This window comes from Prunus avium, chromosome 2 (assembly GCF_965620075.1).
Source record: "Prunus avium chromosome 2, drPruAviu1.hap1.1, whole genome shotgun sequence".
NCBI classification, from domain to species: Eukaryota; Viridiplantae; Streptophyta; class Magnoliopsida; order Rosales; family Rosaceae; genus Prunus; species Prunus avium.
In genome coordinates, this window is record NC_142285.1 from 21,994,441 (window position 1) to 22,066,286 (window position 71,846).

Sequence of the window (71,846 nt, forward strand, 5' to 3'; positions counted from 1 at the left end):
CATTCGAGCCCCATAGCATGCTGATCCAAGGCCAAGAAGTTGACCTACGAAACTGGGCTGGCAAGGGTTTGTAGCCAAAATGTGTTTGTCTTTAAGCTCATATTCCTCATATGCCAATCAGCCCATAACATGCATGGATTGCATAATTTCCTATCCAAAGTCATCATTGTTACCTAAATGTCAATTAACTGAAAGATAAACACAAAAAAGATTAAAAGCACAAGTTTAACTCAAAAACATAACCAAATCATAAGCTAGAAGGGTACAAAATGATATACAATTATGAACCGATCAATCAGTCCTCAACCTCTTCACATGGTATCCGGATTGAAGCTCCACCATTACTTTGAATTTCTTGAACACATGGAATGTCTCGGACTTGGTTCTCAGAAAATAAACCCAGCACATCCTTGAATAATCATCAATAAATGTGATAAAATATTTATTTCCACCTAGACTTGCTGTTTGCATTGGACCACACAAGTCTGAATGAATCAGTTCTAATGGCTCCTTGGCTCTCCACTTTGATTCCTTAGGGAATGGCTCCCTATGACCCTTCCCCAATACACAACCTTGGCACACCACTTCATCATTTTGGATTTCAGGCAGCCCCAATACCATTGCTTGGCTCTGCAGCAGCTTGAGACTCCGAAAGTTTAAGTGCCCAAATCTCTTGTGCCATATCTTGGAGCATTCTTGCACATTTGTTTTCAATGCAACCTCCTTGATTGTGTTGAAAGTTAAAGGAAAACACCTGTTCCCCTTTTGCTTTACACTTACCACCATGTTACTTAAGGAACTATCATCGAAGATGTCAACCTTGTGATCTCCAAATACAAGAAAATAGCCATGCTCTGTCATCTGTCCTACACTTAGCAAATTTTCAGCTAGACTAGGTACAAGCATAACCTCCTTTATATACCTCTTACCCTTCATTGTTTCAATGATCAGTGTCCCTTTTCCTGCCACATCAACCAAAGCACCAGTGCCTACCTGAACCTTAGCCTTTACCATTCTGTCAATATCCACAAGTAAATCAGCCCTTGATGTCATGTGGTTGCTGCAGCCACTGTCAATATACCACTCATCACCGACTCTTTTTCTGTCTGCACTAGAGTGGTTTGCATAGAACAGATTTCCGGTTTCTTCAAGCTGATGAGCAAAATTCACCTGTTGGACAGATTTGTTCGTATGACAGTACCTTGCAATATGTCCTATTTTGTTACACTTATGGCACTTGACCTTATTCTTAAGCCAACATTCTCCATAATGCAATTTATCACAGAACTTGCATTTATTTCCAGCATTATTAGTCTCATTTTTCACAGAGGAATTAGACTTATTACCTCCATCACCTTTGTTACTCCATTGCTGCCCCTGTGACTTGTTATTCCTCTGAGATTTGCTAGTGTGACCATTAGACCGAGATGACTTCGGTCCAACATTCAAGCTAGCAAATGCCTTCTCCGCACTATTGTCACCGTGCCTATCAAGCCTCTGCTCATATCCCTTTAAAATGGCTACAACATCCTGAGCATCAATGGTATCTAAATCCTTTGTATTCTCTATCACAGCAGCTATACTATCATAGGATTTAGGTAAACTGATAAGCAGTTTCTGAACAATACGTTGATTGCTCAGATCCTCACCATAGCTCCTCATTTGATTTATCAGATCAAACAACTTAGCAATATATCCAGACAAAGAATCATTATCATTCATCCGAGAGTACTCAAAATCACGCCTAAGACCCTGAAGTTTCACGGATCTCACCTGCTTATCACCCACAAATTCTTGTTTCAGAATATCCCACGCAGCCTTTGCAGATTCCTGAGTTGCAATTCGTGGAAAAATTTGATCTGATACAGCCCCTTGGATGATACCTAGAGCTCTAGCATCCTTCACCAAGTTCTCACGCATCAGCTTCCTCTCTGCCTCCGTGAGCTCCGCCTCCTTCGTCGGAGTTTTGTACCCATTCTCCACAAGATCCCATAGCTCGTGCGAACGAAAGATGGTTTTCATTTTGATTTGCCAGAAATCGAAATTTTCACCATTAAAAATGGGTGCCCTAAGTTCTCCTCCTCCAGATCCAGACATGTTAGTCTAGATTACTGATTTGAGCTCAAGAATCACACAACGAGCTTTTGCTCACAGATTCGAGCCCAACCTCACAGTCACAACGCCTAGAAATTCAGACCCAACCTGGCTCTGATACCATGTTAGTGTTTAATAAGCTTTTGATAAAAATGGAGGAATGAGTATATTGAAGAAGAGAGTGAAGGAAATAAAATGCTCTATAAAGCCTTTTGTATTTCGTTGGGTATATCAGGAGCTGTTTCACTCACAGCTCATATTACTGTTAGAAGAGAGAGAGAGAGCTAGACAAATCCTAGCTTCAATCTCAACCATCCAACTACACTATTAGTAAGATTATGACACCTGTCCAGTCAAGTCCTATGAGACTTAACAAACCGTTTGACTATTATAAACAGCTTAGCCTATGAGCTAAGTATAACACTAAACCAGCAATTACATACTAAATCAGTTTACCATTTTGCACATTAACAACCTCGCCTGCCTCCGCTGTCTGCAAAAAGCTCGCCTTTGATCCCATTAGCTCCACCCGCCTCACCGCCGACCTCTGGGACACCATCTGCTTCGGAATTCTCATCAATCTCGACTTCCCCGACCCTAACATCAGCGTCGCTGCCGTCTCCATCCTCGCCGCCATCCCCTCCTATTGCCTCTCCAAGCTCATCACCGACGCACAGAAGGAAATCAATAGCTGCTTCGATTCTCCGAGCGATAATCCCTGCTTCTCCATCACCGAAGTAGAGAGGAGGGAGAGGGAGGGAGAGAGAGAGGGAGGGAGATAGGTTGGAGATGTGGATGGAGTTTTCAATTTCTGGGCATGGAGATAGGAGGAGATAGAGAGCGAGAGAGAGTACTAGTGGGGAATTTTTTTTTTTTTTTCTATTTTTAAAAATCTAATTTAATAATATTTTAAAATATTTTTTAAATATTTTTGCTCACACATCAGTATCAAAGTGGGTACCACAATTGCTACGTCACCAATTTAACAGAAAATCTAACGGTGAACTTGATGGACGGTGTAAATTGGCCGAATTGAAAAATATGGGGTGTAAAACGATGAAATTAAAACCCGGTGACCCATATTAAGAATGACCCCAAACCTTGAGGGGGTCTTTTGATGTTAGTCCTAAAGTTAATTGTTTTATTTTAATGGAAAGATAATGAACAAAGAAGTTACATTTGCACATCCCCTTAGTTTATTTTTCAAATCTGACAAACTAGCCAGACAAAGAGTTATGATTGATCCATAAATTGATTTAGTTGCTGAACCATGTTAACTGCTGTTTCAGGAATGACAATGTTGAAAATTCTCTTGATAGCTACCGCAAAGCCTTTGACGTTGTTTACCTGGTGAGTTGAAAGCCTTGAAAGGTTGTGTGGTTGTTTTGACTATTTTTGGTTTCCAAAGGATTAATGAGGTTACTATGCTTGTCTGTTTATCTATTTGGCGTTGTTTGATGATCTTTGTCCTTGGATAGTTGACCTGTTCAGCATTCAAACCCTGAACGATTCATTGTCTTTGGCCAAAGCTGACAGGATTTCCTACTTACTAAATATTGTGATAATGAATTACCTAAAGAAAGGAAATATAGCAAGAGCGCTTGAAAAAAATTGAAGATGTGGGAATAAAATGTGAGTATTACTAGGATAGATAGTCAGAAATAAGATAAAATTTGGGATATCAAGAAAGGACCACACGCATTAGGAAGATAGTCAGAAATAAGATAAAAACAAAGTAGATGTGAGATGAGAGAATTGCTTGAAATGATGACTTCATTTTCCCTAATTTTAGTATGAGTCATCTTTTTTGTCTTTTAGTGAAATAATTTCATAATGATATATTTATTTATTTGTATTAGCTGTTGGTGAAATTGACATTTGAAAGAGAACATGCTCACTGGTGACTTCTGAAATGGGATCATTATACTTATAAAATTTACAAAGTCAGCATTTTTCTGGACAAAGTCAACATTTTTCTGGACAAAGTCAACTGGGTATCTTATTATTTTTTCACCATAGATTCCTTCACTATATTTCCAGTTTCAAAGTGCTAAATATTTGGTTGTTGCTTGGAACTAAGCAATCATGAGATAACTCCTCCCAAATATGGATCCGGATCTTCTGCTCTGATTTTCTTTGCCATGATTTGCTTTACTTTTGTTCTCCATACGCCACCTCATTAAAATTTAATCTAACGGATTTAAAAGTTGACACATCATCCTAAAACAAAAACTCAATTTACTCCTAATTAAAAAAGAATAAAAACCCCTAACACCCAACTAACAGTAGTTAACGTTCAGCTTTTTTTTTTTTTCTCCTTATTCACGTTCCCTCCTTATTCACTTTCTGTTCTGTTCCTTTTTTTTATCTCTTTCTGTCATTTTCTCCCTTTTTTCTCTCCTTGCATAAATCATCATGCCATCATCTAGCTAACTAGAGTGCTAAAGAGTAAACAAAAGAAAGGATGTAGGAAATAGAATCGAAGAAGTATTTATAATCTCCATTAAAAAGACAAAAGGTTTATAATCTTCCCATCAAATAAATGACAAACATAAATTTACACATCAATAATAAAAGAAAGAACAGTTGTGTATCTTTGGCAAGCATTCCTATTGATATATTGACCTGTATAAAAAAAACAAAGAAAAAACTAGTTAGTATTATACAAATAAAATTTCATAATAAAGGTATTACTGAGAGCATAACATACCCATGATTCCAGATGCCATCTCCGGTATGATCAACATTTGAAGCTGTATGTGGCTTATCGATCATCAAGTTCATAGCATGTATAAAGTAGTTATGAAAATTGATTATAGTAAATAAAAAACTTACCATGACTTATAAAAAGGATATTATAAATCTTAATATACCTAACCCCGCACAATGTATTAATATAATTGAATTAATGTTTGTACTCTTGTATTAATATAATTGAATTCATGTTTGTATTTTTGGAAGAAAAAAAATAATGTTTGTAGTTAATTTGGGCTTAAAGTCACTTTTGGTCCCTGAAGTTTGGCACTTCAACCACTTTTGACCTTGTAGTTTTAATTTCGTCACTTTTGACCCTGTAGTATCATATTTGTTGCAATTCGAGGACATGTCATGTTAAAATTTCCATCAATTTCTTTAACGGAGCAACCACGTGCCCCTCACGTGGAGGGGCAATTTTGTCGGCCCAAAGCCCCACGTAAAAGCTCGTCTCTACCTCTTCCCCAGGGCGGGCGAAATTGCCCATTTTGAAGCATATTAGGATTAGGGCTCTTAAAAATGTAGTTGTGAAATTCGTCTAGGTTTTTGATTGAGTGCAACGAGAGGGTGTGAAAAGACTAGCAAAACTTCAATCGGTTGTTTTCGTAAAGAAGCAACAACGATGGTGAAGAAGAGAGGTGAAGTCAATGGAGGCTTCAATAATTCAGGTGAATTCAAAATCTTTAAAGGTTCAGTTTTCTGTGCGAAATTGTTTTATAACTTTTATTCGACTTTTTAATGCATATAAGTGGGTTCCAAGTCTTTTGTTTATTCCATTCTTTTGTGGCCTTGTTTTTTTGTTTTTTTGTTCCAATGGCCTTGTTTTGTTCTGTAACTTCGGGTTTGGAATGTTATTGCTTTGTTGCTTTGGCAGTTACTGCTTGAGATGGTGGTTGAAAATTTTATAAAATACTGTGTGTGTATTGAGAGTGGTCCCAGACACATTTGAACCAGTAGTAAAGCCTTTAGGGAACACAGTGGTCCTCTATTTGCATAAAGTAAAGCAGTATGCATGCCGTTTGTTATTTAATAGCTTTGAATGCTTTGATTCACATAAAGTAAAGCAATATTTTCAATCTCATAGCGTTGATTTTTCAGATGCTGGCCCTCCACAATTTCCTTATGTTGAAACATTTGATGAGGTTCCAGATGAATATTTTGATGATATTTTTAATCAAGCTTCACAAATTTCCGGCAAGAAGTGGGTAATGACAACGTGGGAACAATAGAGGTGCCTGTGTATGGACATAATATTGGCAATGAAGATAGGATAGAGGTACCTGTCAATGTTGATGATGAAGAGGATAGTGAAGAAGACTTTGACGCTGATGGTAGGAGGAGAGTAAGAGATCTTCAAGACAGTGGTGATGAATCAGATAAAGATAAAGAAATATATGAAAGTGATAATGATGCTGCCACTTCAAGACCAACTCCCCTTATACCCACTCCAAGGCCTATTCCTAATATGCATATTGGAAATTCAAGTTCTGTGAATCAAAGACAAATTGGAGTGCAAGATCAATGAATCCAAGACCAACTCTTAAGAGGTGCAAGTTCTGTGAACCCAAGGCATATGGGAGTTAGCATTAGGCCTCTACTATCGAGGCAAATGGGAGGTTCATGTGCCCGATGGAACCCACTAGAAAAAGCAACAAACAAGAAAAATTCCAGGTAAACTGAAATTGCTTATTTTGGTTGTCGGCCAATATTTTGTGAACTGAAGTTGGCCTTTACTGTAGTTTAATAGTTTCTGGTTGTTGGCCAATATTTTGTGAAAGTGTAATCGGCAGGCCTTGAATTCTTCTTTTGTTATCAGTCAACTGGGTATCTTATTATTTTTTCACCATAGATTCCTTAACTATATTTCCAGTTTCAAAGTGCTAAATATTTGGTTGTTGCTCAGAACTAAGCAATCATGAGCTAACTCCTCCCAAATATTAATATAATTGAATTAATGTTTGTATTTTTGGAAGAAAAAATGTTTGTAGTTAATTTAGGTTTAAAGTCACTTTTTGTCACTGTAGTTTGGCATTTCAACCACTTTTGATCCTATAGTGTCATATTTACATGTTAAAATTTCCATCAATTTCTTTAATGGAGCAACCACATGGCCCAAAGCCCCACGTAAAAGCTCGTCTCTACCTCTTCCCCAGGGTGAGCGAAATTGCCCATTTTGAAGCATATTAGGATTAGGGCTCTTAAAAATTTAGTGAAATTCGTCTAGGTTTTCGATTGATCAAGGGTGCAAAAATATTAGCAGAACTTCAATCGGTTGTTTCCGTAAAGAAGCAAGGACGATGTTGAAGAAGAGAGGTGAAGTCAATGGAGGCTTCAATAATTCAGGTGAACTCAAAATCTTTAAAGGTTTAGTTTTCTGTTTTATAACTTTTATTCGACTTTTCAATGCATATAAGTGGGTTCCAACTCTTTTGTTTATTCCATTCTTTTGTGGCCTTGTTTTGTTGTTTTTTTGGTTCCAATGGCCTTGTTTTGTTCTGTAACTTCGAGTTTGGAAAGTTATTGCTTTGTTGCTTTGGCAGTTACTGCTTGAGATGGTGGTTGAAAATTTTATAAAATATTGTGTGTGTATTGAGAGTGGTCCCATACATGTTTGAACCAGTAGTAAAGCCTTTAGGAAACACAATGGTCCTCTATTTGCGTAAAGTAAAGCAATATGCATGCCATTTGTTATTTAATAGCTTTGAATGCTTTGATTCACATAAAGTAAAGCAATATTTTCAATCTCATAGCGTTGATTTTTCAGATGCTGGCCCTCCACAATTTCCTTATGTCTAAGCATTTGATGAGGTTCCAGATGAATATTTTGATGATATTTTTAATCAAGCTTCACAAATTTCCGGCAAGAAGTGGGTAATGACAACGTGGGAACAATACAGGTGTCTGTGTATGGACATGATATTGGCAATGAAGATAGGATATAGGTACCTGTCAATGTTGATGATGAAGAGGATAGTGAAGAAGACTTTGACGCTGATGGTAGGAGGAGAGTAAGAGATCTTCAAGACAGTGGTGATGAATCAGATAAAGATAAAGAAATATATGAAAGTGATAATGATGCTGCCACTTCAAGACCAACTCCCCTTATACCCACTCCAAGGCCTATTCCTAATATGCAAATTGGAAATTCAAGTTCTGTGAATCAAAGACAAATTGGGGTGCAAGATCAATGAATCCAAGACCAACTCTTAATATGCAAATGGGAGGTGCAAGTTCTGTGAACCCAAGGCATATAGGAGTTAGCATTAGGCCTCCACTATCGAGGAAAATGGGAGGTTCAAGTGCCCGATGGAACCCACTAAAAAAAGCAACAAACAAGAAAAATTCCAAGTCAACTGAAATTGCTTATTTTGGTTGTCGGCCAATATTTTGTGAACTGAAGTTGGCCTTTACTTTATAATGTAGTTTAATAGTTTCTGGTTGTTGCCCAATATTTTGTGAACTTTCTGTTAAAATCTGAAAAATATGGAGTGGATGGAGAGAATCACGAATGTATTTCCTGGTTTCTTAAAACTTGATTGCTTTCTATCACTTACAGCAGGAATTTATACGAGAAGCAGGCTCGCTAATCAAGCTCAATATTAATTACAGCTGGTCTTGAGCTCCTAATTGTTGAGCCCCTAATCCTGGAGATTGCAGCAGCCTCTCAAGTCAAGCCAACCACATTAATGCATTCAATCTACAACTAGTCTAGCTAACACTCTCCCTCAAGTTAGTGCATAGATATCGCCAATGCCCAACTTGACCAATGAGTTGTGGAATACTTTGCAAGAAATTGTCTTTGTTAATATATCAGCGAACTGGTCTTCTAACTTGACAAATTGGGAGCAAAATTTCTTTAGCCTCAAGTTTCTGCTTAATGAAATGTTGATCCACTTCAACATGTTTAGTGCGATTGTGTTGAACTGGATTGTGTGCAATGGATATTGCAACCTTGTTGTCACACTGCAAGTGCATTTCTGACGTAGGCGCATATCCAATTTCTTTACCCAAAGGAGTTCGGAAATTTCTTTGGTCATACTTCTGAATTCAGCTTCTGCACTAGATAAGACAACTACATTTTGTTTCTTGCTTCTCCAAGTAACCATGTTACCTCCCACAAATGTAAAGTAACCTGATGTCGCGATTGTCTATCAGTGACATTCCTTGCCCAATATGCATCTGTACAACCAATGATATTTAGATGATTATTTCTATAAAACATAAGTCCTTTTTCTAGCTGCCAACTTTAAATATTTAAGAATTCAGAGAACCGCATTCATATGGTCTTCACTTGGACAATGCATAAACTGACTAACAATACTCACAGCATACGCAATGTTTGGTCGGGTATGTGACAAGTAGATCAATCGCCCTACTAATCTTTGATATCTTTCTTTGTTAGTGGGTACTTAATCAGGATACTCTCCAAGATGGTGGTTCTGGACAATTGGAGTGTCCACGGGTGCAATCAAGCATTCCTGTTTTGCCAATAACTCCATAACGTACTTTCTTTGAGAGAGAAATATGCATTGTTTCGATCAAGCAACTTTAATACCCAAGAAGTATTTGAGTCCACCAAGGTTCTTCATCTCAAACTCTTTTGCCAATAGTCTTGTAGCAGGGAGATTTCCTACTTATCATTCCCAGTAATAATCAATCATCAACATACAATGTGAATTTACCATATTATTTTCATTTAATTAATAATTTCAATTCTTAATGTTTGCATTAACTAAGGGCATTTTCTGGTATTTTGAATGTTTTACCATTCTCTGCCTTTTGCTTTATATATATAGATCACTTACAACAAAAATTTATACAAGAAGTAGGCTTGCTAACCAAGCTCAATATTAATTACAAGTAGGTAGATTGTAGCTGGTCTTGAGCTCCTAATCCTTGAGTCCTTAATCCTGGAGACTAGAGTAGCCTCCCAAAGTCAAGCCAACCACATTAATGTAGCCAACCTACAACTGGTCTAGCTAACACTTTCTTATTTTGCTATACTGTAACAGGCCTTTAATTCTTCTTTTGTTATCAGACATGCTTTTTTTTTGGCTGCAAGTGTAAGACCCCTGTTTTGGGTATAATGCAATCAGATTTGACTAAAAGAAAAAGCACTCAAATGTTCATTGTGAAATAGCAATCAGATTTAACAATCATAAAAGAAAGATACTAAATTCTTGGTTTTATTTTTATTTATTTATTATTTATTTTATTTATTTTATTTTATAGAAAAATACGTCATTAGAAAAGCCCCGGAAAGGCCAAAGGAGGAAACAAGACAGGAGTAAACGATCCTGCATAAATACAAAATAGAACCACCAGGCGATAGCAACTAAAGCCAAAGCCAAAGAAAACCATAAGTAAAAGTACATGACACCAGCAAAGCCCTCCAACCATCGAAACAAAAACTGGTTGGTTTTACACTTTTGTACTTCATTTTCAAAACAGCCACTGTCTCCTTCAATGGCTATAGTTGCTATAGTTGCTAAGTGGTGGTGGGTGTGAGGTGGAGAATGGTGGAGGGAGTTGAGAAAGGAGGAAGAGAAATTGGTTATTTGGAAGATTGAATATGTAGGAAGAGAGAAAGGGATGGAGGAGATGAGATTGGTTAGGTGCTGGGAATTTGGGATAGTGACAGGGAGGATTTTGAGATTTTGGTTGCCCTTTTTCACGCCCTGGTGAAGAGGTTGAGACCAGCTTTTAGCCTAGGGTTTTGGTCTGACAAAATTGCCCCTCCACGTGAGTGGCACGTGGTTGCTCTATTAAAGAAGTGCCAAACTAGAGACCAAAAGACTTTTAGTCTTTAATTTATATCCCAAACGGCTATTTATATAGAACTATGGGCACACATCTAAGCATCCACACAAGAAATGCAGTTCTTTACCAAACAAAAGTTGAGCACAAACTTGTCAATGGATTCTTCCATATCCGAGATGCCCCAATTGCCATCCTTTTTTGTCTTCTTAGCTTCTCTTTTCTTCTTATTGATGCTTTTCAAATATTGGAAGAAATCTCAAGCCAAAGGCCTGAGCAAGTTGCCTCCTGGGCCAAAGCAGCTGCCTATTATAGGGAACTTGCACCAGTTGATTGGTGCCCTACCACATCATGCTGTCACTGACTTGTGCAACAAACATGGTCCTGTCATGAAACTGCCACTACAAGAAAAATAACTTATGACAACATGTAATCAACAACGTGCATTCATATGCGTTGTGGAACAATATTTTTAACAACCCGCAGAAGCAGCATGTTGTATTATACAATTTATAACAACGTGCGTGTATAGTGTGTTGTCAAAATATAGAATAGAGCTATTTTCACAACGCGACCTTGCATGTTGTAGTAGTTTTAAGTTCTACAACGCACGAAGCGTGTTGTCAAAATTATATTAATTTATTTAATAAATAAAAAATTGACGGAAAAGAGAGTGAAATTTTTTGCGGGAAAAGCCCCGCATGCGCATGCGCATCCTCTCTCTCTTTCTTTCTCTTTCTATTTCTCTCTCTCTTTTTCTTCTCTCTTTTTTCTTCTTCTTTTCTCTTCTCCCTGTACCGCCGACAGTCTCTCTCTTTCTTTCCCTTTTTCTTTCTTTTCTTTCTTTTCTTTTTCTTTCTCTCTCTCTTTCTTTTCTTCTTCTTTTCTTTCCCTGTGCCGACGATCTCGCCAGGCCCTTGAAGGAGGCACAGATTCCCTTCAAGATCCACATCGTTAAGGACCATGACATGAAGGAGAGGCTGTGCTTGGAGGTGGAGAGGCTAGGGCTCCTGCTGCTGTTGTTGCGGTTAAAGAGGATGACGAGGAAGAAGCCGTGATCAAGCCAGTGGTAAAGGACGAGCATAAAAAAGGTTAGGGCTTTTTCGCTGATTTAATTGCTAATAACTTCAAATTTTGGTCTTTTTTTATTAATGGATTAGGATTTACAAATAGCGATTATATCATGTTAGTTTGTTTAACTGGCGATTATATCTGTTAGTAGCAATGGGGGTGTATGATTGTTTCGTATATCTGATATGAGAGCTACAAATGGGAACTTTTTCTGTTTAGGAGTTACTGATGCAATTAGATGAGCAATCTAACTTTCTGCAAAGGGAAATCTGAAATTGTTATATCAGGTGAGGGCTTGTGCTCCTCATTGTTGTTTTGCTTCCGAAGTATTGTGAACTGCAAATCATTTCTATTGTCTATATTATGGATTTTTAGAACCAAGGTTGATTAAGCGAAGTTTGATATTTTGCAATGTTCACAAGTCACGGCTGCTCTCTGAAGCATCATGAGGTTCTTTGAATGTGAAAATAATATTTTTGAACTAGATTAGCATGGACATTTCCTATTTAAGTTTGTTTTACTTTTAGAGTTGCTTGGTCTTTCCAATCGCCACTATAAGCTGTATGAAATTCTGTATACGATCCTTATGCACTTGAGATTTGGCCTGTTTAGCTTTATCACTAAAATATCCTACCTATGAGAATATGTTCCCCATGCCAAAAGCAAGTCCAGCTCTTTCTATCGTTGAAAATAATCATGTTAGGTATTTTCCCTGTATTTTCTCGGGCGATGATAGCTTCTGCCTACTCATGTTAGGCTCTTTTGTCTCATGTCTAGTGGAGAAATTTATTTCTTCAAGTGATCCTTTGCATGCGTTTGATGGTTCTGATTGCCTGAGAATTTTGGATTTACTGTTAAAATATATCACTTTACACATTATTCTGATTGCCATGGTTTATTATTATTTGTTAGGTAGGATCCCAAGGTTCGGTAAAAACAGAAACAATCAATAATGGGGTAAAAACAAAAACAGAAATCGCGGATAATGCGGGGCACAAATCACCATTAATGTGGTAAAAACAAAAACAAAAATCGCGGATAATGCGGGGCACAAATCACCATTAATGAGGTAAAAACAAAAACAAAAATCACCAATAATGCGGGGCACAAAACACCAACATAAAACGTATATAATGTAGGAAGCACAAAACATTTTTTCGAAGTTCATTTGCACCAATTAAAAAAGATCATCAGAACCATGGCTGGTTGTGGTTCTCCCTGTGGAGCTTGCAAGTTCTTGAGAAGAAAATGTGTGAGAGGGTGTATTTTTGCGCCTTATTTCTGCTATGAAGATGGAGATATCCATTTTTCTGCCATCCACAGTATTTTTGGCGCAAGCAATGTGTCGAAGCTTTTAGCAACCCTTCCGTTGAGCGATCGATGCGCGGCCGCAATGTCGATATCATATGCAGCTCACGCCAGGCTTCAAGATCCCATATATGGCTGTGTTTCACATATTTTTGCTCTCCAACAGCAGGTTAATCATTTAGTACCCTTTGTATGTTCAGATTGGGTTTCTGTTCAGATTGTATGTTGAAGTAACTGATGAGTATATGCTTTTGGTTTGAAATTTTCAGGTGGTCGACTTACAAGCACAGTTAGCTTTCCTCAAGGATCAAGCAGCTCAAAGCTTTGTCAATGGCTCTGCTGTAGCAAACCCTAATCAAGCAGCTCAAAGTTGGTTTCATGAGTTAGAAAATTCATCCAACTCCATGCCACAATTCAATTCAACCCACATCAATAATCCTGGAACTACATCATACTATGAGAATGGAATTATGAATTCAAATAACTCTGTTAATGGGAGTTATGAAAATTCAGTGAATATCCCAGAAGAAAATGTCTCATATGGCAGCTTCGAAGAGGGCACTTCTCATTCCATGTCTTCTTTTGGCATGCAAACAAATTACAACAGGCAATGGGGTTTTCAGGATGCTGATGAGCTTCAAGCAGTGGTTTCCAGCTACATGCACAATTAGAATAATTGGGATGAATATAACTTTGTAATATGTATATGGAACTCCTTATTTATCTTTTGAATGAAAGCTTTGTATTCTGGGATGCCTTATGAATGTGAAGTAAGGAAATATTTATGTTTATCATAGAGCTTCTATTTATAGATAAATTATACTTTTATCAGGTAATTTTGATAATTATTTTAAAAAAAACATATATATTTGATATAACAACGCGCATTGCTTGTTGTCAAAACATAAACAACAACGAGCACAGACATGTTGTCATAATATTATAAGACGACACGCTTGGCACGTTGTTGTCAATCGCTCCTACAACGTGCGCGTGTTGTGGTTAATGTTGTTCACAACGAGCACCAAAATAAACGACGACGTTCAACGCGTGTTGTCGAAAGCCCTACACCTTTTAACGACATCGGCTTCAACAACGTGCGCCGCATGTTGTCAATATGTTTTCACAACGCATATTGCGCGTTGTGAAATGACTTTTTTCTTGTAGTGTGCAACTGGGGGAACTTTTTGCCGTGATCATTTCATCACCGGAAGCAGCCAAAGAGGTCTTGAAGACGAGCGAGATCAGCTTCGCTCAAAGGCCGGAAGTGTATGCAGTTGAAATAATGGCATATGATCATTCAAGCATCGTGTTTGCTCCTTACAATGAGTACTGGAGACAACTGCGAAAGATATCCGTGATGGAGCTCTTAAGCGCTAATCGTGTCCGATCGTTCAGATTGATGAGGGAAGAGGAGGTGTGGAATCTTGTCGAGTTCATCGCCTCCTCGGAGGGACATACCATAAATTTGAGTGACAAGATATACACCATGACAAATGATGTGGTTTCTAGGGCAGCATTTGGTAACAAGTGCAAATACCAACATGAGTTTACATTATTGCTTGGGGAAATTATACTTCTTGCTGGAGGCTTTAACATCGCTGACTTGTACCCTTCTCTTACATTTCTTCGTTCCATGAGTGGGATGAAGCCTGCATTGATGAAAATTCAGAACAAAATTGACGAGATTCTTCAAGATATTGTGAGGGAGCATAAGCTGAAAAGAGAAGCTAGTATAAAAGGCTTTGGTAGGCTTGGTGAAGATGAGGAAGATCTGCTTGACACGCTTCTGAATTATGAGGGGGCCAATAAGCATGAATTTCATCTCACAACCGATCAAATCAAAGCCGTCATTATGGTACCATCTCTGCACTCTAGCAATAATTGTTTTTATTGGGTAGTGAGCTTGTACCTCGAGTCGTTAATAGATATTATTTGTGCATTTGAGTTTTTGTGTTCGAATCCCTCCCCCAATATCTCTTGTATTTCTAAATTCCTAAGTTGCCTAAAACATACTAAATCATCTAATACACTCACACAAGCTCTAATGAGCCTAAAAATTATTATACAAGAACAAGGTGTTTAGAGATGATGTGCTTAGTGGTTGTGTTTTTTCTTCTTGGTGTATTGTTTTCTCTGTCGGATATTCTCACTATCTTGTGGCCGTGCAAAGGATTATGATTTCATAGTAGGACTCTCTTGTTAGTCCATGACATGTGTGGTACTCTTTCCCAGTGACGGATCCAGAATCCGAACCCCGTAGGGTCATAGTGTAAATGTTATGAACCCCGTAAAATTTCAAACCAAACTTATGCCAATTAACGAAAAAACAAAAAAAAAAACCACAACCACCTAATCAACAACATACATCATCCTTATTTTGATATTAGGATTTAGAACTTACTTGAAATGCGAAATATCACAATAATAGTGGCACCACAACATGTAGTGGACGGCGGCATAACTCAGACGATAGTGGCAATACATCAGCGGCACATAAATTAATCCAAATAATAAATCACATTAATTAAATAACACACCAATTAACCAAAAAAAATCCAAAACTCAAACCAATATAATCAATTAATCAACAAATCAAAACAATATAATCAAGCCATAAATTTAATTTCAATTCAATTAATTACATTATATATCATAATTTATGCTTAGGTTAGGGTTTGGGATTGGCTGGGTATCAAGGGTTTTGTTTTTGTGTTGGGGTGGGGATAACTGATTGGTTTTTTTTAATTTTAAAAAAAACACCTTAACCAAAACGGTGTCAAATTTTAAAAAGAATTCATAAGTTTTTTATAAATATATAAAAAAAAAAAAAGAAGCCAACGCTTCTTCTTCTTCTTCCTCACACTGCGGATCACTCCTCCTCTCAGGCAAATAGTCGAGCAACTGGAGGGTGTCCCATGGGGTCACACAATCGGCTTATGAGGACCTCAAAGCCTATCGTTTGACTCCAATGACCCCATTGTGGCTTTGTCTCTGCTCTTTCCTACCTTGAGGTTTGTCTCTCAAGAAGGTTTAACGGGTGTACGCTACTTTGATTCTATGAATGAATTCCATTTCTAAAGAAAAATTGAATCCATTTTATTAGTGGAGGATCCATTTTATCCATTTTCACATCATTTGAAATGACCAATTCCTAACTAGATTATGTAGTTCGCTAGCTTAGTGGTATATGCATCATTATGTGGTATCCATGCGTCAACTGCCACCTTATCTTACTTTTGGTTGAAAGAAAAATGTAAGTATGCTAATTTCCCCAGCTTTAAATCGAATTTCTTCATTTTCATGTGGTAAAATCTATGATTTGTTAGCAATTTCATATTTTAAAACTCGGTATTTTAGCAACTATTAATTTCTAAAAAGGTTTTCTTGTTGGGAAAGGAAACATATACAAGCATATGGATGATGTTGTTAACATTGTTTGAAAGGAAAGCTCTATTGTTATGCTTTTGTACTCTTTTAGAAATTCTGGAATTGCATGCATAATTTAGCCAAAAAAGCTACTAGCCATAAAAAGCCATTACAATAACGGAGCGATCTAACATCCAAATGAAGACAATCTAGGGCTTCTCCACTAACGATCACGCACGATCGAAGAAACTCTTGCATTGGCATCCCAACTAAGAGTGCAAACTCAGAACAAAAAAATAAGAAGATAAAACTTGAAAAAACCAAACCATAACAATACTAATAAAACTCTAACAATAAAAAGCCCTAAAGTTACTTTTAATATATACAACAAAACCTAATATTATTGTACAAGCATATCATTCATTGCAACTTCACAATGATTTCAGGATATATTTTCAGCAGGAAGTGAGACTTCAGCAACAACAATGGAATGGGTAATGTCAGAGCTTCTGAAAAACCCTACAGTAATGGAGAAAGCACAATTGGAGGTGCGACAAGTATTCAAAGGAAAAAACAAAATCGAAGAGGAAGATGTTCAAAAGCTACATTACTTGAAATTAGTCATGAAGGAAACTTTTCGGTTGCACCCTCCGGGTCCTTTAATCCCGAGAGAGGCAAGGGAAAGATGTGAAATTGGTGGATATACAATACCAGCCAAGGCCAAAATCCTCATCAATGCCTATGCAATAGGGAGAGATCCAAAACTTTGGGCTGATCCTGAATGCTTTCAACCAGAGCGCTTTCAAGGTTCTTCCATTGACTTTAAAGGCAACAATTTTGAATTGCTTCCATTTGGTGCAGGTAGGAGGATTTGTCCAGGCATCTCATTTGCTACTTCAAACATTGAGCTTGGACTTGCTCAACTATTGTACCACTTTAACTGGAACCTTCCAAATGGGACTAAACTAGATGCCCTCGACATGGCTGAGAATTTTGGAATAACGGCTAGAAGAAAGAACAATTTGCATTTGATTGCCACTACTTATATTCATTTCAACAAATGAGGCACTATCTAAAAGAATGATGTAATAAATAGAAGAATGATGTAATCTTATTTTGAATTTAACTTGCGACTCTCTTAGGCAGCATTTTGTTGGTTTAGTACGACAGAAACTTAGTTGCAACAGGATAACACTGTTTTGCTATCTCCGGCCAATAATGCCATACCACATGGAAGTGTTATCACGTGTGTCATAGTGTTATTGGTCGGGAATAGCAAAATAGTGCTATCCCCGTGGCATGTAAGTCTTTCTCATTTAGTACAGACCTCCACTTATCTCTCTAAAATTAATCATTTTGTTCTTTTATCTTGTCCAAAGTATCAACTTATGCGATCCCCAAAGAGGAAAGTACAAACCTATTTGGTTAGAATTAAGAAATCAAATTGATGATCGGTTGCAGAAGCCAAATTGTGGAGTAAGCGAGTTAATTTTTTAAGGCTAATAATTGAAAAGCCGTTTGTATTTTACTAATTCTATATCTGTATATAGAACAATAACCACATCTAGCTAGCATCCACAACAGAGTTGGAGTTCTTTCCAATAAAAACTTGAAGACAAATTTGTCAATGGATTCTTGATCAATATCCCAGCTGCGCTCCAATTGCCATCCTTTACTCTCTTCTTAGCTTCTTCTCTTCTTAATATTCGTTCTGACATTGGAAGAAATCCAAAGTCCAAGGCAAGTTGCCTGCAGGGCCAAAACAAGCTGCACATTATAGGGAACTTGCACCAGTTGATTGGTGCTCTACCACATCATGCTGTGACCAACTTGTGCAAGAAACAGGGTCCTGTCATGAAACTACAACTGGGTAAACTTGTGCTGTCGTTATTTCATTGCCTGAAGCAGCTAAAGAGGTGTTAAAGATAAATGAGATCACTTGTCATGGTCACATCATGCTGTGACCTGAAGTGTATGCTGTTGAAATAATCACCTATGATCATTCAAGCATGGTGTTCTCTCCCTACAATGAATATTGGAGATAACTGTTATGGAGCTCTTAAGTTCAACCGTGTTTGGTCATTCAGATCGATAAGGGAAGAGGAGGTATGGGATTTGATTGAATTTATTGCCTCATCTGAGGGATGTAGCATAAATCTCAGCGACAAGATTTACACCATGACAAGTGATTTCCAGGGCAGCATTTGGTAACAAGTGCAAATATCAGCATGAGTTTACCACATTGGTTGGGGAAATCATACCTCTTGTTGGAGGCTTTAACATCGCTGATTTGTACCCTTCCCTTACATTCCTTTGTTTCATGAGTGGGATAAAGCCTGCATTGCTGAAAATTCATAAAAATATTGACAAGATTCTTGAAGATATTGTCACTGAACATAAGATGAAGAGCAAAGCTAGTAACAACACCAATGGTGATGAGCAAGATCTGGTGGACACGCTGCTTAATTATGAGGAAGCTAATAAGCCTGAGTTTCATCTCACAACCAATCAAATCAAAGCGGTCGCCATGGTAAGACCTGTATACAGTCAAACAATAAAACCTTTTTATCGTACAACAGTATAATCCATTGCAACTTCACCATGTTTTCAGAACATTTACTCCGCAAGCAGTGAATCTTCGGCAACAACAATCGAATGGGCAATGTCAGAGCTACTAAGAAACTCAAGAGTAATGGAGCAATCCGAGGTGTGACAAGCATTCAAGGGAAAGAACAAAATTGAAGAGGAAGACATTCAAAAGCTAGATTACTTGAAATTAGTCATCAAAGAAACATGTCGACTACACCCTCCGGGTCCTTTCATCCCAAGAAAAGAAAAGGAAAGATGCAAAATTAGTGGATATATAATACCAGCTAAGGCCAAAATCCTCGTCATTGCATAGGCAATAGGGAGAGATCCAAAAATTTGGGCTGATCCAGAATGCTTTCAGCCAGAACGTTTCGAAGGTTCTTCCATAGGCTTCAAAGGAAACAGTTCCGAGTTGCTCCCATTTGGTGCAGGACCTACAGGATTTGTCCAGGCATCTCATTTGCTACTTCAAACATTGAGCTTGGACTTGCTCAACTCTTGTACCGCTTCAACTGGAAACTTTCAAATGATACTAAATCAGAAGCCCTTGACATGGCTGAGAATTTTGGAATCACAGAGAGAAGAAGGAACAATCTGCATGTGATCGCCACCACACATATTCCTTTCCGTAAATGAGACAATTAAGGATGTCAATGGAAGAATGCTGTCAAGCCTTGTACTTACCTTCAGAAATTTTTGTGCGTGGACACAAGCGATATTTGGGGAGGGGGGAATCGAACCTAGGACCTCGGATGCAGGGGTATCTCTTAACCACTTGAGCTACAAGCCCCTTGCTTTGTATGCACCTTCATTAGTATATGCAATATTAGATAACATTTATTACTTAGCATTAATGTTCTTGTACATGAGAAGTTATTGCTAATAATAATAAACAAAGAAATAATGTGTTATCAGTTCTTTATTTACATTGAGCTTCTCTCATTCTTGATTCATTAAAAAAAACCTCAGGGTATTAACAATTGCTGGAAACTATGTAAAGTCATTGCCATTGCTGGAGCAGCAGCAGCTGTTTCTTTTACGGAACATTCATCCATGGACTGCAAGAGCTTGGTACAATGGAATTCAATTTGTAGCCGATGATGAAGAGGTGTTGATGCCATCAAACCCTTCTTAAGATCCGCCAGCAATTCCCTTATAGGGATAGCAGCCAAAAAGCTCTTAATATAATCTTTGCAAGCTTCTCTGCCTTTGCATACAACCTCCTCTTCCACATCACTGTTTTCTAAATCTTTCTGGCTCAATACAAGAGCCCCTTCAGCTTTAGTTTCCTTACAGTTGTTCGGTCGCACCTGATTTCCAGATTTCTCATCTGATGCTTTAGCCTCACTTGGTAATCTTTGGATTGTTGTGTCTTTGTCAAATTTCAGGATATAGGCCTGGTTGCAACCTTCATACAACCTCTCCCCTAATGTGTCAATTATGTAAAAAGCATCCTGCTCTACCTTTAGTACGAAGAAATGGTCGTTCCAACTCACAATGTAGACCAGAGGTTCACTATTGCATGCACATTCTGATGCAGAACGACTGATCTCATCCCATATGCTATCGAAGGACATGGCACCCTGAAGGAAGTCAAAATCCCTGTTTTCTAGTTCTTCAGGATGGAAGAATCCTATGAAAGACTTCTCTGGAACTACAGACAGAGGACGAATTTTAGCTAGAAGGATGGTCTCAAGATCAAAGTGCTTATCAGGGAAACGCTCTATGTAGGCCTCGTCATCACAGAGAGTTCTCCACTCTGATGATCCATCTCTAATGAGACTATCAAATTCACACTTGATAAGCATCTCATTTCTGTTGGATTTCAACCAATCTGCAATGACTGCAACCAGGGCCGTGCATGCACTCTCTCCAGCAGCACGTTCACTCCGCTGATCAATTGAAGCAAAAAATACTTGAGTTTGAAGCTTCATATGTCCATCACGGCTTATCACTTCCTTGTGCTCCCAAATGCCAACAGAAAAATTCTCATCTCCGAATTCAGATATGGAACTTTCTGTGTGATGTGACTTTCAAAGTAAAAAGAAAAAATAGTTTTAAAAAATCAATACAGAAATGAAGACAAGCAAAAACATGTACAGAAAACAACAGTGAGACATTGCATACGTACCCCAAAACTGGATTCATCAGAGGAACTAAGCTGCCTGCGATCAAAATCAATATCATCTCCACCCTCTTCTCCATAATGTTCCTTCAGAAGAGACTCCCCTTTGGCTTTAGGAGATCTGAAGCTCAATTTCCTCTTCTTCCATGGTAGGATTCTTCCCTTGAAACTCTGCCACGAGTTTAGCCGACAGACTGGTGCACTAGAATTGTCAACATGCAAGCCACCTATATCTAATTTACGATTGCTATAGTGGATCCAAAAGTCATCTTGGCCATTACCATTAGTATTGGAGTAAAACAAGCCACCAGCAAAGTTTGCATAGGCTAGCGTTTCATAACTGATTGACCGCCTGACACTGGAGTCCTCCTTACTCCACTCTGATTCCTCCCGCGCATCATCATCAAGTGAATCTGTGTCAAATGGATAGTTGGACGCAGCATCCTCACTTCTAGCAGAACTCCTGCTATCACTGCTATCTTCCTCAACGCATGCCTTCTTTGATTTACCAAATGAAACATAATCTCTAAGGATTTTTACCTTTCTCAGTCCTGCTTTTAAAGGGGACAACTCATCCTTTTCTGTGGAAATAGCTTCGTCAGAAAGCATTGATCCCAGCACTGTCTCAGAAAGTTCTTGATTGGCTCTCATTTCCAATATGCTCAGAGATATCTGCGGTTATCAAGGAACTTAACATAAGACATATTATTCAAATTTAGAAAAGGCAAAAGGAACCTAACCTGGCAAAGTGACGTGACAAAAGGTGATGAACATAGAAGTTTAATTTAAACATAGGCAGTACATACAGAAAGTGATGGCTTAGACTCTGAGGAGACAACAAGAACATTAAGAGGAATGTTGAGCGCAAGTTCCTTTTCCTCAGACACCGAAGCATACTGCGCTAGGTTCAATGATGCAGATCCATAAACACCAACTCTGTTTCTCAATCCTTTGTTTTCAGCCTAATTCATTAAAACAAAATCATTGACATCATCAAGAAATCACATGATGGCTGAGGCAAAAGTTAATGACAAACCTTAAACATAAGAATCGTATAAACAAACAATTACAACACCACAATATGATCAATCTCAAAAAGAATAAAGAAAAAAAGAGACAACCGAGCTACAAAAGATTTTCCTGCTGCTACCGAAAAAACAGAACAAAAGAAGAAAAAAAACAAGAAGATGAATTGAAAGGCAGAGAGACTCACATCGAAGACTGTAAATGAAAGCTCCCAAGGGTAAAACATACCCTCTTTATAACCAGAAAAACTGCACAAACTCCTAAACTCCTCTTGCAATTCCACCACCCCATCATCGCTAATTCCACCTTCTTTGGTGAAATTCCTCTTCACAGATCGTCTCAAAGACCCCAAAGCCTTACCCTTCTGGCCCTTCCATTTAACCTCAACCACAGCTCTTCTCTCACCCTCAAATTGAGTTTTATCCAATCCCTCAAGCCTGCCTACAACAATAACTACCTCAAATTTCTTGGTGGAAATTGGTGGCCATGGTGGCCACCTCATCATCTTCACCACCATTGCCTACTTGGATGCCAATATATACCAAGGATTAGGCTAAAACATGACAAATGTATATAAACAAAAAGAGTCTACATTGGGTGGTAGAATTTGAAATTTAAAGAAATGGGTAATGAAGATTAAACAGAGAGATTGAAATTTGAAATATAAAATGGACTTTCGAGATGAGAATTGGAAATGGGTTTTGAATTTTTTTAGGATTGGGATGAAGGAAATTGGCAGAAACTGAAAGAGACAGATAAAAGAAGTGCAATGGAGTTAGAATTTAAATGCACTTCTATAGTTGGAATTTGCCGTCTGTGGAATGGACAAAATAACTCTAGGGAGAGAGAGAGAGAGATGCCGGCAGTCCTCAGAACCAACGTCTCTTTTTCTACTTAGAATTCAAGTGGAATTGCACAAGGTGTCCTTCAACTAGTGCATATTTCTACTGTTACCTCTGGTATCTGTTCCCGCTAATTCAGGTAAAATTCTTTTGCTTTTATTGATATTCCTAGAATCTCTGGATTCTCCAAGATAATATATGGATCACCAAAATCGTTAAAATTACTTCCTAAAATTGACAGACTGCATTTTCATACTTTCCACATATTTCTTTTCTTTTATGATAATATGTTTACTTATTAGGAAAAGGAGGATGAATCAGAACTTAGGAATATGAGAATTAAAGAATTGAATTTGGATAAATGGTTTGGAGAAGTCTGTCCCCATTTTCCATGTCTCTCCATGGGCTTCGGTGGCTGTTGGGGATGGGTTGTGAACTCAGTGGCTGCTGGGGTGTTTATAATATTTTTTTAGTTTCTTTTTTTAACAATTCAAGTTAACAGTGTTATTTGGAGTTAAGTGATTGGACACGTAGTAAGAAATTAGACAGGTGACATGGAGGGCAGAAAAACTTGCATGGCACGGCTATGCCAAGGTAAGCATTACACCTAAGTATCCCCAACCCAATTATCTTTCAACACATGTCACTTAACACTTTAAAGAAAATTTAGTTAGACCAACAATCAAGCCATTCTCTTCCCCATTGCAGCCACCGGCGTCGGCGTCAACATTGACACCGCCATTCTCCGTCGTCCTTCCTCCGCGTCCCCATCCGCTCCTCCATCGTCGTTGGCATCATCTTCCTCTTCTCACCAGCTCTCTCACTCTCATCTCTCCCTCTCCTCTCTCTTTACATTGCCAACAATGGAGGTAGCGGCTTTGCCTGCATTTAAGAGCATCTACAATAATGCTCTCTATTTGTCTAAATTTCTTTTTGGGTTAATTACAATTTGGTACCCTGAAGTTGTACCCTTAAGGCATGTTAGTCCCTATCATTTCAATTTTAATAATCACGTACCCTTAGTTTGTAAATTTTTTGCAATGTGGTTCCGCCGTTAGGGTTTTCATCAGATCCTCCGTTAGTTGCCTACGTGGCATTGTGGGTCCCATATTTTTTTAATTTTTATTAATTTTAAATTGATTAAAATATTTATAAAAAAAATCTTTTTAAAAAAAATCTCTCTCTCCCCCAATTCCACAATTTCTTTCCCCCTTTTCCTCCCAATTTCTTCCCCCTCCCAGATTTCTTTCCTCCCCCAGTTTCTTCTACCCCGCCCCGCAATTTCTTCCCCCTCCTTCCTCCCGATTTCTTCCCCATAGTACCACAAGAAACAACACACGATTCTTCTCTCCCCCCTCCCCTCCCCCCCAATCTGAATCCTTCACCGTACCCTCGTACCAAGACAATCTGTATTCGGAGTTCCATCGGATTTCCAAGCTTTTCCGAACAACAGGGCTTCAGCATTTTGGCGACGTCAACGTTTTGGACCCAGATTCGTGAGCAATTGTCCCAGTTTCTCAAGAACACTAGTTATTGGGCTCGGATTCGCGATCAATTTATGCATAAGATCTATGCGTTATGGGTTCGTGGGGGCTGAGGTCGTGGGTTCTGGGTTCGTGGGGTTTGAAGGGTGGTAGTCATGGGGAATGCAGGGAGAAATAGAGGGGGTAGGGGGGATGGGTTCTGTGGGTTATGGGGGCTGGGGTTCCGGGCTTTGGTCATGGAGAGAGAGAGAGAGAGAGACCAGCTGGATTTCAAGATGGGTTTGTGAATTTTGACCCCAAAATCCCAACTTTAACAGAAAAATGGGACAAAAGCTAAGATGATGAAAAATCCAAAAGGTTCAAACAGGTTTCTGACAGCAAAAAGACCAGCCAAGATCGAAGGAAACAATGGAAGCAAGAGAGAGAGAGATTGCAGGCTGGGTTCTGGGTTCTGGGTTCATTGCAGAGAGAGAACGCAGAGAGAGAGAGAGAGAAATTTTTTGAATTTTTGATTTTTGATTTTTTATTCATATTTTAATCAATTTAAAATTAAAAAAAATTAAAAAATGTGGGACCCACAATGCCACGTAGGCAATTAACAGAGAGACCTAACAGAAACCCTAACGCCGGAACCACATTGCAAAAAATTTACAAACTAAGGGTACGTGATTGTTAAAATTGAAATGATAGGGACTAACATGCCTTAAGGGTACAACTTCAGGGTACCAAATTGTAATTAACCCTTTATTTTTTTAGTGAAATAAGGGGGAAACACCCATAAAAACAACAACTAAACACCACGCATGAGTCAAGGCCTAGCAAAACCAAGCAAGTCATCCACTAACAGAGAGCTAACCCATATAGGAGCCTTATCAAAGAAGCAGATTCCCATGTCCAGATTATAACTCCAATTTGCCGAATAATCCGCAACACAATTCTTTTCCCTGTAAATGTGGACAAGGTGACAATTTCCAATTTGTCTCATGAGATCACAACAACTATGCACCAAAGCAACAAGAGGATGGCATTGCAGTGAATTGATTTGTTGAACAAGTGAGACGACAATAGCAGCATCCATTTCAATAGCAAGGTTAGTGATACCTTTCTCAACAGCAAGTTTTAGACCAAAATATAGACCCCAAACCTCAGCCTCCAGGATATTACCTTGGCCCAAATTCACAGCAAAACCGGCAATCCAATCACCTAAGGAGTCCCGAATAACACCTCCTACTCCAATAATATTAGTGGCAGCCCTTCTAGAACCATCCACGTTCAGCTTAAGTTGGTCAATAGTAGGATGTTCCCAAGCCAAAAAAATATGTATTCTGTCAGGTTTCTCGCCAAAGCCATTAGCGGCTTTAACCCACTCAACAATTGCAGTAAAAATGGTTTTCCTGGGATTAAAAGGCATATCCACTTCAACATTAAAAATCTGCTTGTTACACCATTTCCAGATATACCAACATGTAATGGCAAAAATAACATTCCATCCAATACCATCAGGGCCTTTAACCTTAGAGAGCATATTTCCCAAGAACCAAGGTTTTAGCTCAGAGATGAAGAAATGAGGAGAAGAGTGTAATTTTAAAATAGAATTCCATACCGTCATAGCCTTGGGACATTCCCTAAGAATATGAATAACAGATTCAGTTTGCCAACCACAAAGAAGACAAGAAAGATCAGAAGATAGATTCCTCTTGTTTCTTTGCTCATTGGACAAGATTTTACCTTGATAAGCCAGCCAAATGAAGATATGTATTTTAGGAGGGATTTTCATTCTCCATAAGTCCTTCCAAAAAGGATCAACATCTCCCAAGTCTCTAAAAAACAATAGAGTATGCAGATTTAACAGATAATAAGCCACCATTTGAAGACAAACCCCATATTTGAGCATCATGTACAGAGTTCCCAAACCCAACATGGACAGAAGTGATCTTTTGAACCAAATCTTCAGTAAGAGCATTCCTCAACTAGTCCACATTCCACCAACCATTCCTAAAAAAGCTATCAACGCTGCAATTCAATTCCTGTATATTCAACAACCCATTATGTTGCATTAAAGGTGTATCAAATAGCCATTTATCTGTCCAAAATTTGGCCAAATCACCCTTTCCAACCTTCCAGGTCATTCCCTTTGCAAGCAATTCAACTCCAAAAAGAATATTGTGTTAGAAATATGCCCTTAAAGCCAACTAATTATGTAGTAGTTAGAATTAAGGACATCTTTGATAAAAGATATATTATGTTATCAATGGGCAAGAAATGTTGTTTTATACATTAAATCATCCTATATTATCTTTCAATGTGTAGAACAACCATAGTCTAAGGAATACACAAGTGGATATGAGAGTTATGTAATGAGATAGCATACATGGAGACTTCTCATCATCCCTAAATCCTGAATATGTTCCTAGTCATAGGAATATTGATCGGGCGTCAATATTCCGCAAAGACCAGTACACACAGTATCGTCTCTATATGTAGGAAATGACAAGGTCTCAAGTCATTAAGTGTGGAGACACATCGATATGTGTGTAGGTGCTTATAGAAGACTAAGTACACTGAACGCGATCCAACACATAAGTTACAGCATGGAAATCTTTACTCACATGTCAAGCTGGAACTCATAAATTGCAATGGTGCAAACTAATCCTTAGACTTGAGGCATCATAGATGTTTTATGGCTATGTTGTTAATCTTTGAGGGCATTATGTGATCATGCTGAATTAGGCATAGCTTAAAGGTGCATATCAGGATTCTCAATAGAGTCATTGAAGCAAATGAATGTACAATAAAGAATCTCTACTCTCAGTAAAGGAGAGAGAATACTCCAAGATATGATTGGTCAAATCTCTTAGCAGAGTAGTGGATAAGACTTGAAAGAAGAAGTCTTCAAATTTTACAAAGGATAATCATATAAAAGGAATGATTCACATTAGGATATTGACAATCGGATTCCATGATCTAATAATGTGAATAAGGAGTATTGAAATAAGAGAAGGATTCAATTGCACAGTCATCCAATTTGAATAGGTTCTCTCACAACGTCTCATTTAGCTCGGATAACCGTGACTTGCTGCTAGGCGACAACCATGGTTTGTGGATGTCCTAAAAAGTTTCAATTAACCTTTATTAATAGGAAGAATTAAATTGTGGAATTTAATTCGTATATCATCTCTGAGGAGTTGAGTCAACTCACTATCTTGCAAAAGGGAACCTACGAATCTGCACACCCAAAGAATGTGATTAGAGGTACAAATGAGGAGAAATGAAATGAGGCAACACAAGTCAATGGTTGATAATCAAATGTCAAAGTCAACGGTCAAAAGTCAACATGTTGACCGGAGCAATTGACCAAAGTCAAATAGTTCGACCGGGTCAATTAAGTAAGACTATAATTATAATTTAATAGTTAAATTATAAATAAAAGATTAATTATGGAATTAATATTGACATATAGAAATATTGGATTGGGCTTTTAAATATGATTTAAAAGGAAAGGGATAAAATAGCCCAAAAGGATTTTAGGCCCAAGGGATAAGCGGCATAAGATGACATGACCCATGGACCAAATAGAGCCCCAAATACCCACCCAATTGCCTTTTGTGTTGTCCTATATAAGCTAAGTGTTGGAGAAAACCTAGCTAGGGTTTTTGGTTTTCTACTTTGGTTGATGAGTGATCATCTTTGTATCTCATCTTCCATAAACCAAAAATTGGTCCAATGAAGAAGTAGACTAGCATCCATACTTCTTGATTGCCTTCTCTTCATCTCTAGGAGGATTTGGTGTGGTGAGGTAGAGGACTCCAATCTTGGAGCCTTAAGGTGAATGAGTCAAAATCAAGAGAACGAAAAGGTCTTTCCAACAAGGGTGTTCATTCTTGAGAAATCAAGAAAAGGTCATCAAGGATAAAGATCTATTCCCTTTTTCCCTTTTCTATTTGTGTTCAAAGAGACTAGACTAAGATACTTGGTTTAAAATGAAAAAGGTTTATCTCAACTAGTATAAATAAAATGAATCCGCCATTTAGAATGTTTTTGTTGTATAGGTTATGGCTAAAGTTCATTTCCTAAGCATTAGATGTATGTTTCCTTCACATTGTTCCAAGTTGAGGAGCACAAATGTCTAGTTTTTAGATTAAATCAATAATAGAGTAACCCTTGAGGTATTTCTTTTCAAAAATCTTAGCCCATAAGCCATTATCTTTGTTGTGCAACCTCTAGCCGATTTTAGCACACAAAGCCTCATTCATGTCCCTAGCTTTCTTGAAACCCAAACCACCTTTGTTTTTAGGTCTACACAACAGATTCCATTGACAGAGGTTGACTTTCTTCTTTCTATCACTTCCTCCCCAGAAGAAATTTCTATTTAACCTATCCATATCTTCACAAATACTAATAGGTAATTTTGTGGTTTGCATAGAATATATGGGAATAGTATATCTGACAGCCTGGATTAGAGTGCCCCTACCAGCTGAAGAAAGCAACTTTCTTTTCCAATTGGCAAGCCTGCAATGAACCTTACTAAGCAAACTGCTATAAGTGGATCGAGTTACCCTAGAGTGCAAGATAGGCATCCCCAAGTATTTGCCTAGGTTGTTTATTAAAGGAGAGCCACAAATGAAACTAATCTCTTGAGCTAACGCCCTGCTGGTATTAGGAGAACAAAATAGAGTAGACTTGTCACAGTTGATAGTCTGAAGCGTATTGCTCGGGAAATACCACCACACAATGTGTTGAGGGTATGCATAAGAACTTGAAGGATGGAATTGGTAGAGGCATGAAGTTGGTAGAGAAATGAGAATGTGAAGGATGACTTTGATTCGAAGAATTCACACCCACTCATTCTTACGCACCTCCGATCTCTAGAGGAACATGCAGCTTCTATTTTCACTCACGAAATTTACAAGTTGATAAGAAATGAGATAAATAAGGAGGCAAAGTTAATTCTCGTGCAACCCGTAAGAAACAATGACGATCCTTGTGGTTACAAATTTCCAAAATTTGGAAGACCCAATGAAAACTGGAATATGGTGTACTACCAGAAAGATCAACATCTTCAGTGTTCATGCAAATTATTTGAATCCAATGGAATTCCGTGTTGTCATATGTTTCGAGTTATGAAATGTGATTGTTGTGTTGATTCAACTATGCCAAAATTGATTCAGTTGCATCCTCACATGTGCACGAGCCGTTCTATAGTATAGCATATGGAAGTGCGAGGTCGATCCCATGAGGATTGATGATAGATTGATTCAATTCGATTTGTTGCACAAAACAGAAATGGAACATAAGGTTTAAAGATGATTGAGAAGAGTACATGAATTGAAAACATAAAGTTAAACAAACAAAGAAGAAAGACACTAAAACTGGTTTTGGGTTTAAAAACAGTTTTGGGACACTTGGGAACAATCCAATTCTAAGTCTCAAGCAATCAAGTTAACAAGTTCAATTCAAGTAAAAAGATTGATTCCCTCTAATGTATAATTTAGCCATGGTGTCTGGTCTAAACCTTGTATTCCTAATTCCCTAATCAGATCCTTGTTGTCGAACCTAAATTAAGCATAGAAGAATGTTTTAAACAACAAAGCATGTATCTAATCCCTATTGTTGAATGTCCATACATACTCTTCCTATACATAGTTCAATTCGAATTAAGGCATATGGTGTCTACTATTAATTCCAACCAAGATAGCTAACATACAAGTTTTAATGGTGATCAATCATTCAAACAAGCATATTAACTTATAAGCATAATGAATAAGAATAAGAATCGTAATTGAAACTTGGAAATTAATCTAACTTGAAAACTTAAAATAAGAAATTACATGACAATAAAAAATGAGTAATGCTATTTAGACACACAACATTGACCACTTTAGCTAACCACCTTATGTGGCAATTGATGTGTCATGCCAAGTCAACAATGTAAGAGACCTCATAGTTGTTAAGACAAAGGGGAAGCAAACAATGGGAACCAAAGGCAAAAAGGCCCCGCAATGCGGATTGTGCAAGGGTACTGGTCACAACAAAAGAAACTGTCCAAATTGCATTGTTGATTAGAGATAAGCGGAAAATGGGTTATACAAGTGACATGAGTGACCTTCTTTCTAGTTTTAGACCACAAGATGATACAACTGTTGGGAATAGAAAATTGCCTTCCTCCTTGAGTGCTAGACATGGGACTAAGAGTTGTCCTTTCTTATAGAACCCCTAACTCGGGCTTCTCATATGGCGAAGTGTCTAGTGGCTCCACTCGTTACACCTTCGATGGTTTCATCTTTGAGACACCTGAGTATCATGTATTAGAATCACAATTTGATACACAAGGCTCGCCACCAAGAGATCGTAATAGATTTTGGGTTCCATTGACCCCAATAAAATGACATGTATTGTAGTACTTCCACTATATATATGGCTTAGGTTTTATGTACGAAATATGCATTACAACCATATTGTTCATGTATTATTTTGTACCTATGTTAATGTTATATGTATGAGTTCTAATACATTAATATTTATATTTTCTTTTCCGATATTTTCTTTTGATTTTGCATGATTAGAATGGTTATATGTAATAAACTCCATTGTTTTTTATCTTTAGCTTAGGTGTTTAATTATGAAGATACATGGAAAATGAGAAAATCAAAAGGCAGAGGTCTGTTTGTCGATATGATTTTGCAACATCAAATGGCAATTACACATTGTATGTTTGTCGCTTTCATTGGCAACGACAAGCTTACTATTTCTGACACCCAAAATGCTCTCAGAAAAGGGTTTTCTCGCTATCGGAAATAGCTAATATTTGGCAGGGAAATGTTGGCACCACATTTATTTCCGACGAATCTCATGCACATCGGACATAGTTGTGTTTTTTCCGAGGGCATCTTCAAGTTGTCGAGAATTATAGGCTATTTCCGAGGGCAATAAGTGGTCGTCGAAATTAATTTTTCTTTTATCGAGGGTAATTAGTTGGCTTGAGGTGGCTATTATGTACTTCCAAGGGCAATCATTAGTTCTCGCAAGATGATGTATATTTGTAATGGGTCATAATTGCAATCGGAAATGATTGTCTATTACTGATGACATGTATTTGCTCTCATAAACAGTTTAATGCTACAATTTTCCACCATTTTTTTAAAAAAAAATTTAGCGAAATCTAAGATTGTTGTTGTTATTAATATGATTACATGATATTATAATATGTATGTTTACTTTCTTTTTATTAACAAAGGGCTTCAAAGTTTGGCTATTTTTTAACATTAGAGATATGAATACCATTAAGCAAGAGCTAGTTTGTGTTATATGTGCTTACTTTATGTTAGTTTTTTTGTACTACTTACTAAGTCAAACTTAAATGACGTATAAGTTTTCCATTTTAAAGAAATTATAGGTATGCATGTGTTATTTATTTATTTAAGACTGTGTACATTAGAAAGCTTAGAAATTTAGTATTTATAATCTATTTTGATTGATGTTTATAATAAATAGGATCTTTTCATATTTTCCTGTAGTTCAACTTAATACATGCTAAGTTTTACTTCAGTTTAACAATAGTGCTCTTTTGTCATGCATATATTGCAATAAAAAACACTATGTTGAGAAATTGTGAATATGGACATTCCTGTCTGTGCCTGATAAATCACGGCCATAAGCTAGCCAAAGGAGCCCCTTCTCTCGGCCCTGGCACTTGTTCGTAAAAACTGAAACGCAGCGTTTCGCCAGGGTACTTCGCCTTCCTAAAGACAAAAGAAGAAATGTTAAGGCATGATCATCTCGGCCTCAAACGCAGGCCCAGGCCGAGGCTGAACAAATCACGGCCAAGGCATTAAAGGCAAATCATCACGTGATAGCAGGGTCCCAGGCTTCATTTAATGAAGTAGTGTCTGTTTAATGCAGCAAACCCATTGGCCACAAAGAAGCATTTAATGCATGAGGGAAGGTGGGAAGTGACTGAAGTCAGGATTTGGTGATGAGGATCAGAGTGATTAGACGTGGACATTCTCACAAGAATTCTGACAGCCTGAGATATTGGTTCACCAGCTATCCAGGCCATAAATGCGTCTCCACTGCCAGAAGCTCAGAACCCACGATCAAGAGCGGCGGCCGAGATTCACCGGGATTTCTGGGGTCACACCACCATACTTCACGATCCCAAATGTCGATTGGACTGCCCACTTGCTCCAATCAGGCTCCACCATGCAGATTTTTAGCCTCGATTACTCCTCCAGAGACTCTTCCTATAAATACAAGACTCGAGCTACATTCAAAGGGTTCAACACCAAAAACAAAGCCTCCCACGGAGCAACTTATTTTTCCTGTAATGCACTTTCAATATATTTACTTGCTTTCCTAGGAGTAGTGTTAGATTGTAAGGAAAATCCATTCATCAATATATCATACGACCCTTGATTTTCAAGGTGCCGAAGCACCATCCTTGTTGTTCGTTCACTCACCCCATATATCACACGACCGCCGCTCCCTGAGCAGCGCGCCGGAGCAACGCCCAAAACCCACCACCAACACCATCACTCAACGGCCTTGTAGTTCAGGCCGTGAACCTAACAGCCGAGACCAGTTCCTCTCTCGGCTACAATCGTTTGATTAGGAAGACGAGTTCAAACAGGCGCACCACTTATCCATCCAACACTCATCAACACATCGACGCACGGTAGACCGTGCTGGCACGCCCGCGCACAAACCGCACCGCACCCAAAAGTAGGAAACCGCGTGTTAACGCATATCCCCTCGGCCCGGAACTCCAGGCCGTGAGATTTGCGCGGCAGACACTTTTGGCACGCCCGGTGGGATACTTGTCAAAAAATTTATGGTGGAAACTAGGGCACATGCAAAGCTCAAAAACAAAGCCGTCGAAATGACTTATGAGACTCCTGAGTCCACTTCACCAATTACCGAGACCGAACATACGGTCGGGATCTCGGCCAACGTTCCAGTAATGACGGATCGTACGGCCGAGTCCATACAGGAACAAGCAGTAATGGAGGATTTGATGTCCAGGCAGGCTTGCAGGATGGAAACATCCTTCATGGCCATGATGGACAGATTCTCTTCAGAACTGCGAACACTTTTCCAGGAGAGAATGCCGGTGACTTCGCCCGCAACACCCCATGGAGCCGGACATAGAACCCAGGAACGTGAAAGGATTGAGCCATACGGCGAAAGCAGCAGCCTTGGCGTCTTTTCCCGTACCCAAGCGTTAGGCTACGGCCAGCATTCTTTGCCGCCGACCGACAGCTGGGGACAGTCCCAGCCCACAAGGGCGAGTCCCGGACCAAACCAACCGGCAAAGAAAGCATGTGGCCCACTCCATGTTCTAGCCAAAGCGTTCAGGAGGAGTCCTACGGTGTCTACGGCCGAGCAATTCGGCCCAACCCATACTTTGGCCGATCAAGCACAGTCCGACCAAAGTAGTGTGACCGAAGCGTTACCACAACAGTGCGAGCAAAAAGGCATGACTGTTGCACTATCATTGCAAATACACGATTTGGCCATTCAGACGACAGTGCAAACGCGCCTAGGTTCCCTTTATGATACAGATCAGCAGAACCAGGTGACCATACCTCGATGGCCAGCCGACCGAGATTATCTCGGCCAAACCCACGGCGTTCCACTGAAACTACCCGACTCGGTCATAACGGCCGAACCCGTTGCTCAAACGGCCCGACAGGATTGGCCGCGAAACAATGCGCAGCGAAGCAGGCCGTGTCAAGGGTTTCAGTTTGAAGATATCCGGCCTATCGTGAAAGACGATTTAATAAAGAGAGAGCTGGGGGCACTAGATTACCCAAGGCCGCGCCTGTCAAAGGAACTTAGCAATGCGCACGATTTATTTCCTAAGGTTTTTTGGGCACGCCGTATCTCAGGAATTTCGGCCATGGGTATAGCCCCTTATGTCTTGGCCAACGCCCATGACCCTGGTAAAATATCAAAGCAGAGGGTTCGATTTCTTCAAAGTATCGGGTAGCATGGCCAAGAGAAGAAGGGCCACTCACAGATGAGGCCCAGGAGTTCAGAGAATTCAGAACAGTCGGAACTCGACGCCTACAACTCGACGCAAGTTCAAAAGAAGATGGCGCCGAGGACCTCGACAAAAAAGTCAAAAAGAAGAAAAGAAGAGGGAACGGCCGAGCAAGGCAGACTCAGAACTGCGTAACAGTTCTCTCGGCCAAGCCGTAGAAGAATTTGTAGCAGAAGGCCGTGGCGTTATGCTTCTTGGGGGCTCGAGCAAATGCGTTGGCCAGCGGCTCGTTGTCTTGGGGAGCGGCCACCCCCCTCAGCTCTGGGAAGTAGGCCTGCAGCTAGAACTGGAAGGCCCACAGTGGACCACCGTGCTTCGGCTTCATCCCATCAGTAACGATGTCATGAAGCGTGCGGTAGATGTGGCCGAGTGCTAACTTACCGCCCTGCGCTAGGTAATCGGCCAGGTGGGCGAACTCCAGGGTAACCTTGTCCGCCTGGGTGCAAAACACGAACTTACACAACCAGTACAGCAAGAACGCGGCGTGTTCAACCTCGCCGAGAGGGGCAATGGCGTCGTCTTCAGCGCTGTCTTCTACGCCGAAGTTGCTGTAAAAACTGGAGTAGTTGAGCATGTTCTTCGCCTTGCTCCCAGCAACTCTCGCAAGAGTTGGCCACGTAGCCTTAAAGCTCCCTTCCACCTCGGGAGCAACAAGGGCGGCGTTCACTTCCACTCCGAGGGGGGACAGGCCGAACAGGGCAGCCATGTCTAGAACGGTCGGCGTCATCATGCCGAACCGAAAGTTCATGGTGTTGGTGGCCGACGACCAGAAGCACAGGGCTGCGGCCAAGAGCGACCGATCCATGACGAGCGGCCGATCGAATAGCTTGATCAAGTGGTAGATGCCTTGATCTTTCCATTGCTGACCGAAGAAATGCTCCATCCTCGGCAGCCATTTTTCCAAGTCTGGGGTCACGGTTGGCCACTGTTGCTGCGGCCTGAGGACATTCCAGTCCTGGAAGTCTCCCCCGTCAAAGGCCGAAAGATCCACTAGATTGTTCTTCAGATAGGCCACAAGCCTCTCTGGCATTCCGCCATTAATGGAGGGGCCGAGAACGCAGGAATCAGTGGGGGCACCATCGTCATCAGTCCAGGGCATGATGATGTCAGGGAGGATCGAGCCCTGAATATCTCGGCAAATAGCCTCGAATTCAGTTTGGAAGGTTTGGGACCGAACTTCAACAGATGTGGGGGTATTGGAGGCCATTAGAGCAGGCTTAAGATGAGTGTTTAAAGGGGAATAAGGTCTGTGGGTTCTGGAAAATCGCGAGCTCACGAGGGATTCTCTGGTAACCTTGGAGGTGCGAAAGTTTGATGGGTTTTGAAGGTTGGAGAAATGGGTTTTTGACAAAGCTTGGGCGTCTGAGGATTCTGAAAGCGTAAGGAGAAAGCAAGGAAGTCTGGGTTTTTATATTGGAGCTAGATTTCGAAACGAAAGGGTGTGTCTCTCTCGAGAGACGTAACGTTCTGTCAGCACGCTCAACAGGCGCAACGACGTGTCAAAAGCCCAGAGGCCGTTGCTTCCTCTAACAAAGCGAAGCAACGCCCTGGGCAATGATGGCCTACACGACGTGCTTGAGGCATTAAATGCGCCGACTGGCCTACGCATTTATTGCCCCAGTTGTCAATCACTTCAGAAAGGAATGCAAAGGGTCCATCCCTTGGAATCCATTCGGCCCCTACCCATGCCAAGGCCGAAGAATCCAGGGATGTGGGGCAATGTTTGTGCCTGATAAATCACGGCCATAAGCTAGCCAAAGGAGCCCCTTCTGTCGGCCCTGGCACTTGTTCGTAAAAATTGAAACGCAGCGTTTCGCCAGGGTACTTCGCCTTCCTAAAGACAAAAGAAGAAATGCTAAGGCATGATCATCTCGGCCTCAAACGCAGGCCTAGGCCGAGGCCGAACAAAATCACGGCCAAGGCATTAAAGGCAAATCATCACGTGATAGCAGGGTCCCAGGCTTCCTTTAATGAAGTAGTGCCTGTTTAATGCAGCAAACCCATTGGCCACAAAGAAGCATTTAATGCATGAGGGAAGGTGGGAAGTGATTGAAGTCAGGATTTGGTGATGAGGATCAGAGTGATTAGACGTGGACATTCTCACAAGAATTCTGACAGCCTGAGATATTGGTTCACCAGCTATCCAAGCCATAAATGCGTCTCCACGGCCAGAAGCTCAGAACCCACGATCAAGAGCAGCGGCCGAGATTCACCGGGATTTCTAGGGTCACACCACCATACTTCACGATCCCAAATGTCGATTGGACTGCCCACTTGCTCCAATCAGGCTCCACCATGCAGATTTTTAGCCTCGATTACTCCTCCAGAGACTCTTCCTATAAATACAAGACACGAGCTACATTCAAAGGGTTTAACACCAAAAACAAAGCCTCCCATGGAGCAACTTATTTTTCCTGTAATGCACTTTCAATATCTTTACTTGCTTTCCTAGGAGTAGTGTTAGATTGTAAGGAAAATCCATTCATCAATATATCATACGACCCGTGATTTTCATGGCGCCGGAGCACCATCCTTGTTGTTCGTTCACTCACCCCATATATCACACGACCGTCGCTCCCTAAGCAGCGCGCCGGAGCACTGCCCAAAACCCACCACCAACACCATCACTCAACGGCCTTGTAGTTCAGGCCGTGAACCTAACAGCCGAGACCAGTTCCTCTCTCGGCTACAATCGTTTGATTAGGAAGACGAGTTCAAACAGGCGCACCACTTATCCATCCAACACTCATCAACACATCGACGCACGGTAGACCGTGCTGGCACGCCCGCGCACAAACCGCACCGCACCCAAAAGCAGGAAACCGCGTGTTAACGCATATCCCCTCGGCCCGGAACTCCAGGCCGTGAGATTTGCGCGGCAGACAATTCCTAAAATAAAGTATAATATGTTACAACATGGAAAGAGAACATGTAACACCCTGTCCCCCAAAATCATTGTTCAATTGATTATTTATTTGTAAAATTTCAATTTTGACCCTAGGTAGGGGTATTTTCATCACTTTTTATTCCGGAAAGATTTTGGAAATTTGAGTAATGCCATTTTGTAGAGCTTGACGATACGAGTCCTTAGACAGGCGACACACCCCATTCCGAGTTGTAACGGTGGAGAAAAGGTCTATAAACGAAAAGGACGTAATGGAAATTTTCAAAAACAAATTTTCAGCGTACAGTACCGAGCCTTTTCTTTTTCTCTCCTTTTTTTCTTCTTCTTCTTCTCTCTCTCTCTCTCTTGTTTCTTTCGCAACAATCACTGTTACAGTGACTGTTCGACTTCCAGACCACCAATCGATGCCGTCATGCACCCGTTGGCCACACCACCTTCAAGAAAAGTGTTCCTCTCTTCCTCCTCGTCCTAGTGCAGCCCTTCTCCAATGTAAACAACCCAGGAATTCTCCCCTTCTTCCAAATTTTGACCGGTGGTTTTTTGAGCTTTTTCGGCGACTCCGGCCACCGTTTCTGTCGAGTGAGGTATGGTTCTTCATTATTTTTTCGTCCTCTAGATGTTTATGTAAGTGATTTGGATCGATTTTGGAGTTCTAGAAGTCAACCAAAACACCCAAGTTTGGCCGGCTGTTTGGGCCGTGTTTGGGGTTCCAAGACCAAAAATTGTTCCCCTTGTTAGTCTGATCATGTTGGTATAGGTCTTGATTGGAGTTTTGATCATTTTTCCGTTCCCAAAAATTTCTCAAGACACCCACCGTTGCCAGCGGCAAGAAATTGTTCCCAATGGCGAACCCGGGAATTTTTATAAGGGTAGGCTAAATAATTTATTTTAGAGGAGATATATTATAAGCCTTTTTTCTCTTGAAACAAAAATATAAATAAAATTTTATAAATCAAACAAAGTCACATTACAAGCAAATATAACACAAAGAGGTACAAAATATAAATAAATACCAAATCAAACACATTGTCCAACTTCACAAAAATATGTTCAATTGCAAAAAAATTTAAAGAGCTCACCTAGTGAAGTGGAACCCTTCTCTCTTTGAGTGTATCAAAATCTTTGATTATTGAATATGAATCAATATCCACAGAAAGCTCTTTCTCAATGTAGACAATGAGGGAATCTACGAGATACTCATCCTCCATTTTGTTGTGAAGTACAGTCTTAACATGTTTCATAGCTGAAAATGCTTGTTCTGTAGTCGCCGTAGAAACCAGAAGAGTTATTCTGGAATGCTCGACAAAGGCTATCTTTTGTACAACGAACTATATTCATAGCAGTCAGAATATCATGAGATTTATTCTGCAATGCTCGACAAAGGCTATCAGTAAGTCCCATAATTTTTTCTAGCAAATTCAAGATAAATATGAACTCGTAAGATGTCATCGCTTTGAACGTACCATTCCATTGTGCTGTATATTTTATCAATTCAGTAAGTTCCTCAGGAATTGAAGTATCAACATTAGATGCAGAAGGTGTATCCTTTCTATCGTTACCACTTTTTTTGAAGAATGAATAAACAGTTTTTCCTCTCTTTGCTGGCCTATTATCATCATGTGACATGATATCCTAACAAGAAATACTAGACACCAAAAATCATATATGCTAATTAATAATTCAAGTTGCAAAAATAAAACATATATCAGCAATCTCCAAAAGTTTCCACCCAAACCCTAAATCATAAAAACTTAACAACACCAATTAAAATTGGAAATTGAATATATAAAAAAAGAGAAAAACTTACGAAGACTGAAGAACCCACTAAAGATAGGTTGGTACAATTTTTTTAGAGAATGAGAGCTTTTTCCTCTAGGCTCTCAAGTTTCAAATATGGCGTTTTGGGGGATAGAAGAAATTTTTTGATATTTGCTCTCTGTGGGTGTAGCCCAATATCAGTACGATTAGAATAGCTCAAGTTGGTAGAGCCTTAGCTTGAGTTCTGCTTCTAATCAAATTTATATAGGTTTGGATTGATGTTTATTATTTCCTATATGCTTCATGAGTAGGCTTATTTTAAATAGAGGACTGAGCTATTATTTACTTTACTTGAATTGGGCTATTATTAGTTTATTATATTTATTTAGTGCGGTGGGCTAATATTTATTGGAGTGGGAATAAGCTTATAAAATTTAAACCATATTTAATATTACTCCAGCCTAGGCATAAATTCGTCCTTGATTGTTCCCCTCGTTAATCTGAACGTGTTGGTATATGTCTTGCCCGGAGTTGTTGATATTAGTACGTTTACCCAAGAAATTTATTGCATGGTGTTTTGGCATTATTTTTTAAAACGGAGGGGTTTATTTATGTTGAATATAAATTATATATTCCACATGATCAGTTTCACAAGCCTATTTTGTTTTGTTTTTATTTTTTAACACTTTGCCTATTTTGTTAATAGGTTGAAGTTTTTGTTATTTTGGTTAGATTTTACTTATTCTATTAATTGGTTAAAGTATTTATTAACCTTTGTGTCTTTAGTTTTTTAAAATATAATTGTTGTTATATTTTGCTGAATTAAAATAATGGGTTAAACACAGGAGGGAGTGGGGAGGGAGCGCTTGGCCAACAACAAGGCAACTTCCCAGACACGTTGCAAACTCAAGGGTAACACAACTACTAGGGTGCCCTCTCAGAAAAAAGTAAAGAGAAACAACATCAGTTCTATTGTAACCACTGAGCAAGGGCACGGTTCCCGACCAAAACACAAAAGCCCTGCGGATCACCCATTGCTCGGGGTGAGACGATACATACACAAGGCCCATAGTGCATATGATCCTTTGCTACTTGTCAAAGTCACTGACTATTTATCATACAAGGTAGATATTGGTAATTATTGTCAGCTCATTTGATTAATTTTTTTTTTTTTATGTTTTGTTTTGTAAGTATCATTTTGTTTTTATGTTCAATTAATCCAGCTGTGTGCTAAGTAAATCCTTCACAATTTGATTGATTGTTGGTACTATGTTTAGTTTTTCTCAACTTGTTTTTGTTTATTCCACTTATGAAATTAGATTTCACATACTCTATTACCTACTTTCTGTCTGCCAATTGGATATTTCTAATTCCAATTGCATTTCAATTTTGTTGAGTATGCATAATTTTGTTTTTATGTCCCATTAATCCAGGTGCATGCTAAGTAAATCATTGACAATTTGATTCAGTGTTGGGAGTATGTTTAGTTTTTCTCAACTTAATTTTTTGCATGGTTATGCAATTAGATTTCACATATTCAATTACCTGCTTTCTGTTTGCCAATTGGTTATTTGTAAATTCAATTGCATTTCAAGTTTGTTAAGTATGTATAATTTTGTTTTTATGTTCCATTAATCCAGGTGTGTGCCAAGTAAGTAAATCCTTGACAATTGGATTGAGTGTTGGGAGTATGTTTAGTTTTTCTTAACTTATTTTTGTGCATTCCACTTATGCAATTAGATTTGACATATTCAATTACCGCATTCTGCCTGCCAATTGGATGTTTGTAAATCCAATTGCATTTTAAGTTTTCAGAATATGTTGCGTGGAAAATGTTCTTGTGACTAATTCAATTTTGGGCTTTTTAGATGTAGGTTCAATTTTGTTAAGATATAATGGATGCAGGACATCAATATTAACTCCTCAATAGAAGTCCTCTAAGCCAACACGTGGATAGATAAGCAATTGATTTGTCTTTCCTTTTTAACATATTTACTTCTAGTACCATTAAATGGAAAAGGAAAACAAAGCAACACATCCCAGCAATCATGGCGACTCTTACAATCATGCTCATTCTCATTCTCTGTAGATTTCTTACATTATTAATGAAGATTTTTTCTTTTTTTTGTATACAAATTATAGGAACCTGGTGGAAAACACCTACCTGTAGTCTAGGTAGCATTACCATAGTAAGCTTAAAACGTCAAAAAATGTCCTCCTTGCAAGAATTGATCTCCGAAGAAAGACTTGAACTTGGAAAAAAAGTACCCAAAAAGCCAAAAACAAGTGAAACACAGAGAAAGACTTGGACCATATTAATATATAGCTCTGCTGCCTATACACATATGCCATGATAAAAAAAAGTTAAGATTTTTCCAACCACAGGGCTCAGAATCCTCTCATGAGAAAAGATTCATCATAAACACCTACCTGGCATTTTCGTATTATACCTATAACAAGTATTTTCTACCCACATAAATACCTATATAAAATACTTACCTGGGGCCGGGATGAGTCATATTATACCAATAGCGTAGGTGTATCTCATTATACCTGCCAAATAGGTAGCCGATTCATATTGTACCTATACCATGGATGACTTATATTGTACCTAGGTAGCTGAGTCATATTGTACCTATGTTGATTAGGTAGCTCATATTATAATTATACAACATAAAATTCATATGTACCAATACGACATATTAGTCAAGGTAAAGGTAGGACGAGATACCTGTCGAATAGGTAGCTAAGAGAAGCAAGAAATCAATAGATTGGGATGGAAGGAGCATGATTGTAGGTAAAAACGTGATTTTTGGGATATGTCTGCTGTATTTGCCTTTTCAATTTAATGCCAAACACTGTAAATGGCTAATTATTATCACATAAATAACTATTACCTGATTCAAGTCATAAGGGAAATATTGGCACAAAAAATAATTTTATAAATTGAAAACTAAAAAGATTACATTAGATAATATTAAAAAAGGAATGTAATCCTATGCGGCAAAAAAGTAAAGGATTTGGATCAAAGTCACCAAATCTGAGGATTAAACTCAACTCCTCAATGCGAATTTGGATCTATATCAACTTTTCTATTCAATTTTTGACACTTACAGAATTCGGGTTGCCACATTAAGGGATCTATCATATGTTGCTAATGTTGTTCGAACACCACTAGTGTCAAACCACCATGCAAACAATGAGTAATGCTATTTGGACACACAACATTGACACACTTAGTGACACCCGCTAATGTGTCAATGTATCATTTGCTCTTCTTTTCTCCTCGTTTTCTGTTTAGCGAATGATACATTGACACATCAGCGGGTGTCAACTAAGTGTGTCAATGTTGTGTGTCCAAATAGCATTACTCACACAGAATACCTAAACTCCCTTTCAATTTATGGGTTATTCACATTGGAGTTCACATTCCTCATGATTCGCCATGAACATAAACGATTATTTGCGTCGGGAAAAACTTCATCAATTGCTACGCACATTGCCTCATCCCCGTCCGTGACAGTAGATACATGTTGTGAATTAATGACTAACTCACTGCCCTTAAAGATCTTGTTGTTGATGGACTTTAGACAAAGAACTCAATGATGGATGAGTCTTACACACACACACACAGAAATTAACCAAGCACAAATGACACAAGTGTTTATAGAGGTTCAGCAAATTGCCTACATCCTCTTTGGTGATCACCTTGAGAAATTTCACTAATGAAGATAGGTTACAACTTTGGTTTACAAAGGAAACCCCCTTAGAACACTACCCTCACAATCTATTTCTCTCCCACCCTTGTTCAACACCTTGATACACTTAGAGAACTCTCTTGCTCTCCCCTTGGTTTTTCTTGACAAAACTGAAAACTCTAACTCTCTCTTCTCAGAATTCCAGCTTCTACCACTTACTATTATTCAACTTGTTTTCTCCTCTTGTGTTATCTTACTTCACCCCATTTCCTACACAAGCCAATGGACATAAGATAAGGCACCATCTTTGTCCTCCACGTTCCTCCTTTAGTCAATAACTTAGACTAAATGTCAGATCAAGTAGGTAAATGATATTCCACTCAGCCACCTCCCACTTACACCAGAAAATGGAGAGTGATCTCTTTGAAATAAGATAACCAATTAGCCATGAGTGCTCTCCCAACTATCCAGCAGGTAGTCAACGTTCATTTAACTCAGAAGTGACCCACTAAGCCTCTGAAATCCTGTGGAAAGCGATAGCCATTGAAAACACAGTTGAAAACACGTAAGGAAACGTCACAGCACGACTGGAGCGACCGATCGTCAGGAATGGGCGACCGGTCGCCAGAAGTTTTTCCTCCAGACTTTGAATCTGCTTCAAAACGACCGGTCGCAAATGTCCTGAGACCGGTCGCTTTTAGACATATTCAAAATCATCCTTTCAGCGCCAAAACACACTTGTATCCTTAGGTGAGCCATTTTTCCAACAATCTCCACCATGGCGAGCCTAATACTCCTTGTGGACATCATTGCCTTCCAGGACATCTGTAATGTCTTGAGAATCGTCCTGATAACTCTCAAGAACTCCACCTCAATCTTTAGCATATAACAAGATTGAGCAAGCTCAAACAATGCTTGAACTTTGCTGTTGTGACTGGCTTTGTTAGACAATCTGAAGCGTTCTCCTTTGTATGAACCTTCATTATAGTGATGTCTCCATCATTCACCCAATCCCTTATCCGGTGGTATCTCACATCAATGTGTTTTGACCTTCCATGGAACACTTGATTCTTCACTAAGCAAATAGCACTTTGACTGTCACTTAGAATCACCACCAAGTCTTGAGCTATCCCGAATTCCTTTGCCAATCTCTTCAGCCATACTGCTTCTTTTGAAGCTTCCGTTAAAGCCATATACTCCGCTTCCGTAGTAGACAAGGCACTAACCGATTGTAACACCGCTCTCCAACTAATCGGTCCTCCACCACAAGTGAAGACATATCCTGTGGTGGATCTCCTCTTGTCTAGATCTCCTGCATAATCAGAATCTACATACCCCGACACACATGCCTTTCCTTGTTGTCTTTCAAACAATATCCCAAGCCTTTTGGTGCCCTTCAAGTACCTGAGAATCCATTTTGCTGCTGTCCAATGTTGCCTTCCAGGATTCGCCATATACCTTGACACCACACTAACGGCTTGGGCTAAGTCGGGGCGTGTGCACACCATTGCATACATGAGACACCCTACCAAGCTTGCATATGGAACTTTACTCATTTCCTCCTTCTCCACATTCGTAGAAGGACATTCTTTTGCACTTAACTTAAAATGCTCCGCCAAAGGAGTAGACACCGGTTTGCAATCCATCATATTAAACCTTTCAAGTACCTTGGAAATGTACTTGCTTTGTGACAGCCACAACTTGCCTTCATTTCTGTCTCTCCTTATCTCCATTCCTAGGATCTTTTGTGCAGCACCAAGATCCTTCATGTCAAACTCCCTTCCAAGCAATGTCTTCAAATTCTGGATTTTTGACATGTCTTTACACAATTAGCATGTCATCAACATAAAGAAGCAAAAGGATGATATTACCATCCTTGAATGCATGAGAGTGAACACAACAATCAGATTCACTTCTTCTATACCCAATCTTCATCATGTAAGAATCAAAGCATTTATTCCACTGTCTTGGAGATTGCTTCAGCCCATATAAAGACTTCTTCAACCTACAAACCAGATTTTCCTTCCCTGCTTCAATGAACCCTTGAGGTTGGCTCATGTAGATGTCTTCCTCCAATTCACCATGAAGGAAAGCAGTCTTCACATCCATTTGCTCCACCTCCATGTCCTCTTGTGCTACTATGGAGAGTAGTAGTCGTATAGAAGTATGTTTCACCACCGGAGAGAAGATTTCATCATAATCAACTCCCTCCTTTTGCAAGAATCCTTTTGCCACCAACCGAGCTTTGAATAAGGTGGCACCTTTCTCATGCATTTCTTCTTTCTTCCTAAACACCCATTTGCAGCCAATAACCTTGCGACCTTTGGGTTTAGGAACTAACTCCCAAACTGAGTTTTGGTGTAGAGATTCCATCTCTTGCATCATAGCTTCCATCCAACTTTCCCGTTCCTTGTTCTCAACAGCCTCTTGGAACGTTGTTGGTTCTTCTTCACTAGCATTTAGGGCATAGTGAACTGCATCCTTTTCCCATCCAAACCTTTGAGGTGGTTTGATGGTTCTCTTAGGCCTGGACCGAGCTATAGATGATGGCTCCACCTGTTCTTGAGCCTCTTCTTCTTCTTGAGTGTGTTGTTGATGCTGCCCAGCTTCTTCCTCTTCAATGTCAGACTCCACCTCCTCCTGAACATCTTCAGTTGGCTGTTTCCGTGAAGTCTTTCTTGACACCTTCTTGAGTGGAACTTCAATGGTTGTTTCTTTCTCAACAACATCCTCATTTGCCTCTGAATTCTTGACTTTGTTCATAGGTATGGTCTTCTCATCAAACACAACATTTCTGCTGAGTATCTTCTTGTGGTTCACTGGATCCCACAGCTTGTAGCCCTTCACACCACTCTCAAATCTGATGAAAATACATTCAAGAGACTTTGGCTTCAACTTGGATCTTTCATCACTAGGAATAAGTGCATATGCACTGCACCCAAACACCTTAAGATTCGAATAATCGATTGATTTATTAGACCATACCTCCTCTGCACATTTGAACTCAAGATTTCTTGAAGGCGATCGGTTAACCAAATAGGCAGCGTGGTTAACCGTTTCTGCCCAAAAAGATTCGGGCAACCCTGCATGAATTCTCATACATCTCTCACGCTCCATGAGAGTTCGGTTCATCCTCTCCGCAGCTCCATTTTGTTGGGGTGTCTTTTTCACGGAAAAGTGCCTTTTAATGCCTTCACTTTTGCAAAACTCAAGGAACTTGCTGTCCTTATATTCACCACCATTGTCACTCTTTAGGATCTTGATCTTTCTTCCGGTTAGGTTCTCTACTTCCGCCTTCCACTCTTTAAATTTGGTGAAGACCTCAGATTTCTCCTTCATGAAGTAGACCCAAACCTTCCTGGAAAAATCATCCAAGAAAGTCACGAAATAGCGAGCTCCACCCTTCGATTTAACCGGTGATGGCCCCCATACATCCGTGTGAATATAATCTAGCACACCCGTGCTTTCTTCCTCTTTGTTTCGCTGCTTGAAAGCTATTTTTGATTGCTTTCCCATGGTACAAAATCTGCAGAACTCAAGCTTGCAACTTTGAACACCTTTCAACAACTTTCTGTTGTGTAGTTCCTGCATGCCCCTCTCACTCATGTGCCCTAGCCTCAAATGCCAAAGCTGAGTTTCATCTTCCGAGTCCTTGCTTGTAGATACAGCTGCTCCACCTATGATTGTTGTACCACACAACCTATATAGACAGTTAGGTTGAATTTCTCCCTTCATAATCACAAGTGAACCTTTTGAGATTATGAGTTTCCCTCCATTTGCTTTGAATGAATAACCATTCTTATCAAGAGTTCCAAGGGAAATGAGATTCTTACGCAACTTTGGAATGTGCCTTACCATTCCAAGAGTCCTAACAGCCCCATCATGCATCTTCACCTTGATTGTACCGGTGCCTTTGACTCTACACATTGAGCCATCCCCCATCATCACTTCACTGCTATCTTCTTTCTCATACGTGTCAAACCACTCCTTGTTTGAGCACATATGATATGAGCATCCGGAATCCAAAATCCAATCGGAAGAGGAACACCTTGAAGAATTAGCCAATGCATTTGTTTTAACATTGCTATTAACACACAAAAGCTCACCATCACTTTCTGTGACATCCTCCGCTGTGCTTGCTGCATTCTTCCCTTTGTTCTTCTTCTCCTTCCATATGGGGCAATTCTTTTTCCAATGCTCCTTTGACCCACACTCGAAACAACCTTCCTTTGCCTTGGATTTGGACCTTCCTCTATTGCTTTTCTTGCCTTCACGCCTCTTTGAACGACCTCTCTCTCCGGTCTTTGCAACTAGACCTTCACCTTAAGAGTTTTCTCCCGAACGTTGAGTCATCCTATGGTGTGTCATGATGTCTTGCACCACAGGCTCAAAATCAAGAGTAACCTTTCCGAACATAAGAGTGGTTCGAAAGTGTTTATAGGACGGAGGTAAGGATGTCAACAACATAAGAGCCTTATCCTCCGGACTATAATTCACATCCATTCTCTGCAAGTCAGCAACATATCTATTGAAACTACTTAGATGTTCCATTAGATTTCCTCCCTCCTCCATCTTAAGATTCAGGAGTTCTTCCTTGAGGAAGAGTTTGTTGGACAACGATTTCCCTGCAAACATCTCTTCGAGCTTCTCCCATGTTTGCTTCGTTGTATCCTTTATCACGTTGATGAGCACCTCATCGGAGAGATAGTTTTCGATGGCTCCTCTGGCTAACTCGTCAAGAACTCCCCACTCATCATACGTCATGCTTGCTGGCTTCTTCTCCTTGCCAACCAACACAACATGGAGTTGTTGTTGTGTAAGAGCTGACTTCATCCTTCGTTGCCAAAGAGTGAAGTTCTCCTTCCCTGTGAAAGGCTTTAACTCCACCTTCATGCTTGTTGCCTGTGGTTGCTTCAGATGCTGTGAACTGCTACCACTCTCAGCTTCCATGTCACTTGCCATCTTCAACACACTAGCACTCCAAGAGAAGAACTAGCTCCAGCTGCCAAACACAGCTCTGATACCACTTGTTGTGAATTAATGACTAACTCACTGCCCTTAAAGATCTTGTTGTTGATGGACTTTAGACAAAGAACTCAATGATGGATGAGTCTTACACACACACACACAGAAATTAACCAAGCACAAATGACACAAGTGTTTATAGAGGTTCAGCAAATTGCCTACATCCTCTTTAGTGATCACCTTGAGAAATTTCACTAATGAAGATAGGTTACAACTTTGGTTTACAAAGGAAACCCCCTTAGAACACTACCCTCACAATCTGTTTCTCTCCCACCCTTGCTCAACACCTTGATACACTTAGAGAACTCTCTTGCTCTCCCCTTGGTTTTTCTTGACAAAACTGAAAACTCTAACTCTCTCTTCTCAGAATTCCAGCTTCTACCACTTACTATTATTCAACTTGTTTTCTCCTCATGTGTTATCTTACTTCACCCCATTTCCTACACAAGCCAATGGACATAAGATAAGGCACCATCTTTGTCCTCCACGTTCCTCCTTTAGTCAATAACTTAGACTAAATGTCAGATCAAGTAGGTAAATGATATTCCACTCAGCCACCTCCCACTTACACCAGAAAATGGAGAGTGATCTCTTTGAAATAAGATAACCAATTAGCCATGAGTGCTCTCCCAACTATCCAGCAGGTAGTCAACGTTCATTTAACTCAGAAGTGACCCACTAAGCCTCTGAAATCCTGTGGAAAGCGATAGCCATTGAAAACACAGTTGAAAACATGTAAGGAAACGTCACAGCACGACTGGAGCGACCGGTCGTCAGGAATGGGCAACCGGTCGCTAGAAGTTTTTCCTCCAGACTTCGAATCTGCTTCAAAACGACCGGTCGCAAATGTCCTGCGACCGGTCGCTTTTAGACAGATTCAAAATCATCCTTTCAGCGCCAAAACACACTTGTATCCTTAGGTGAGCCATTTTTCCAACAATACAAGCTTTTTATCCTTCATAGAAGTCAAAAAAGTTCTGAGTACCCAACGATATGTAGTAGCAGTCTCATCAACAAGAAATGCACAACCAAAAATTGTAGTTGAATTATGGTTGTTTACACCAACAAACACCACTAAAGGCTTGTCATATACGTTGGTCTTATATGTGCTATCAAATATCAACACATCCCCAAAGCAACAAAAATCGTGTAGAGATTAAGAATCTCTCCAAAACAAATTTGCAAACACCACTTGGCATTCATGTAGCTTATTGTTGTTTGTGCATCACCATCCAATACTACTTGTCGACGCTCAAAATCCAACCTGTTATATAAATCCTTACTAGTGAACCCCACTTTCATGTATCCGCCTGCTTGGTCAACCATATACTAGTATGCCCGACTAGTTTTAGTAGAGGCTTTTCTCATAGAAATAGATTGTGCAATGTCGGATTCCGTAACACACCGGTGGAAAAGAATAAAAGGCACCTCACATGAGTGAGCAAGTCGGTGGTTATGCTCCTTTACAAATTTATTCACAATATAAGCATCCCTTTTAGGACAATACTTTACAGCAAATGCAGTGCGACAATTCTCTCTAGTCTCTTTCCTTGGTGTGCAAACCATATCCTCTCTATTCGTCCATTTCTTTGATCTACTCCCATCTTTCGAGCACACCCATTGTCTGCCTATCACAACTCCACCCTCGCTACGTCTCAAACGTCTTATTCTTATACTAAAACCAATTGTAAGAGCATAGTTCCCGTAAAATCTTTCTGTTTCCTCAAATTTTGCAAACTCCCTCCCCTCTAAATCAGCAATGCTTATAGTTCTCGTAAAATCTTTCTATCATCCAAATACCGCAAAGATGTGACATTTTCTGTTTCTTCTAGTGACTCAGCCTCCGCAAAATAACCTTCACTGTTAGGTACGGAGCTTTGACTCTGATTTCCATTTTTTTTTTTTTGCTTATGCATCCATTTCCTGAAAATAGGGAACATGTCTTTCATGGTTTAATTAATATGAAAATAAATGGATACACATCAATTGCATTTAGTAGAAGTATAAACATACAATTAATTATGAAAGATTTGTGATTAATAAGATATTCTACGTTTCATAATTGCACACAGATAATGGCAATAGCGCAACTGGAATGCAAATGAGACTATTATGTTTGTCAATTGCGAGACTATAATGCAATTCGAACAACCTGTTTGTCAATTGTTAGACAAATAATGCAATTCGAATTACATGTTTGTCAATTTCAAAACTTACAATGCAATTCGAATTACCTGTTTATCAATTGCATCCACAAATCACATATTTTATTTACATTCTGAAAATTGAAACAAACTAATTGCAAAATCGAACTAAACAATTGGTAATTGGATTAAAAAATGACATATCGAAGTACCTCTTGCATTTCTATTACCAAAATGCCAGGCTACAAATATCATGACATTTTCATTACACTAATTGTAATAACAGACTAATCAATTGGCAATTGCATTATGAAAATGCAAAAGCTTGCCAATTGCATGCCAAGTACGAACACCACTTGCAAAAAAACCCTTACGATTGGTAATTTCACGCCTAAAAATTATACTAGACTTCAGTATAATACAACAATTCCGATGAAGATGAACTCAATGTCAAAGCTCAGAATATCATTGCAATTAAGAAATTCTATCCAATGCTTTTGGAATGAGACAAAATTTTCAACAACACTGTCCAACATCAAAGAAGAAAAAGATATTGAGATTAATCAAATTGGATTTCTTGTATGTAAAAAAACTCAAATTACAGTGGGTTTCTTTTTAGCAAAACAAAAACCCATTAACCCACAAAACAAATTGGCATTTTTTTTGTACTCATAGTGACTTCAAGATCGACAAAAAGATATCCGCCAGTTGCCGTTGTTCGAACCAAGAAGCTCAATTGAAGAAGCAAGAGTAACAATGGAACAAAGACTGTGAGTCCCAAGAAGAAGATTTCTTTTCTTCTTTTTTTTTATTATTTTTTTGGTTTCGTTTTACCTGGAGCTACCCATTTAACTGGTCATTCACTATCAATGGTGTAGATTACCCCACATACCACAACAGCTCATCCAATAGCCCATATAATTGACGCATCCATGCACTTGATCCGTGGTAGAATTTTCGAGGATTTGTATTTTGCAGGAATTCTCCCATGCAGGACTGTACTGATTACCGTTGGCTCTGAATTAATGAGATCCAACGGCTTGTAGGATTTTAGCTTCCCCAAGCAATTTTTTTTCCTATTTTTTTGTCAAAGTTGGAAGGAAAAGGGGTAAACTAGGGATGGTATAAATCCCAGCCGGGCCGTATCTCCATCAGGTCCTTGTCCTTAATAGCAGGAGATTTTGTTGGAAAATCGGGGTCAGATATGGGGACTCCTGAATTTTTATTCCCATCTCCATACCCAACTTGATAAATAATATATTTATTTTTAATTAATATGTAATATAATATAGTCATATATAATTATGATATAATATAATTAATAATTATTTAGTTTTGTCAAATTGAATTGAGATTATTTTGAGTTATTCTGTTGAATTTTATAATTCAATTGAATATAATTGCGTTGAATGATAATTTGAGCTGAAATCCAAATGATATAATGTAGGATAAATATTTTTTTTAATAAAAAATAGAGAATTTGGGGTGAGTTTAGGAGGTAGCCCTCGACGAAGAACAATAATGGAAATGGTATTTCCATACCTGATCGAGAACCAGGCCGTTGCAATCCCTAGGAAAACTCATACTTAAATCCTTTCAATTTCGATAATGAGTTTCTATGGATAAAGACTTTATGTATATAAAAATAAAATACAAAGTTAGTTATATACCCAATCTTAGACATAGTATTATAAAGAAACACTATACCATTTAAAAATTATAAATACACCAAAAAAAAAATCCAAAAATCGACAATTGTACATTTTTTTAAATTTAATTAATAAGATGAAATGCCTTTATTACCCTTTTAACATAAAATTGGAATTCTAATCCCTTTATCTAGCGTTGAAGCCAGAGCAGAACTTATTTCACAAGCTCTAGTCTCTCATCTTCATCTTCGACCCCAATTTTCAGTTTTTGTTCTTCCATTTCTTGTTTTGAAATCATCTTTCTCTTTAGACTTTTTGGATTGTGCGGATGTCTATGTCTCCTAACCATTGCTGGCTCTGACACTTTTTCAAGGGACCAAGCCTCATCTCGCCAAATCGGATCATCTCGATCTCTCCAAGTTCGTTCTCCTATACTTTGCTCTTCATCTTTTTGTTTTTGCTTGTAGATTTGTGGACGAAGGTATGAAATTGAGATTTTGGTGGAATTTTACAGTGATATCAAAGGAACCTTGATCTCGATCTCCACAAGTTGTCTCGGCATAAACGACAGCCAAGGACCTCATCAGTTGTTCCAGAGTACTGCACAACACCAGCCACTCATCTTCTTCAGCTGTGGAGGAAGACGGGGATTTCGCCGCGTTGTCGTCGTCGTTGTTTGGTTTGAACTTAGGATTTTTGATCTTTTGCTTCAATTATATGTTTCTCTTTGGATTTTTGTTGATTTGAGGAATGTATTTTAAGCTTTAATGATCGATTTATCTTTTGTTACTATTTAGGTTATGGATCTCATTTTTGTTTAATAATGTACTTCTATTTCAGAGTGTTAGCAAAATAGTTCTATGACAGAGTATTAACAGTGTACTTCTATGACATAGTAGTATTAACAAGATAGTTCTATGAAATAGTATTAACAATGTACTTCTATGAAGAGCCCGTGCTTGGTTTTCACGAAAAAAAAATTTAAAAATTGTTTGGGATTTTTTTTAAGAATCTAGGCTGGTCTTGTTTTGAGTTTTGCTTTTTTGTTGAGTTTTTTGTATTGGGCTTTTTTAAAGTTAATCAGTGGCAATCATGTAATTTTTCGAAACTTCAACACCCATTTCTTATGTAGTAAATGGGATTTGGGTATGTTTCTAAAGTGCATTCCATGTGAGGATTTTTTATATAATTTCAGTATCTATTTTGGGTATAATAGCGAAGCTCCCAAAAGGAAAAGGGGAGCCATTTTTTGCTGTTCCTTTTGTAGTCCATCTTCATCTACAGTGTTCTTCATCTTCAGCTGAGGGCGGGCAGGCTAACCCAGCCCACTTCAAGGCCCAAGCTGATGGTGATTTTAGAATAAAAACTCAGGGCCCGAGCTTTGATTGTAGAAAAAAAAACATTTACAACTTGTTTGTATGGTTTTTTTTTGGATACATTAGAGAGAATTGTCAGGGCTTATTAAATCATTTCCTTTGATCTCCTGATGAATTGTCTGAGCTTGGTAGGGAAACAATAGCTGGGTTGCTACTGAGAATTAGGTGTTATGGATGAACAAGCTATGAGCAAATATCAAGGAAGAAGAGGCTATGGTGTTATCTACTTTCTGTCATGGATTTCTTTCTCTGCTTATACTGGTTTTTTCTGTTTTCAAAAGCCTTGCACGTCTGGATTATGCATTCCATGTAATCACCTTAACGGAAAAATGGATGGAATCTATCAGAGGCACATTGCTACCGGTCGCAAAGTCTCTGTGACATTGCTAAAACTTTTTCCTTGGTGGTATTTGCGCAGAACCCCTATACTCCGAAAAATTCATTTAAGAAATACCTAAAGAGGAGCCACCAGAAATGAATATCAATTCCAAAATACTAATCAACTTACACCGCGGTAACATATAGATTAATTCTTTTAACGAGGGAAATCAAATATGAGATGGATTTAGAATTACATAATAGGCATAACATCTCTAATTCAAACACAGCAACATATATATTAGCATGTTGGTTACAAAACAGTAATACCAAAGAACTTAACCTGTCCTATAAAAAAGAATAAAAAAAAAAACTTAACCTGTACTAACCAACCATATCAGGATAAATTAGTGTTGCGATCAAACTGGCACTGAAACTGCTAAATACCTTTTTCTTTCTTTCTAAACCACCTTATGAAACTAAGAATCCTTAACTGCTGTCTTGTTTTCATTAATGAATGTTCCCACTGACTTGAACCATCGCATAAGATTACGATGATCCTTAACGTATAGCCAAGCTCGAAGAAATGGAAAGAGACTATCACCCACGCCCCGCTCTTCTATGTAGTTGTGAAATGCATCCCTTATCTTTTCGTCAAGATCCCTGCCAATTGGAGGACAGTTCAAGCCATATATACATCAGTTTCGTATGCATAAATCAGAGCACATTACAGATTTAATTTCTAAAGAGCCAAAAAGATTTACAAAACAGAAGGCGAGATATTTCAGTGACTCAAGCAAATTACGGAGCAGCACTGAGGGATGAATCATAACAAGAAAACGCATGTGACAGTATGATGACTCAAGAACAGAAGCCCACAAAATATATTAGACATTGTTAGGAGTAACGTGGTGGTATAATGTAAGCTTAGAATCGTTATATAACATTTTACCATGAAAGAAGCTGCCAAACATATAACTCTTTAAGGATAATCTGAACTTTAGCTGTATACCTTTCCACAAGAATTACAACCTCAGAAAACAAACTCTCCAGTCACAAAAATATAGTCACTGTTGAGCTAGAGATGTTTTCAAGACCAGCAATCTCAATGTATTAATAACAAAAATCCACATAATTTATTCAGTGAAGAACACTGAGATCAATGATGTATGCCATCCTCCTCTCTTCTTTTTGTTTTAATTCCATTTCCTTCTTCCTGTGTATCTATATAATTTTTAGTCTATACGATAACCAAAAGTACATAGGTTTTTATCAAATAGATACTACATTGAGGCCAAAAGATTGGCTTTTCAGTTAAAAAGGAATAAAGGAGAATAGATTCAAAGGCCAGGAACAACAATGAAGCATGCCCAGTGTGGGAAGCATATCTGTATTTCAGAAAGAAGCATTGCTTCCGAGACCCACAAGCAGTTGCCATTTATAATGGCAGCTTTAACAAAACATAAAAAAGAAACAACTTTAAGTGAACTCATTGGAAAGTAGCACCATATGGTTCACCCTCGCTGGGACCTGAAACCTTTTCTGTAAATATTTGCTTGCATAAATTTCCACATGTTTAAGTATCGGTCCAATTTGCCGTCCAATTAGACAGTTACCACATGATTTTTTACTTTTGTTCGAGAAGAAGAGTTACCACATAATTGAATCCTTTTTCATAACATAATACACGATTTTATGCTTTTAGAATTTAAGGCATATCGACCCTATTAAAAAGATGAAGAAGAAAAATCCTAGGCTACAAATGAAGTTTGTTATACTCTTACAATCTGGCTCCTAGTTCCATATTATGCCAAGTGCAAAGATGCAAAATCAAGATTAATTAATCCACCGCCATGAAAACTAAACATGCAAACAAATGTATATGCTTCCAATCTCACTGAAATATCACAAATATGATTCACTCTATAACAATCTCTTTTCCAAATTTTCCAGCAAAAGAACATTATGTTGAAGATTACCCACAACAAAATAGTAGCTCTTCTCACTTTTCAAAGGCTAATTACCAGGTTTGGTCTTCTGCAAATGCAACCACAAACACTAATATATAATACCAAATTGCCAAAATTGAACAAGAAGAGGAAGATGGCTTACTCAAAAACAGGACCAGTATAGGAGGAAGCGTCCTCAACAGAGCTCGCAGCATCAGCTTTGGGGCGCATGGAAACAGAGTGAATCCCCAAAGCGTCCGGATACAACCCACAAAGAAAATGCAGAGACTCCTTCTCCCCGGGCTTCGAAACGTCGACGTGCAGGAACAACTGGTTGACGTCATCGCCATCGTCAGCGCCGTCGTCTTCTCCGCCATCGCCGGGCACAATATTGGCCAATCGCATCACTGATATGGTGATCTCTTCGTCGCCGAAAGTCCGCTTGAGCGCCGGGCCGTTGCCGTCGAGCGAGCCCTGGACGACGGTGAACGGCGACGGAGGGTTGATTTTGGGAGGAGGGTTCATTTTCGTGACGTCGAGATAGTGCTCTTTGAGGGAGCGGAGGAGGATGGAGTTGACGGCGTCGGAGGGGGAGACGGCGGTTGAGTGGCCGTGTGCTATCGTGCGCCATGGGTGGTGGAGTGCGCCGACGCCTCTTGCTGTTGTTGCTATGGCTTTCCTCCACATTTGGGTCAGGGCGGCGTTGCCAGCTTCGCTCTGCTGAATAACCAGCTTTGCTTCTAAACCCTGTTCCTTTCTTTTCACTGCCAAATGCAAATAAGGACTTCTTTTTTTTGCTTTTTATCACAAATGTTACCCTTCACGAAATTATCAGCTTTAGTTCTTTATATATTTTTTTTTGACATGATTTTGGTCCTTAACGTTACCACGCATACATCAAATTGGTCCTTCTATCAAAAAATTTGTTCAATTGATGACGTGGAACATATGTGAAGCCCACACAACCAATGATACATAATCAAGTGGTTGGTCCTCTCTCACTCCCTTTCTTCCTCTCAAGAGAAGTTCTTATATAACGGGGATAACACTTTTACTATCCTAGCCAATAAAATAATGACACATTGAATAATTTTTTTCATGTGTCATTGTGCTACTGGTCAGAATAGCAAAATAGTGTTATCCACGTTACAAGAATTTTTTTCCTCTCTCTCTCCCTCTCTCTCTCTCTCTCTCTCTTTCCATCTCTTTCTCTTTCTGTCTCCCTCTCTCTCTGGTTTCTTAACTTATTCTTTTATATATATATATATATAATGATTTTTTTGTTGTAAATCCATGTTTTACATGGATAAGTTGATATCACCATCAGACCTAATACCTAATAAGTGACTCACCCCACAATGTATGACCAATGATGTATATGACCACTCTACTTAATATGTGACTCACCAATGATATATATGACCACTTATGGTAGTAAACTATGTATTTATCATGCCTATATGAGTAGGAACTCATAGTTGAGCTCTTGAGAATTGTTCTTCTATAGCTATTTTCTCTTCATCCAAATTTCTCTCCAAAAATCCTCTTGACTATATAACACGTTATTAGCACGACTTGCTCACCAACCGAGGTTCTTGAAGAGTTTCAATCTTTTTATATCTCTTCCTTATAATTCTTATTGAATTTCAATTCATTTGTTTCACTAACATCCATATATGCTATTTTATGAAGTTTATGGCTAATGCTTTTTTTGCACAAGGATCCTCCAAAGTTGAAGGCAAAACAAATATGGATGTTGTAACACCCCGTCCTAATTAATTATTTTATTTTGCACATTTGTGCCCTTGAAGAAAGGTATTTTTTGTCACTTTTGTTCGGAATTAGTTTTGGGAGTTAGAGTTGCACCATTGCATAGGACTCGCTCTCACAAGTTCGTAAACATGTAGTGGGTTCAAATCGGAGTTTTAACGAGGAAGTTGTGATCTACAGAAGTGTAATTGCACAATCGTAATTTTGGAGAAGTTAAAATTTTAAAACACAAGATCAGACCATCCCACGCCTACCTCTTTTAGTTCCTAAGTCTGGTCAGTTTTATAATTCCCACAGACCAAATTCTTGACCAGCTCATGTTCTCTCCATTCCCTAAAGACTTCTCCCCTAAACTCATCATAGCTTCCAAACCCGTAAGTTCTGTTGCATGCTTTGAAACCCCTCTCTCCTGAACTTAAAACAAAATATCTTCTTCGTCAGACTTGTTCATCTGCTTGTCTACTAGACCATCTCAAAAATTGAGCCCAATCGAAGAAGTGTAGCTACCACTCAGTTTGAGTGCAAGCTATTCGTCACAACCTGGTACTCTGTGTAAGGCTCGGGTTTGGCCTTGAATGTCTGTTTTCCACTGCTCTTTTGGTGAAGTAGTCTCCGTCATATTTGTTCCTCCGTTTGAGATCTATGACATATCCAAAATTCAAGGCAATTGGAGATGTCAATCTACCTGAAATCGTATTCAAGGTGAGACGAGTCTTTTCTTATTTACTGTATGCTAATTCCACACTAGTGTGAATTTATTCACTCTTGCATTTAGCTTCCTTTGCTCTAATGGCATATTGCCCTTCATCAAACTTGTTTATCTATTACTTGGCTATAATCTATCAAAATTTGAGCTTCATCCAAGAAGTATAGCCATCTCAAGATGTGTCTAGGTGTAACCTGTTTGTCCTTGTCTTCTCTGTTGATATAGGCTCGGATTCTGTCTTACATGTTGATTTCCCTTGCTCATATGAGTAAGATTCCTTGACACAAGTTGTTGGAATTCTGTAATACATATCCAAAATTCTTAGTCATCCAGCAAGTTTAGCCCTCTCAGAAGTGGTACAAACTAAAATAGGCTTCTTTGTTTCCAAGTGCTGTTTTGGTGGTTGTTAGGAGAGGTGAATTGAGGATTTTAGACCAATTCAAAGGAGTGAGGTAAATATTTAAGATGTTTGATTTCTGGAAATCTATTTTAGAGGTTCGATTCTTGAGGTTTTGTGGATTGTTGAATTGTTCCAAAATTAAGTAGAATTGTGAACTATAAAAATGTCCGGAGCAAACCCGCGGGCCACCTTGTGGCGGCCTGTTGAGTTCTAAAATACTCCCCACGTCGTCACGAGCACGACGGTATGCTCGGATTAGCGTTTGGTTACCGTTTGACTATCGAACGGATATTGAGCCTATTATGCAATATCCGGGTTAGATAGGTTCGGACCGTTCAATAGGTTCCATTTTCAATCATGTTATTTCTCATACCTCTAAGATCTTGTGAGAACTTGTTGATTGAGAATTTGAATCTCGGATACTCCGAACCAATTATTTAGGTTTAGGCGGACCAATCACCATCCATTCGTGCGATTAGCTTAGATCTGACCGCTCGATCGAGACCAAACCTTCGAGACTTGTTTAGTAGATGTTGTTAGACCTGTAGGAACTTTCGAGTAGGAAATCAGAGGTCGTGGGCCCCGCTGGCTCGATTGACCAATATGGAGAGTTTGATCACTCGATTGACAGTGAGTCTTCCGAGGTCGTCTCATCCTTCGAAAGGTACTAGATTGGCCCTAGGAACTCCCTAAAATTCATGCACACACTTTGAGTCCTGGGAATTAAGATTTTGGGTTAACGCTCATGGTTGGATACTTTTATTGATTAAATCCTCATGTTCTTCTAAATAAGTACCTAGGCTCTACGTACTCAACAGGCGAGACCCTCGCATGGTCAAGCAGCTTTGGACTTTTTGTGAGTGGACTTTGTTTTTAAATGACCATTATTTTCAAATGATGGAATTACATGCATATATGGGTTTGAAAGTGCCTCCAAAGCTTCATACATGATCGGAGTATCACGGGCTTGTGCGGCACTGACTGTGACTTCAAATGATGCCCTGACATTATTCATGATGATAGAGACTAGATCATCATATGTGAGGGGACTTCCTAAAAGAGCCAAATTATCTGAAATCGAATTCATTTTGTCCAAAAAGTCAGAAATGGACATATCTCCCCTAATAGTACGCAGCAACTCATTTCGCAAGTGTAAAATCCAATTTTGTGTGGTGGACACATAACGACGCTCCAACGATTGCCATGTCTGGCGAGAAATGGGGGAAAGAACGACAGTAGCCAATACTGTCAAACTCAATGAGTTGTTGATCCAATTGAGAATGGTCTGATCTTGTTGCACCCAATTAAGATAAGCAAGGTTCAGTAGAGAAATATTTGTTTCTGGGAGATGCTTGGGTGGACATGGCACCGAGCCATCAACATAGCTAAAAAGGTCACAGCTGCGAAGAATGGGAGATAATTGAGCCAACCAAAGTGGATAGTTGGTTATTGTTCACCCGTTTTGATTTGTCTCCTGTGATGGTAAGGTAAAGTTCCCCATTGTCTTAAAAACCATTAATTGGTCGACAAGTCAACTTTCTTTAGTGTGCGAGCGTGCCACTGCTAGCAATAAAAATTCTAGCAGACTTCTTTAAAAATAGATAACTTGCGCCCCAAGTTACTGATTCTTAAACAAACGATTGTGAATTTGGGTGAGGAATATCTCCCAAGTAAGTTCTTTTCTTGCCTCAGACTGGTGAGGACTTCACAATTTTTCACAGTATAAAACGGATAGTTCTTGCCAGAATAGATGGTGAGAAAATGGATTACTTTTAGACAGAACTCTCTTTTACAAGACTCAAAAGGGAAAAACTGACTCCGAGAAGAGAAAAAGACGTATGGGCTTCCATTTCTGCCTGGGCAGATGCTTCTAATCCGGGCTGGATTGGATATGACTGTGCTGGACTGGACTGTCAACAACTTCAACTGATCTGTTTCAGCTGCAAATCGATGCCAACATTCGAGTTTGGCAGAGCTTTCAATTTATTTCAAACCCTGGAACGGCTTTGGTCGGGCAGAATTGGGACTTCTTTAGTATGGAAGGGGCAGAAGTGGCTGGAACTAACTACTGAGCTGGAGCTTTACTGTGGTGTCTGACCTGCTTGATCAGGGCTCTTCATAAATTTGTTGAGGTTTTCATATTTGTAAAAACCTGAACTCTGCTTGCTTTGACTTATGCTGAACCAAATTTGTAACGAGAGAAATCTCGTTTTGAATGATTTATTTCTCTAAGTCTGAACTGAAGTTGGGTGTCTTGATTGGTCGCTGTTTGAAGGCTTTTGAGATCAAATGATCATTTTGAGTTTTTATCTTTTGACTGATTTTTGGTTGTTTGAATTGGTGATCCTTTGCTTTGTTCACCCTCTCTTGTATTTATAAGAAATGTTTTGGGAGTGGGGGTTCTAATTTCTCCTAATAATGGATGCAAAAAATCTCGAAAGATCTTTTTATTTTAAAAAACAAAAGAAAAGGGGTTTTATCAATCTTGGCAGTTTAAGTCCTCAACGATCAGTTTCTAAAACAGTCACTTCTCTGTTTGAATGGGGAACCTCACCTTCTTTTTTCCAATCTTTCAACCTGTGATGGTAAGTTTGATTTTCCAGTTTTAGCAACTCCCTGTTTCCTACTTAGCTCTTTTTAGAAAGTGTAGTCTGCGATCTTTTTGAAAATGGTGCCTTTTTTGGAGCAGAGAAAATATCTCTAAATAAACAAAACGGGTTTTGATCTCTTGGCAGCAGAGTTTTTCCAGAGATGGTCTTCTTTCTACCTGCCCCTGTTCATTCCTTATTAACTTCAGTTCAAATTGTTGACTTTTCCAAATTAGAGGGTCACGTGGGTCTGTTTCTCTTTTTGGCTGCTCTCTTTTTCTTTTAATTTAAAACCTGCCAAGCCCATTTTTGGTTTAAGCCCAATTTGGATTCCTTCGAGGCCCAAGTCATGCTTGTGGTTTGATAGTTTCTGGGCCTCCTATGTTGGGCTTGAAATGTATAGTCTAGAGGCTCTAGATACCATATAAGACTTTGAAATTGCGTTAAAACTTGCAAAACCAATATGGCTGCATCTATGTATTTATAATGATTATATAGATAAGTACAAGTTTGAAAATCATAAAGTTGTTCCTACAAATTAGGATATCAGCATTAAGCGACAGAGTCCTATACAACACAAAGCTCTTCGTTCAAAAGAACTAGAGGGTAAAGAACTGTCATTCAAACAAGACGAATTAAAATTCAAAAACGTAGTAGACTTATCCACGTCAAATGGGGCACGGTGATCTGGGGATGGGGCACGGCGGCACCACCGTGGTGGAGAGCATCAAATTCGGTCGTGAGGCCGAGTAGGTGGCGGCTACTAGATCTTGTAGCGTATCTATGCGAATGCGGAGTTATGGAAGCCACAAGATCGCGAGGAGGCACGGCGGCGCTCGTTGAATAGGTGTTCTCGATCGTAGGACCGAGTGGAGAAGCAGAGGCGCATCGAATGGGCGATCTCGACGTCCAAGAGGAGGAGCGGCTGTGGCAGCTGGGGCTGTGTTTGAGAGTCCCTTTTTTCTTAAATAATGATTAAACAAAAATAATTGTTATATATATAGTTTTATGTAATAAATATTTATCTAATTCTATTACATATATTCTATTCTATTATATATATGTGTATTACTTATATATATATATATATATATATATATATATATATATATATGTGTGTGTGTGTGTGTATTATATATATCTTATACTATATGTATTACTTTCATTAGTAAAATGATTCTTGAATAGGTAGTTAGGTGTCAACAAGGCATGCTAGTATGCTTGTATTGAAGTCACCACAACGTGTCTTCATAATTCTTTTCTTATCTATTTTTGACTTGGAGTGCAAGGCCATATTGATATATTACTTGGAGATTAAGTTCTTACATAGGTGTGGATATTATCATGTACTGTAGCTACTGTCTTCACTATACTATAAATAGACCATTCCATTCCTTTGTTTTTTATTCTCATTTCAGCAAAGTTGTGAAGCATTGTAAGTTTGTATGAGAAATGAGAGAAAAAGTAAGAGAGAAAGAAGGAGAGAGAGTGGTGATGAAACTCTTAGAGCTTGGTTTGAGTAGTAGTATATGAAGATAGGTAGATGGGTTGTCTTGCCAATTTATTTAAAGGGTTCTCATTAGCGAGGTGAGTGGTTTATGTAATGTGTTCTAAAAGTTTTTATTTTGTGATAAAATATGAAAACCATGAATTATCGTGGATTTGTTCTATTTACAAATATATCTCTATTTCAAGTCAAGCATGTCTAATTTGGTGCAATCTTTCACATTATATATATATATATATATATATATATATTGATTGGAATATGAAGTATGTATTATTCATGGAACATGAGAACTTCAATGTTGGAGTATCCGAGGGATAGATGTACCACACGGGGACATAGGGTAGTGAGGCCAATAGGGGTCACGTGGTTGGTTACATGCTATGAAGGATAACCGAGATATGAAGGGATGATGTGATATCATATGGATTGGTGTATCTTTTCATGATATTTTCTAGAGTGCGTAAAACGGCATTGCTTGACTGGCATATTACATAATCTACTCACTGAGTGGTGGTTGCTCATCCCTCACCCTGTTTACTTTTTCGGATGAATTTATGGGTAAGACAAGGACTAAACCAGTTGAGGCTGAATTAGATGAGAGTGATAGAGCTTTATTTATTTATTGTAAAGTTGTAAGATTTTGGAACTATTTTTATAAAAGAAGTTTATTTTAAACCCCTGTTTCGGCTTCTTTTTATTTCTTTTTATTCTTTTTATTTTCTCACGCATCGGGCGCGGGTTTGCCGCCGACCCCCGGGTCTGGGGCATGACACTGTGGCGACAATCGTGGTGCCAAGAGGCTGAGCCACGGCTTCGACTGCAGCACGCGGTAGCTACCTCGAAGCTGCAGCATCTTGGTGACCTGGTCCCGGATTGGGTTGTTACGGCGGCCCGGGTCCTCGTTCGCGTACTTCCAGCCATGGTTGTTTAGAAGGCTTCGGTTGAGCAATGAAAAGGAGGAAACGAGTTCCTTTGATTCAAGAGCACGCGTTGAGTATAACTCGCACTCTCAATGAAAGCATCAAAATGTTTGAGCAAAATTCCGCCCGGGGAATATTCGCGGGTTGATTCCTTGACCTTCGATCTTCCTTCTCTCTCTTCTTCGATCCCTACGAAATAAGTAGGAGTAAATAGACCACACCGGGGAGTGTTGGCCAAAGGCTCTCCGATGCCTAAGTTAGTTCAATTAGATCTTGATAAAGATACGACAATATCTAAAATGGATGGAGTTTTCTCTCATAGTGAGAGTTGTGTGTTGTGGCACTTAGCCATGTGAGAAAGAGTAATGGAGGGGGTGACGGCAAGGAGAGAGATAGGATTTTTCTCGGGTTTTGAGTGTGACTTTAGAATTACCTTAAATGTCTTGTGTAGGCATCTATTTATAGGCTTCTTGTATGCTAGGGTTTGAAGAATAATCCTCATTTGGTTAGAATTATTCTTACTCTTAAATAGGAGATTGTAATTAAACAAGGAGGTTTGATGGAAATCTCATCCTTGATATGGGGAGATATTCCCATCTTAAAAATCAAAGATAATTTCTTTAATTAAATAGGATTTAATTAGGGTAATATGTTGACCTAAGGAATATTCCTTTTCTACGTGTCGCCCATCTATTAGTTGCCTAAAGATGTATTCCCACAAAGAAAGCAAAAGAAACAGGAAATTGAAGACTAGAGAAGAGAAAATCAGAGAGCGCATGATCAAAAAAGAAATAAAAATGAAATCTTTTGAAGAAAGAAAACAATGTTTTTTTTAATGTTGGTTGTCTTTCATTTTTAACAAAAAGAAAAGGGTTATTTGTAGCAATGGTCCCTCAACTATACTCAGAGTTACATATTGGTCACTCAACTCAAATATTAGTTGCAGAAGTCACTCAATCGGGTGTTGTGCTGCACCATTAGTCCTTACCATCAAGTCTCTCTAACGGTAGGTACTAATGGTGCAACACAACACCTAATTGAGTGACCTCTGTAACTATTTTTGGAGTTGAGTGACCAAAATGTAACTCCGAGTATAGTTGAGGGATCATTGCTACAAATAATCCTAAGTGAAAAGTCACATTTTACCCATCAATAATCTAAGAGATGCTTGTCACGTCATCATTTTAAACAGAAAAAGTCACAAACTTAACAGTAGAGACTAATTGTGCAACACAACATCCAATTGAGTGACTTCTGCAACTAATATTTGAGTTGAGTGACCAAAATGTAACTCCGAGTATAGTTGAGGGACCATTGCTACGAATAACCCAAAAGAAAAATAAGTTTACAAATTATGAAATATTGATTTCCATCATTTTGAATTCCGTCATTTATAAATTCCTAAATACCTTTAAATTTCTTACCGTAGAAGAACGGAAAATCCAACTTTAGTGAAGAAATGTTAAAATGGGTCGTGTTAGTATCTGATTAATGCATTAGGTTGAAGCTGAACATGTTGTGAAAGACATGTTGTGGAGAGAATGGAACAAAATGCTGGAGCAAATAATTGCCCTGGAACTGGAAGTGCACAACGTCATTCATAAGAAAATACATGGACAGCAGTAGCTGTGGCATGCATAGATAGGAATTGAAGCTATTTGCCTCATTCAACATTTAGTCCCTTTAAATATGACTTTCTGTTCTATTGTTCATCCATGTACGTTTAACTCTCTCAATACACCTTGGCTTTTATTTTTGTTAAACATTTAGTTTGATGAAATTCATATATTAGATTACAAGTTGCATAATATATGCATGTTTGTCTTATATTTACCAGAGAGAGAAGAGAGCAGTGAGACCTAAAAAAAAAAAAATTATCAGTTGCCAAAACTTTTCTCAAAATGGAATCACTAAATGAATGAAGGCAAGTGATAGAACAAATTATGCCAGAAATACAAGTACAGCACATTTGGGATGAACGATGTTGAAATCTGTTTCCCCCCTAGCGTTAACTCTTTTCAATATCAGTCAACAGTAATATAAACATGAAATACGAATATGCTAGCGTCACGCGCTCGGGCGTAACCCCATTGCACATTTCCAAACTTGACAGTCTCTCAGTCCCATCGCATGTAAACACAAAGCAAAAGACACATTCTTACAACACACAAACTCATTCAATACGAGCAAAACACAAGAAATCTAAAATAAATAAATAATATATTGATGTGCAAAGAAGCTAATTTGATTAAGACCCAAGAAATGTGCTCACTGCAGCATCACGTATCCCCTGCATCCTGGAAAAAATCAGTAGGCGGCCAGCAGAGAAGCTTGGACACATTCACAGCTGTTTCCTTTTATGTTACAAATAGCAGAGTACACAGAAAACAGTTGATAACACAATTGCCCAGCCAGAAAGCTCAATACCACCTACACTTACGAACTGAAACAAAAACATTCACCTACTAGGCTACTACATGTACTAATACAAAAGCATAAATGTTCCGACTACGGAACTGGTATGAAATTGTGAAAAACTTGCGCTCTCATTGCAACCACGAAAATTTGGCTCGATAGTAAAAAAAAAAAAAAAAGGGAAACAATATATATGTAGAGCAAACAGAATCATCTGATATTCCTAACCTCAGAAGGGCAATTATACCATCATCAGTATTCAAACAGCAATCTCTTGTATCTAGTCTTGCACATTAAAGTTATTCACCCTCATATAGAGAACAGAGAACAACAACCACACCACCCACATTTTACCATTGATGCTTTTACTTCTTCCGTGGCCTGTTGTGTTTAACCTTCACTATTCTTCGGTTAGACTTGTCACCACCAGTGCCCAATGAGAAGCTGCCCCCTTGACTTGCACCCAAACTGCCCGAAGCCTGAAATGGTGAAGGGTTCTGTGGGTTGGCTAGATTCTGTTGGCTTGAAAATGGGAAGGGATTCGCTGCTGGGACTGCAGGTGTAGATCCAAATACATAGCCAGACCGTGGGTTTGAAACAGGCTGTTGACCAAACACAGGCTGCTGACCAAATACTGGGACGGTAGGTGTAGATGCCTGATTAGTGTCTTCAGTCATGATGTCTACAAAGTTCATTTTATCATTATTATCCGAGGAACCAAAGGGAAATGCAGAATTTGGGTTCCCAGATGCAGGCTGTGATGGGGCACTACTAGCTACAGAATTTGTTGCAGCAGCAACAACGGCAGATGCACTACAGATGAAAGCATAGATATATAAATAAATAAAACAGTAAATTTTTTGTGAACATAAAAATTAGTAACACCAATACAGATCAAATGATTGAGATTTCCACATGATACCACTGATTACATTTTGAAACTAAAGGAAAAAGTGTTCTTTTCTCTTTCGTTGTCCAGCTTGTATCAATCGTCACCCACACAGGAGCAGCCCCTCAAACCCATTTTTCAAACCCTAAATCACCACATAGCCACCAGCGAATTCTGGTGGGGAACAAAAGTACACAAGCATTAAGGCAGAGGGAAACCATAAGTTTAAAGGAATTCCAAGCACTTGCTCCACAACCCAGTATCATTGTTTTGCCTTCTTTTCTGAATTGATTCAGATGTAGGTCTTACTTGTAAAGAAATTGACTATTGAGATTTCAGAAAATTGCTAGCAGAAGATGGAAGTGGTAACCCTATTCCTTTGGTGCTGGTGGTGATCTTCTAAACAGTAAGTTTATTTCCTGGAGAGGTTAAAATGTTACTAAAATTAATCTCGGAATGCTTTTGGTCACTGAGGATCCTCATTTGGAGATAGAAAGGTAAAACAACGAGTTGGAACTTGAATTTGGTTCACTACATCCATCAATATCTTAATTTCATTGCCACACTTAAGTGAGCACTTTAAACTAAACTGATATTTAGAGGCAACCTGCCTTCCTGGTCATAACTACCAACTGAAAGATATTCATACAGGTCCGATCCATTTGCCCATTCCTTTGAAGGAAAATCCTTCAGAAGCCTAGGTTTGTTTATACATTTCAGTCTCTTTTTATAAAGAAAACATAAGCAACCAAGGGCCTTCAACAATGCTTTTCAACAATAGGAGAACATTAAAAAGAAAATAGGCAAATTATCTTACGGACCTGCTTGAGCTTTCAGGTTTGGGGACTGAAAAGGCACCAGATTTTACGTCAACAGATTCATCAACTGCGGGTGACGAAGCGAAAGCAAACTGTGGCTGTGCAACTTCGTCAACACTCTTAGAGACATAGTTAAACACAGGAGAAGCTGCATCTGAATCCTTCATTGAAGTAACTTTACCCCCAAAGTCAAACATTGAAGGACCAGCATTTGATTCTTCTGGTGGAGCAACTTTATCATATGTAAAGGATGGCTGGGTAGATACCATCTTGCTGTACGACAATGCACTAGTGCCGGTGGAGTTGGCGCCATTCTCAGCAAGCATAGACTCAGCAGAGAGAGCAGAGAAAGCTGGAGGCTTCTCCAGTGTAACAGTTGCAGTAGCAACGCTGCTCTTGTCGGTCGAGAAAGTCTCCACCTCAGAATTGTCGTCATCATCCAGCTCCAGATAATCCTACAAACCATACCCATAAGGTTCAAATATATCAATTTGAAGCCATGAATATGCATACGATAAGGAATACAATAACCCAAGATGCTTAAGATTATCAGGGAACCATAGAAGATACCTCAAGTACACTCATCCTGAATGCCCCTTTCTTTTGTGGAGGATGAAAAACAGAGTTCGATGCAGTAGAAACTGCAGGTTGAACATTTGGCACAAAACCCTTCTTTTCTGTTGTAGAATCTTCACCATTATTCATTAATATAGTTGAACTGTCACAAGGAGCTCTAATCCTGGATGGGTCATTTTCTTTAACCTTGTCCTCATTTTCAGAGGTGAAGTCTCGAGCATCTGCTATCCATTCATCAAATGATACATTCAACTTAGAATTACTCGTATTAATATAGCTGGCTTTTGAGGCAACTCGGGCATTTGGTTCTGGGCATTCAGTAGTATTATTGACTTTGAAGCATTTGGAGCAAAACGGGCATTTGACTCTGGTTGTTCTTGTTTTTGTATCATCTCCATCCCCATCATCATCATCATCAGTAGATGAGTCAAAGCCTCCTTGATGTCGAAATCCTAGTAGGGATCCTAATAGGGATCCTAATTTCATAATAAACATCTTCAGGTGAAGAGAGAGAGAGAGAGAGAGAGAGAGAGTGAGTGAAGAAATAAGAGGATTTTCTTTTCTGCAAAAACCCACGCGCAGAGAATCAGAGGTAAAAAAAATGGAAGAAACAAGGAGAGAGTGAGTGAAGAAGAGGAAAGTATTAGCAAAAAGAAAAAAGAAAAAGTTCGGGAAAGCATATATCTCTTTAAACTGGGTGTATCCAATTCTAACTTTTTTAAAGTGAGGAGGTATTCACCAATTTTTAATGAGTTTAAAAGTGAGGACGAATTTAAATGTGACTTTTAAATAGTGTTTAAAGATTGAGAGCTGATTTTTCCAATTATCTTTCGTCCACTTACACTTCTTTTGTTGGAAATTGTATGGTTTCACTGCTCTTTTGTCTACTTACACTTCTTTGCATGTTATAGTAAAAAGTATTATAAAACAAAATGGAGTGTAAGTAGACAAAAGAAAAGTGAGAAAATCAGCACCCTAAAAGTTTAGTAGTATTCAATTGTAACTTTTAAAAAGTATTTTAAAATTTTATTGTATCCAAAAAATTAATGAGTTTTGAAAACTTTGTTAAATAAATGACTTTTTATTAATTCTTAATACCCAAAGTCTTGCTAATTTACAGATGACTTTGTAGTTTTGGGAAGCTAAAGAGACTAAAAAAAAATCTCCAATTCTTTCTCCAATATATTCCCTTCGTTATATCAAGCATTAAACAGTGAGAAGTACACTCTCTTCATGGTTAAGGCTCCATTTGAATTTCCTATTGACTTTGTAGTTTTGGGAAGCTAAAGAAACCCCAAATATTGTGAATTTCCTATTGAACCAAAGAATGAATCTTCATCATCTTCACCACTACCAGGGAATGAAGGAGATAATGTGGAACAAGTTTTTGAAACTCAAGAACAACAACTAGATATTGTTAATAAATAGAAAGTTAGTATAGCTTTTGATATGTGGAGAGATATCATGCAAAATGATAACGGTTATCAACGGTGATGAGCAATGAAATTTCAAAAGGAATTTGCATTATAGTTTATTTCACCATCATTAAAATGGATCATGGCTAATCTTTTTTTTCATTGAATCATGGCTAAGCTGAAAGACAATTATTTCCTTATGGTACATTTTCAATTGTACTTTATCATTTTTGTCATTTTCAAATATGAAGGAAAAATATTTCTTTGCATTTACACAATTGTATCCTTTTTAGATAAAAGTCTCTAAAACTCTATGATAAAAGTATATGAACATTTGTCACTTAACATTATAAAGTATGTGAAAGTCATTAAGAATCTGTCAATTCAATGAAAGCCATGCACTTTTAAAAAAAAGTCTTTGAAAGTTAGAATTGAATATAACCCCTTAGTTAAAACAGGAATAATACAGTTTTTGTATCTCGATCAATAATGTTATGTTACGTGGAACTGTTATCACGCGTGTTATAATATTGTGGTATGTGGAACTTTTATCACGCATGTTATAACATTCTTAGTCAAAGATAGCAAAATAATGTTATTCTCGTTTCATGAAAGTTTTTTTCCAGAGACATAAAGAGAGGGAAAAGGAAAGGAAAGAGGGAAATAATAGGAGAGAGAAAAGTAAAATAATGAAAGAAAGAGAGAGGAAGGGAGACAATAGGGAGAAGGAGTTCAGTCCAATAAAAAAAGGGAAAGGGTGCCGATGTGGTGTCGGCAACTCCTTTTGTTTTTGTTTTTTGATTTTTTTTCCTAGGGATCCAAGCCATTCCTTTAGGGCTCGTTTGATACACAAGATTGGCTTGGACTGGCTTGGACTAAATTTAGTACAATGTTTGTTTTATCTAATCCTAGTCTTAGATGGGATTGCTAATACCAGGCCCACCAAAAACACCTCCTTAGGAGGGGACTACTAATCCCATGTGGAAAGGGAGGATTAGCTAGTCCAAATGCTCACCAATGTATAAAATGCATATATTATATTGTAAAATTAATAACATATATTATTATTATTAAACTTACTTACACATATACTATAATATACATATATACATGTATACATATTAATATTATAATAATAGCATACGTGTATATATGTAATATATATTATATATTATATATTATATAATATAATATATAATATATACATATATATATTTTTATGTGTATATATATTATACCCATGTATGTATTATAGTATACATATACACACATATATACACATATACATTATATATGTATTATATATATTGTAATATACATATATACATGTATATACATGTATATATATTATAATATATATATAAATATAATATACATATATACATGGGTATAATACATATATATATATATACAGTTATTCTCTTATCCGGATGTCCGCACGTTATTATCGTACGGATCCTATTGTAAACAGGCAGGAAAACATAGAGGAGTAGTACAAAATACACGGTGTCCGCACGATAATAACGTCCGGATGTCCGCATAAGAGAATTTCTGTATATATATATATATATATATATATATATATATATGTTTATAATATACATATATACATGTATATACACATACATGTCACATATATTATAAATACATATGTACACATACATAATACATGTATTTATACATATATACATATACATAGATAGTTTTGAAAAAAAAAAATCTAGTCCTAGTCCAAGCGTACACCAAACGTAGGATAAGTGTTATCCAACTTAGACCAAGCCAAGCCAAGCCAAGACAGTCCCTAAGCATAGTCCATGCCAAGATAGTCCTGTGTACCAAACGAGCCCTTAGTGTTTTGGGCTGTCCATTTTCCTCTTATTGGGTTTTCCCAATCCTTTCAATTAAGGCAATCAAAAATAATAATAAATATGGGCTAATGATATTTTAGAGCCTGAAAGTTTGGGGTCATTCTTGAAATGGGCCACGGAGTTTAAATTTTGTCAATTTATACCCCAACGATTTAAAATTTGACCAATTTATATGTTCTATCAATTTGACCGTTTGGTCTTTTGTTATATTATAAAATAAATTGTTAGTGTATATATTTAGTAAGTAAAAATAAATAAAATAATATATATATTAGTAGTATGCCCTTAAAGCCAACTAATTATACTATAATTAATGTTCAGGACATCGTATGTGATGAATTCTTAAGTTATTTATGGGAAAGACCAGTTGTTTTCAACCATGGTATTTGGTATATTATCATAATAGTAAAACAACTATAGTCCTAGGAATATATATAAGTAGACATGAGAACTATTTGCATACATCGAGACTTATCATGGTCCCTAATCTTAAATATTGTCCTGGTCATAGGAGTATCAATTAGGCGTTACTATTCCTCCAAGACAAGTACACACAGTATCTTCTCTATATGTAGAGAATGACGAGGTCTCAATTCATTGAGTGTAGCAACACCTAGATATGTGTGTAGGTGCTTGCAAGAGAACAAGTACACTGAATGCGATCAAATACATAAGTTCTAGAATAGAAGTT

The 71,846-nt window shown here is 38.6% G+C and overlaps 5 protein-coding genes across 7 annotated transcripts; 2 read left to right on the forward strand and 3 right to left on the reverse strand.

Moving 5' to 3' along the window:
- Window positions 1-10,701: 10,701 nt before the first annotated feature.
- Window positions 10,702-17,680, forward strand: LOC110772923 (melianol synthase CYP71BQ17-like). Its single transcript, XM_088249537.1, has 3 exons — window positions 10,702-11,002; window positions 14,152-14,842; window positions 16,800-17,680. The coding sequence occupies exons 1-3, from the start codon at window positions 10,722-10,724 to the stop codon at window positions 17,415-17,417; spliced, it is 1,590 nt and encodes a 529-aa protein (XP_088105663.1). The 5' UTR covers window positions 10,702-10,721; the 3' UTR covers window positions 17,418-17,680.
- Window positions 11,302-13,793, forward strand: LOC148296613 (LOB domain-containing protein 14-like). 2 transcript variants are annotated; one of them, XM_088249536.1, is made up of 3 exons: window positions 11,302-11,696; window positions 11,896-13,153; window positions 13,254-13,793. In XM_088249536.1, exons 2-3 carry the CDS (start codon window positions 12,875-12,877, stop codon window positions 13,653-13,655), a joined length of 681 nt encoding a protein of 226 aa, XP_088105662.1. In that variant the 5' UTR covers window positions 11,302-11,696; window positions 11,896-12,874; the 3' UTR covers window positions 13,656-13,793. The 2 variants fall into 2 exon arrangements, with proteins under 2 accessions (XP_088105662.1, XP_088105661.1); XM_088249535.1 differs by having other exon boundaries at window positions 11,302-13,153.
- Window positions 17,681-19,650: 1,970 nt separating the features above from the next.
- Window positions 19,651-22,947, reverse strand: LOC110772925 (uncharacterized). Of its 2 annotated transcripts, XM_088248136.1 has the most exons (5): window positions 22,281-22,947; window positions 21,874-22,029; window positions 21,349-21,739; window positions 21,074-21,261; window positions 19,651-20,972 (listed from the first exon to the last, which is right to left on the reverse strand). In XM_088248136.1, the coding sequence occupies exons 1-5, from the start codon at window positions 22,608-22,610 to the stop codon at window positions 19,908-19,910; spliced, it is 2,130 nt and encodes a 709-aa protein (XP_088104262.1). In that variant the 5' UTR covers window positions 22,611-22,947; the 3' UTR covers window positions 19,651-19,907. The 2 variants fall into 2 exon arrangements, with proteins under 2 accessions (XP_088104262.1, XP_088104260.1); XM_088248134.1 differs by having other exon boundaries at window positions 21,074-21,739.
- A 30,581-nt stretch (window positions 22,948-53,528) lies between these two features.
- LOC110772922 (Mitochondrial glycoprotein family protein) lies at window positions 53,529-56,093 on the reverse strand. The gene is made up of 2 exons (XM_021977412.2): window positions 55,444-56,093; window positions 53,529-53,994 (listed from the first exon to the last, which is right to left on the reverse strand). Exons 1-2 carry the CDS (start codon window positions 55,965-55,967, stop codon window positions 53,811-53,813), a joined length of 708 nt encoding a protein of 235 aa, XP_021833104.1. The 5' UTR covers window positions 55,968-56,093; the 3' UTR covers window positions 53,529-53,810.
- Window positions 56,094-65,375: 9,282 nt separating this feature from the next.
- Window positions 65,376-68,549, reverse strand: LOC110772927 (uncharacterized). Its single transcript, XM_021977418.2, has 3 exons — window positions 67,867-68,549; window positions 67,300-67,751; window positions 65,376-66,402 (listed from the first exon to the last, which is right to left on the reverse strand). The coding sequence occupies exons 1-3, from the start codon at window positions 68,365-68,367 to the stop codon at window positions 65,955-65,957; spliced, it is 1,401 nt and encodes a 466-aa protein (XP_021833110.1). The 5' UTR covers window positions 68,368-68,549; the 3' UTR covers window positions 65,376-65,954.
- Between the last annotated feature and the right edge of the window lie 3,297 nt (window positions 68,550-71,846).

Excerpts from the sequence above, each read along its gene's own strand:
- LOC110772927 (XM_021977418.2), bottom strand. The coding sequence starts at position 68,367 with ATGTTTATTATGAAATTAGGATCCCTATTAGGATCCCTACTAGGATTT. Across the intron at positions 67,752-67,866 it reads TCAGGATGAGTGTACTTGAG|GATTATCTGGAGCTGGATGA; the intron begins GTATCTTCTATG and ends TATGGTTTGTAG. Across the intron at positions 66,403-67,299 it reads AAACCTGAAAGCTCAAGCAG|TGCATCTGCCGTTGTTGCTG; the intron begins GTCCGTAAGATA and ends TTTCATCTGTAG.
- LOC148296613 (XM_088249535.1), top strand. The coding sequence starts at position 12,875 with ATGGCTGGTTGTGGTTCTCCCTGTGGAGCTTGCAAGTTCTTGAGAAGA. Across the intron at positions 13,154-13,253 it reads TTTTTGCTCTCCAACAGCAG|GTGGTCGACTTACAAGCACA; the intron begins GTTAATCATTTA and ends TGAAATTTTCAG.
- LOC110772923 (XM_088249537.1), top strand. The coding sequence starts at position 10,722 with ATGCAGTTCTTTACCAAACAAAAGTTGAGCACAAACTTGTCAATGGAT. Across the intron at positions 11,003-14,151 it reads CATGGTCCTGTCATGAAACT|TGTGCAACTGGGGGAACTTT; the intron begins GCCACTACAAGA and ends TTTTTCTTGTAG. Across the intron at positions 14,843-16,799 it reads AAATCAAAGCCGTCATTATG|GATATATTTTCAGCAGGAAG; the intron begins GTACCATCTCTG and ends CAATGATTTCAG.
- LOC110772925 (XM_088248134.1), bottom strand. The coding sequence starts at position 22,610 with ATGGTGGTGAAGATGATGAGGTGGCCACCATGGCCACCAATTTCCACC. Across the intron at positions 22,030-22,280 it reads TTTCATTTACAGTCTTCGAT|GCTGAAAACAAAGGATTGAG; the intron begins GTGAGTCTCTCT and ends TTAATGAATTAG. Across the intron at positions 20,973-21,073 it reads CTGATGAATCCAGTTTTGGG|TCACATCACACAGAAAGTTC; the intron begins GTACGTATGCAA and ends TTACTTTGAAAG.
- LOC110772922 (XM_021977412.2), bottom strand. The coding sequence starts at position 55,967 with ATGTGGAGGAAAGCCATAGCAACAACAGCAAGAGGCGTCGGCGCACTC. Across the intron at positions 53,995-55,443 it reads TATACTGGTCCTGTTTTTGA|GGATCTTGACGAAAAGATAA; the intron begins GTAAGCCATCTT and ends TCCAATTGGCAG.